Source organism: Aythya fuligula, chromosome 4, assembly GCF_009819795.1.
Source record: "Aythya fuligula isolate bAytFul2 chromosome 4, bAytFul2.pri, whole genome shotgun sequence".
Lineage (NCBI taxonomy): Eukaryota > Metazoa > Chordata > Aves > Anseriformes > Anatidae > Aythya > Aythya fuligula.
Window position 1 is genome coordinate 52,752,508 of NC_045562.1, and position 66,912 is coordinate 52,819,419.

The window sequence follows — 66,912 nt, forward strand, 5'->3', positions numbered from 1 at the left end:
GAGAAAAGCTAAAGGGTCAGGATCTCCTGATTTCAAAACCCTCTCTTGTGTATTGTGCAGCACCAGGTAGGCTGGGATTCGGAAGGGATGAGCTCATACAGAATCAAAATCATGCAGGCAACACAACAGGCTTCTCAGATACTGCACTGATCTGGCAGCCACAAAATGCTTCAGAGAGTTAAAGCAATTAACATGCTATTATTGTCATTATCCGGTCCCTACCACATTTATGTCTTAGTACAGTTCCTGTTGATATCAGGATGAAAGCAGGCTAATTTTTCATCTTGAACACTGTGTACAGTAGCTCTTGAAGAAAACTGATGTTGCAAGGAAGTAAAAATATTTGTACTAATAAAAAAAAATAAAGGTTGAAAACCACTGGAGAGACTTCCAGTGGCTGTGCAATGCTCGATTGCACATATTGGCTTTGCCTGCACGCATTAATCCTCGCGCAGTCCCACCTCACACGGAGATGGGGTCTGCAGAAGCGTGTCTACAGCACATCTCCACTGTGTTGGTTATAATCAATGCTCATTCCAACTGCACTGCAGATACGTAAAAACTTCAAGTGTGTCTCTTGCTTAGAGGCCCTTAAGGAGAGGAAGGAGATACGGAGACTATTGTCACTGACCAGAACAGCACACGGCTTTACACCTTCACCTCCATGGGTGCCCTGAGTGCTGCAGGGTGCAGGTGGGGCCTGAGAGCAACTCCCGTGAGCAGGAGGAGGAAGAGAAGGAAGAGGAGAAGGGGAAGGAGGAGGAGGTCTGACAGAAAATCAAGAAAAGTCAGACAAACTGTGAGGGGCAGCACCCAGAAGATGCAGCAGGGAGATATTTGGCCCCCCTTACGAAGTCCCCATGGACACTGTGGAATGTCTGGATCACCAGGTCACCAACATCATGCTACCATGTCTTCAACTCCATGGGCAAACTGTACTTGCTCTGTTCAGACACAAACCTCCAGACTGCTGCAGGGGCCTGTGCTGCCGCAGCCCAGGGCTGCTGCAGACTCGTACATCAGCTGCGGCCTGCCTGGAGCCTGCTGCTGGTCTGCAAGCCGCTGGCCCCTTGCTGCAGTTTCCTGTCATGTAATCATTAACCTGATGCTCTGACATTCATGTTAGCTACCTCCTGTATTTTGACCCCATTTTAAAATGATTTTGGTCTATAGTACTAAGTAACCCCGGCCTTGTCAGTCTAGGAAATAGCCTCTCATCTTCTCAGCGTCACCATTTCAGTCCACAGTGCCATTCCGTGGTGGTACCGCTGCCATGAAGGGGAACTGGCGCACAGCCCGCACCTTTGCAAGATGCTGCATATTTTCCCCAAACTACTCCATCAAAAAAATCTGCATTCAACCCACTCACTTTCCAAGCAGACAACCGCAGCATCCATCCGTATTCCCTGGCCCAAGAGCAAGACAGCAGGTTATTTGGTTGCTGGTGCTTCAGTCACCTGGTGTATTTATGATATAGACAGATTAACTGCCAGGTTATCTCTCAATGTGTTTTTCTATTCTAAAGAATTATGAAGATGCAGAGAAGCTTGGATGAGAGCCGCTATACAGATATTTTATCCCTAAGTACAATCGTACCCGCAGTGGCTTCCTAAAGCTAGAAGAGCAAGCAACATGCAACGAGTCCATATGGTCAAAGTCAGGATGTCTTGTCATCTCATCTCATCTCATCTCATCTCATCTCATCTCATCTTATCTCATCTCATCTCATCTCATCTCATCTCAAAAAACAATTTTCTTCCAGAGTAAAAAATAAAAATAAAAAAAAATTGCAGTCATAAATACCTAGAAATTTTTCTGTCATTCCCTTATTCGCCAAACTGAAATTCTGTTCTTCTTTTAGAATTTCAATGTTTTATTTTGGAAAAAAAAAAATGTAAAACTGAAATTCTAAAAAAAAAAAATCTAATTCATCAAATTTGAAGAATGGACCAACACTTTCTTAGGAACCTTTACAAAAATCACTGCTGGATCAATACAAAACCTGAAAATAAAAACCTCAGTTTCTTTGTTTGGCAGTTTTAACAACTGAAACTGAAGAAAAGGTTTTATGATCAAATATTCAGTCACGTTGCCAACTTTGTTATTAACCAGGGAACACAAGACATCAGATTTAAAAGAAAAACCCTCATATTGAGACCGGGGAATCTTGCTATGAAACAATGACAAAGTCAGACCAATGCTATTTGGAATGATATATGAAGTCCAAGTAAATGGATGAAAGCTTTTCTTGTAAGTAAATGTACATATTTACACACTTGCTTACAAAGATGAACATAAGTATAAAGCTGCATAATGTTGTCGTTTAAATTAAAAATTGGTAGTTCATTACTTTAGTAACAGTACCATAATTAGTACATATAAGCAATGGATAATGACTCTTCTGAAGATCTATTCAATTTACTATAGTCACTGAGAAAAACTATTCAACTCTCATTTTAGTTAACCAATTAAATAAAGAAAATACTTATTTTATCTTCAAGAGCCCTTTATTTGTGACTAATCACACCTTAATTCAGCTACTTACAGATTAGGCATGAACATAAGTAATTAGAACTACTCGAAAAATTATCAAAAACTCTGTAAGACTCTCTTGTATCAGTCAGAGATCCTAAATCCAACAGAATTCAATTCAGCTGTGTTAAGTACCTGCTGCAAAATTCAATCTATGAGTCTGAAGTCTTTTTTTTTTCCCGTGTTTATGGCATGACAGAGTAAATTACAGACTATGCGGTATTCAAGGTGCTACAAGGCTTTTTAAAAACTGACCCATTTTCAGGAGAAAGGTTGCATCCTCTCCAAAGTAAAATTTGGGTAAGCCTGTTGTAGGGAATTAACCCCTTCACAGCCAACTGATCCATGTGCCATCCTCAGCCTGGCCCAATACCCTCCAAAGTCAGCAGAAATGGAGCAGCATGTCGTGCCCAACGTGCTGCACATGCTCTTGCACTTACCAAGCATTTCCATCTGTACGATACGGGGTATGTCACCTTCCTTCCCACCCTCCTCTGTGATAGCTTTTCTTCTCTGCTCTTAAACAGTGAAGAAATTCTTGAGTCTCAGCACACATGCAGCCTGAAACGGAGCAGCTGATGTGCAAATGTCACACGTGTGTGTGTGTTCGAGCATTGACATTTGCCAACCATCTGTCCGTCTGCATTCCCTCATAGCTCTGGTTTGGTACACACACACACACACATATATATACATATACATGTAAGTATATATATTCACCACTGGTATAGAACTACTTTTGGGTCCAGATGGACATACAGATATGCTTGGAGATGAACATGGATAAAGCGCTACATGCAGACTACAGTGCTATTGTCCGTACCCATGAAAAGCCACCCGGTGTATCAGAATGGACTCCCAGTTATAAAGCAAATGTCCCCCACAAGCCTAACTGCACTGCGACCGAGCTGATGGATCGATATTCTAGGTTGCATAAAATTTGATAATTGACTTCAATGAGACTACTGTGTGTGTAGAATTATTCACATGTGGAAAGGTTTGCAGCTTTGGGCCCCAAACCACTTCAAATTTTTCATGCCACATCCTCTTTTAACACAGTTCACCTTTCTTGAAGTTTGAGACAAATCAAAAGGGCACTTACAACATATTTTTGTAGATTTTTTTTGCAGGCTTAACTCTTCGATTCTTTTGTTTTGCTTTGTTTTTGTTGTTTGGTGTTGGTTTTTTTTTTTTTTTTTTCCTGATAAAATATGAAGTATTCTTTTATTTACAATCTCTAACAAAGATTGCAATCTCTTTCCAGAAAGAGTAGCCCTTTCTCTGTTTCTGCTTGGACATTTTTGACCGTCTGCACATTTGGATATAGTCATAAAGTATCAATTTTCTATACATACATAACTAATATTCATTAGTTTAAAATAAGCATTGTAATTTCTTGCATAATGATGTATTATTTGATGTCTGAATGCAAAAGTGTATACACACATATGCGAAAATATATTTTAAAAAGCATATATTTAAAAAAAATAACTATTTTTTAAAAATTAACCATGAATCTATACATCCATATACAAAATATTATGTCTATATATGCATGCATGCTTGTGTATCTACATATGTATCTAGATACATCTACATAGATATGTATGTTCATGTACACTGGTATTTGTTCATTGCAGACTTTGCTATAGATCGGCATACGAAACACATACATGTACATTCAGTTTAAGATATCTCACCCTCATTTTAAAACCTGCATGTACATTTTGCATCAAACAATGGATGTGTTATCGAAATGAGTTGAAATTAAAATTTAAAGACCATGGTCTTTAAATTACCTTATTTCTACATATAGGTATGCATGTGTGTTTGTATACACACACAGAAATGACTGCTCAGCTAGATCTGGATAACTAGATCTGCACTAACATAGATATAACTGACAGATCATAGAGTCTTTCACGTGCAAATAAATATATAGAAATACATTTTAAATAATTACTTTTCTACTGTATATGCAGCTGTTAAATTTTTTAGACACATCTTTACAATTTGTAATGATAATTTGTTGTTAAGGAGATGCATCAATTTGTACAAACTCCTGCAGATGTGTAGCGTGGTAAAATGCCAAAGCTAACAACCGCCAACCCCACATACACACCTGCATTCACAGGCGAAAGGGGTTTTTCTCCCTCAGGGCCCATGTCGAGCCCACTGCAGCAGAGAGGGCTGCCTTCAACGTGTTTCAGCTTTAACCAGGGGTAGGACTGCGCTTCTCTCCCTTGCTTGCACAGTACCCAACCCTCTTGACCAGGTTCTTTAAACACTACGAAGTAATCAACATTAGCAATATAAGTAACAGCTAATATATGAACACTACAGGTGGCATAACACCCTCTCAAGAGCTGGAAAAAAAAAAATGAAAAAAAACATCCTACCATTTCTCCTCTGCCCTCCACGGATCTCTCACAAGATTGCCAAGGTTACTTTCCGAGGTCTGTTTGGGTTTGACTTTGCTCAGTTTTTACCTATCGCAAAGTAAGGAGGTTCTCAAGCCCAGATCTTCTCCCCTAACCTCGGGAGGTTCTCCGTGTTCATTAAGTTCAGTATTTGCATAAGACTGATTTCAGTGGGAGGTCAAGGTGGAAGAGGAAAATGTTAGTTAGAACAGAATTATCCAAAGTTTGACAGAAGATTTGCATGTTTTGTGATAAGAATAAAATGTATTGAATGTATACAGGTTTTGAGCAGCAAATAATAAAGCATCATTTGATCAAACAATTCAGAATATTGCCTTCTTGTTAAAATATGTTGTTTGTGGGTTTTTATTATTATTATTATTTTACTACTTGGGAAGAACACGTATTTACTGCATGTCACTGTTCAGTCCTGTCCTGATGAATGCTAACCTTCTCGAGTTAATGAGCAAAGCCAGGATGAAGTAAGCAACAGTAATTTGATTGTTTTTTTATTTTATAACACTGAGAAACTGGCTGAAATTTTTAACTTTTCCCCTAAGGAGAGCCAGCAACAAAAAGGTTTCTCTTGCCTCTGTACATATTAGACTATTTAAAATCATAGTCTAGATTTCAGCCAGAGGGAAAGTGCCATTCTTCTGAGTTCATTTCTTAAATTTTATGTGTATGTGCACATATGTTAAAACGTTACAAATTTTGAGTGCTTGCTTGGAAATAATTTCAATCACTTTGCAGGTAGAAGGCACAACACAAAACATGCGATTGTCACGACTCTTCTTGCATTTGTTGATTTAAGGTCTTTTTTCATTTATAAAACAAATTAAAAGGATAAAGCAGTTGCCTTCCCCTGTCTATCCCACAACTCAGTATTCCTACATTGTACCTGGCATAAGAATAAAAGCAGAGTTAATATATATTTTTATGAGATAGGTAGAAAAATATTTTTCTTGCTAAATAGCTTCCTTAGAATTCCTTAATTGTAGTAAATTAAATTAAATGGGTATGCCTACTTGCCTACAATAAATTGCCTACATCCTATGCTCGGTTATGAACACAACAATTGAAATTGTCCTTTAAAGAGTTCTCTTTTTTTTTTTTTTTTTTTTTCCTGGAATTGGTACAGATTTTACCTGGCAGTTCATTGATTTATATCTTACAGCAACCATATGCCAGAACAGACTATATCTTTCAGGGCCTGTTTCCCTTCATTTTTCTCCGATTCCGGTATAAACTTAATCTCCTGTCACTTTTATATAAGATAATAAAACTTATAATACTGCAGACAGCACTGGGTCATATGCAATAGGTTAAAAGGAGAAAAGACGCTGCCACCAAAAGTAATATATAAATCCTTCTCACTTGTTCTTCACTTCAGTACTTTGTGAAGCCATTTCAGATACTTAAAGCTGACATATATTTGGCTTTCCGTTGGTTTAAAGATGCAAATCCCCACGTTTTGATAAATCTTACTGCAGAGTTTCTGTTTTTCAGAGGGAAGCATAGAAAGGAACATTTTACATTTTTCCTTAATTTTTACATATTTTGCATGAAAATGATCTCACAAATGAAAGGAAAAGATATTTTAGGAGAGCTACATTTGAGCATTATGCAAACATTTCCCATACTTTATTTTTGAATCCTGGGAGACTTGATTCAAACTCAGCTATTTTACACAACAGCTTTTCATCCAGAATTAAAACTCCGCTTGAAAGATACATGAATTTTAAAACCTGCATTGCATTTAAACTGATGAAAACAAAAGAAATTACATGAGGGATTTTTACGATACATGTTTTATAAAATATTTTTGTAGTGAGAAAACCACAAGTGCACAGATGATGAGAGGAAGTTAATAGATATTCAAATATGTCGCTAATTCAATAACTTTGAACTCTAAAGAATTTTCCATTTTTTAAGCACAGTTATTTGGTGGAAGAAAAAGAAAAAGAAAAAGAAAAAGAAAAAGAAAAAGAAAAAGAAAAAGAAAAAGAAAAAGAAAAAGAAAAAGAAAAAGAAAAAGAAAAAGAAAAAGAAAAAGAAAAAGAAAAAGAAAAAGAAAAGAAACAAGTTGCAAATAAACTGCATGTCCAAAGACATCTTTCAACAAAGAAGAACAAAAGGTTTTCTTTTTGGATGGAAAGGCTTCGTGTTATTTCAGTGACTGTGCACAGGAGATAACCAAGCAGCTAAGCTACGCGGTGGTCTTGTTCTCACACTTGTACAGTAGGACACCCAATGCTACCTCTATTTTGACATAAACCAGGATAACCTTCAAAAGCAAATGCCTGTCACTCATGAGGAAAAGAGGTATGACCAGCTGGTAAAACAACCCCAAATGGGTGAGCATCAGTTGTTGAGCCTACCACTCCACTGTACGTTTGTGTGTGACAAGTGACATGGAGCACTGTAAAAAACCACAGCCCTTCGTGCTGACTTCTGCCGGGCGAAGTGTTTGTTCCCTTTCCGACACACGTTGGGTCTTTCTTACGTGTTGTATCATCATGGCCCCCCTTGGAGAAAAAAAAAAAAAAAACAAGCCAGAGCAAAATCCTGTGGTTTCCAGAAGGGTCATACAGCTGGTCATTTCATCAGATAAAGGAAGCATGCCAGCTCAACACCACCTTCACCATTGAGGAATTTACTCTTCTCCGTGGCTTCTGAGCGTGAGGACTGAATATGATTCCTCGTGTGAAAAGAACAACTCTCCATTCTGTTGGAGAAACACGGGCACAGAGTGAGTGCTGAGGCCGCGTTCCTATCTCTCCGTCACCACAGCCTCCAGGCTTGCTGGGACAATTACTCCACACTACTCTGGCAGCTGCTCATTTTAGACCCGATACACCAAGGCCTCAACCAGTGAATTCCAGTGCTCACACTCAGTGCTACATTGCAGAGGATTTTCCGGCTCCGAACATCTCTCCTTCCACTGTCATCAAATCTTTGGGTAGATGAGGAAGGTTTTCCAATTTTTCACTGACATCAGAAATGAAGCACAACTAAATTCTGCCAAATATACATGAAACCACATTTGGTTTTGCAAAGAGCTGTGGAGAAGCCCACAGATTTTGTTGCTACAGTGCTTTGTTATATTTGTGTGATCCTGTGCAGGATTTTAAAGCATAATGCTTTAGCAGTGGGCTTGAGACAGCTGCAGCCAACTTCCTTTCTTGATTACTACACTGTGGCTATCCCAAGCCATAGTTCAGTTGTTAGGTGTTAGCTGTTTCCATATTGAGGAAACAGTTGAAAATTGCTGATTTAATAAAACCACACCACTGGCCAGAAAGTGAGAAGTTAATTTGGAATGATGTTACGGTGTGTGCTGTGATGCCTGAAATGTCACGTTAAGACTTTGAAACAGGCAAGTTATTCCTTTTATTTCTTCTCAAGCATTACAGAAAATAGACTATAATTGTTGTGTGATCAAATACAAATTGAATTAATCACCTGAACCATGAGTTCAGAAATATTCGCCTGTTTTTTAAATAAAGCTACAGAATCATAGCACCAACATTTTACGAAGAACATTGAGGTGTTTGTTTTAGAGAGAAGAGGTGTTTTCCAGTGAGAATCCTCTTCATTTACAGCTGTTACAGCGGCTGCTGCTATGTATTTAGAAAGGCACAGAAACAGCAGCAGGAGAAAGGGCAGACTCTCATCTCTCTGTCTAGGCAACCTCCAGACAGGTTATCTGAAAGTGCCACCAAAAAAGGCCACAGGCACTTCCGCCGGTGCAGCCCCGCAGCTCTACAGGGTGGGCCAGCGGCTCAGCCTGCAAGGCCGCCAGCACAAGTTGTGCTCGTTTCCTGCAGGCTCTGAGTGCTCTGAGAATTGTCCGTGTACACCCCGAGGACTAATACAGCTCACATCTAGCTGTGTAACCGATTTCCTCCCCGATATCACTGCCACTGGCAGCTGTGATCAGATGCTGCTGCTTTAGGGCCAGCCCCTGAGACTGCTGGGCCCACACAGCAGGGAGAGGTCTTCCTTTTCATCCCCAAGTTCACACTCCCAGTGGAGCAGCTGAGCCAAGATCTGCTAAATTCTACATATAAACATTTTCTTCTGGAAGGTGGTCACTGGGCTGGAAAAGTATTTTAGTAACTTTCTGGAAGTATAGTTCTATCCTCACGGTTTTGCTGTGCTGCATGTAGGTATAATGATAGTCCTCTGACACAGGCGGTCATGGGAGGCCTGATTCTCCGCTGCCATGAGCCTATCTACTTTGGCACAGTAATTCCCTTAAAATAGGATTAAGTGGCAGTAATTTACAGCCACTTTGCCCTGCTGATGGACTATGAATTTGTGTCTTGCTATACATGAGAGTCAAGCCCATTTTTTCTGTTACAACTCTTTGCTCTGGACCTTAGACAGCAAGTAGAGGTTACATGATTTCTCTATGCGTACAGAACTACGTTTTTTCCTGGTTCCTGACACCCAAACCAGTGAATATATAACTTGGCATTAGACCTCACCAAGGCCTTGTCTCTCAGTGTAGTAGGAAGCAAGTGCACATGGGGCTTTTCCACCCAAGGCCCAAACGTGGTATCCTCATCAAGTCTGTGCCCAGTTTCACTCATTTGATACGTCTTCAGACCTGCCTTCAAAAACTGACATTAAAACACAGCCTAACGTCACGTAGGTGTATATGGGTGGTCTTTTCTACCGGAACGTTTGCAAACACCCATTGATCCGAATGGCGGGTTTTAGAGATGTAAAACATGAAGCCACACAGCGCAATGCACAATCCCACCTCACTCAGAAGCGCGTGACTTGATATTAAAATACGCCAGCAGACCTGCTTGATAACAAATAATCCCTCTTAACCTACCTTTCCCCACACAAGTGTTTTCCTCAGGGTAAATCCTGCGCTCAAGCTGGCGTCCTCCAGACGCCATGGCCCCACTCCCGCCCCATCCACAAAGAGAAACACAGCTTCGAGAAAAAGTTAGAAAGTCTTAAAGCCTTTTTTTTTCTTCTGGAAGCTGGTCACCGGGCTGGAAAAGTATTTTTAGTAACCTTCTGGAAGCATAGTTCTATCTTCACTGTTTTGCTGTGCTGCATGTAGGTATAGCGACTGTCCTCTTACACGGGCAGTCTTGGGAGGCCTGAATGTTAGAAAGCCTTAAAGCTAGGTTCTGATTTTTCACAGGGACCTGTGCCAGAGGGACGGTTCCAGCCTCTGTAAGCTCCCTCTTCATTCACCTTTTAGATTACCTGTCTCTCATTGGCAATATGACAAGACCATCCTACTGCCAGACGCAGTTGGAGTGAGCAGGATCCAGCAACGTGTGTGCACAGGCGTGCACACGTGCGTGCACACACACTTCTCTCTAATGGGATCCCACACCATGATCACGGCATGGTTGGCTCAGAAAGCAGCCGAGAAGATGCTGTGGGGGTGAGATGAAAGCAAAGAGCTACACGCGCGGCCATTTGGATGGCAGGCACAGCCCCTCCATCTCAGGGGAAGGCAGAGAGAGATGCCTGTTAACGCCCAACGGGGCATGGCTGCGGCGGCAACCGGAGCCCGTGACAGAGATGTCGGCAAATTACACATATTTCAAACCTCACTTCAGTCCTAAGAACCTGAATGTCACTTTTCTCAAATTCAAACAATAAAACTTACAACTAAATTTGCTTGGAAACTTTTAAGATGAAGCAGAACAGTTTCCCACTAATGATGAAATACTTCGCAAAGGAGGAACAAAGCCATCCTCTGAGTTTTAACATGCCTATCGCTCCTGCATTCATGTTTCTTACAACAGCAATGGGAATCGGAATCAGGCCCACCATTTTTAGAATAATTCATGTTTTCTCTCTTCTTGCTTCTGTCAGTTAACATATAAAATACTGGCATTGCCCAGCCCATCGCACCACTTTCTCTACTTTTATATGAGGGCTTTTTACGCTGAAGTGGAAACAAAACTCCAGAAGATCCATGACCTGGGTTGGGATTAGACAACTGCTTAACAGAATATCACAATATTGAATATTTAACGGATGGTATTAAAAGTAGAACTAATTACGTAGAACTAATTATGTAAATCCATTTCACAATGTTATTAATAAAAGTAAAACTAAAGATAATGGATTTGATTCAGAATATAAATTCACTTTACAACATTTAGAAAGAAAAAAAAAAAAAAAAAAAGACAAAGAACTTACCAGGCGCAGGAAGCTGAAAGAGGCTGTTGAAAAATAAACGTTACGGAAGTCAACTATTCTGGGCGAGATAGGGGAAGAAAAAAAGAAGAATGAAGACCTGTGTTCTTGGGTTTTCAGGCAGACTTTTTTTTAGCAGATTAGAAAAAATATATTATGTAGAAAGAAGAGGGGAAAAAAAAAAAAAAGTAAGTGGTGAGCAGGGCCCTCTGCACCTACAGGCCAAATAAGTCCCGGAGACTGGGTCACTCATCCGGCAGCGGCAGTGACAGGGGACCCAGATGTAATATGACGAGAAATAGCGGAGTGGTTTAGGGTAAGTCAGCTTCCTGGTGAGAGCTCCTCGGCACTGCCTGTGTGGGTTTTGTTGTGGGTTGGCGTGTGAGCGCGAATGTCTTAATGTCTTTGGTGGCATGTAAAAACCCGCTCTTCGAAGCTGGGGGAGGGAGGCAGAGCCGGCAGCCTGCAGCACGCTCTCTCTTTGCAGGCTGCTGCTCCTCCGGCCGCCTCTGCTCCGGCTGCTGGAGGCATAGCACAGCCCCACGAGCAGGAGAAGAGGAGCAGAGCCACAGCTGCCCGGTGGTTCTGCACATGATTCACGTGCTGGTAACATGGTATGGTAACACTTGGCATGTTTTTGTGCAAGCTGGAATGACTCCCTGCTTTTAATAAAACACAGAGTGTGCCTTTCCCAGTACAGACAGCTTGAGTGGGCCGGGTTATCATCACTTCCAGCCTTCCTGCCACAAGGCTCCAATGCTAGTTTTGGGATTTCAAGTGCCTGGTCTACAGTCTGTACAGCAGGAACTATGAGCATTTCCCAGCTCCCATTTCCCAGCTCCCTGCATGTTCCTTCCTGACTCAAGCCCTGTGTGTATGGGGTTCCCTCTGTCCTTGCCACCCTTCCCATAGGGAGGACAGCTGGCTGCACTGGTCAGTGAACTACAAGAGGCTGCCCACGTTGGACGAGCAGGCAATGGCGCTGCCATCAGGGCATCCCTGTCCCAGACTCCTGAAGCAGCCAGAGAGCCCTGGCACAGCAGGATGGGGTCCCCCAAGTTGAATGCTGGGGGCCCCAGTCCTGACCAGCGCAGGGGGCTGGCTGGTCCTCAGCCAGATACACAAGCACAGGGTTGCCCAGCAGCTTCACAACCAGCCTCCGAGGCAGAAAAATGGAACCTGAGACCTTTCCAGAAAATATTTTGGTTTCATTGAAGCCATTCTTGACCATCTCTTGCTATGAAGTAGCAAGATCGGGCTGCCTCATCCAGGTCTAAAGCCATGCTTTTTGTATTCATTGCAGGAGGAGAAGCCTTTGGTGAAGAGAACTAGTGAATCTGTCCACATAAATGTTATGTTGGCATGATGCATTCCAATATAAAGTTATACTGCTTCCAAGAATGATTTAAAATCAACAAATTACAAGATAAAACAGAAAGGAAACAAAATGATAATTTATGTGAAACAAAATGATAATTTATGTGTAGATGAAACGCAGTTTGTGCCAAAAATATAAATAGCTGCTGAAATAATATTACCTGTGTAAAGAGGCTGTAAACATGCTGAGATGAAGCTTGCAGAACAGTGCTGCACAGTTAGGCTGGGGAAAATAAATGAATTCAGTTAATTATCTGTAGGGATGAAGGTAAAAGGTAGTTCACAGAAGACATTTTTGGAATAGTCTAATCCTAAATGCTTCAATACTCCTTTTCATTTGAGACAAAATTTTGAATAAGAGGCTTCAATAACTTATGTGAGAACTCATGTCACTTAATTTTCACATTAAACACTTATTCTTCTGTTTTTAACCAGGTTTGTGTTTCCCAATACCAGTGCATGCAATCAGGCAATAAGTTTCCATTGCGATCATGATAAAGAAAGTCAGACACCCAAACATTTAAAAATGTTTCCACTAAAATGCTGTGGCTTGTCAGAAGTAGAGAAATAACTACCATTTGCAAATTATATTGATATAAATGTCTTAGGTGAAGTCTAAACCTCTTTTAGCTCTGCTACAGATAGAACTACTTTAAATGCAACTATATTTTTCTGCTTTGTTCTGCAGACTAATCCAGATGTGAGACCATCTGGGTAAGCAGTCTGCATTTCGGAAAAAGAGCGCATCAATCTGTGAAATACTTCATAAACAACTTCTGAATCGTGAGCTCTGTGAAAAACAAGACTGTAGAATAAGAAATAAGTTATAACATGCCTTGATTTCAGCCTGTTTTCTTCCACTATGCTTCCTGGAGCATCTTCACCCAGTAATTTCCTAAAAATATTTAAACATCAGGGTGGATTTTTTAATCAATACCTTCATTTTGGGGGAGTTTGTGAATAAATTCTGGAGCCTTTTCATGGATATGCACGTGCTTTGTGTAGCACTTGCTCCATGACTTCACTTCCTAGTGACCTGGAATGCCATGAGGACCACCCCAGCTCCACACCCACTGCACAAAGCACAATTCCAAAGTCAGGTGCAACATCTCAGCCTAATGGATATGTTTTCCTTGATATATTTTTTTCTTTAACATTGTTCTCGTATTTTTTGCTGCAGCTTTTCTGCCCGCTTTCACCTCTTCACACTGTGCAACGAAGAGGAACATCTGGCTGTGAGAAAATATTGTTAATACATTCAAAAATACCTTGCTTCTCCTTTTTTTTAAACTCACTATGAGTCATTAACTGGGACTTTCAGAAACAAACACTTTGTTGTGGAAAATATTTATGGGGGTGGAGTGGAGGGTTGCAAATTTTTTTATTTTTTTATTTTTATTTTTTTCTTTGCATTGAAGACTAAGTTGACAGCAAAAAAAATAGTCTTAAACCTCAAGTAACTGAGGATTTATTACCAATAATCTAAAATAACATTATCCAAGGTTTTGTCGTGGCTTAGGGTGGTTTACAATGACAGGCCAAGTTTGTCCCTTGATCCACTGATTCTGTCTGACTTGGAGAAATTAGTGGGAAGCAGATGTTGGGAAGGGATTTGAGATCAAGAAAGGAAGCTGTTCCTGTTACCCTGGCCTGATTTCCTTGTTGTTCTCTGATTTGCTCAGGAAGTAAACCATGACACTCTTGATACCCATTGTATTTAGCTCCAACGAGCCTTTCTTGTGTCCGAAGTGACCATTATGCTACACAAAATAAAGCCAATCGTTGTTTATATCTAGGCACGTCACCAAAATTATAAACAACATAAAAGGTGTGTGTTTACTTCATAAAAAACTTTTTTGTTGTTGTTTTAAATCATCATTTTCAAAGGGGAGCAGGAAAAAATGTGTGCAGTCAAGGTGTCAGCAGCGCGTTGGAGAACTGGGATGCTGCTATTTGCTTTCTCTTGAGTTCTTAAGCAGTACCAGACAGGTACATTGCCCAGACCCATTTCAACCTGGGGCTGAGCACATCCCCTTTCCAGGGGCAGATACCTCAAAGAAAGGGGGACCTCCTTGCAGCATGAAGGAGAGCATCACAAAAGTCTCTAAAATGGACCCAGCATAGAAGTGTCTGCAGAATTACTCATTGTCAGAGAGCCAAATCTGAAAGAGGAAATGAAAATGCAGTTTCACAAGCAACTCCTACATGGATTTTGGTAATATATATCATGACTTTGCCTTGGTGAGTTAAGGCTTTGGTTTCTAAGCAAGCTAACACAGTGGTTAGGCCCCCCTCAGCTTGGTGTTGCAGTGGCACGGTCTGAAGCGTGTGGTGGTAACATAGAAGCCAAACCCTGACCTGAGGCTAACCCTCAGCTCAGTTCTCAAACCTCAGCTGTCGAGCGCCTTCCAAGGCTCTGCCTCTGCCCTGAGGTGTGCCAAAGGATCCAACACAGCTCCGGTGTGGAGGGAGAGGCTTTGCACTGCTACAAAGGAGCCTGGGCCACAGCCACCAGCAGTATACTCACTGGGCAGGGAGGGCCAAGGAGCACCTCCATCTGCCCTGAAACAGGAGATCGGTCCCCACAGTGACATGGAAACATCATCCTCCATCGCCAGGCTTGTCCCACACTTCAAGTGGCCGTGGAGCAGCCCTCAGCTACTCCTGTCCAGGGATCAAGCCCTAGGCCACCCAGTGCCTGGGTGCAGCAGTGCTGAGACGGGTGTGAGGCACTGAACTGGGCACGTCTGAGTGCAGACCTCTCAGGCCTAACATGGAAAACCCCAGGTTGTGCAAATGGTGACCAGGCTTGGGTTTGGCTCTAGAACTTGGGTGTGGGCAGCTACATCGTTATCCGGCCTCCTTTCAAGCCCAATCGAGCTCTGTTCCATACAACGAACCCATATACTGGTGGAGCTGCAGCAAACAGAGATTTCCCTGCTGTTTGAGACCTCGGTGTTCTGTAGTCTTAACAACAAAATTACTCTTTACTGCCTTTAATTTTTGAACAGATTAGCTACTTCTTTGGGATGTTTCTCTCGAGATGTGGCTGTCAGTGGCATATGCCATGCAGCGAAGCTAATGTTTACACTCCTTCCTTTCTTGTTACCTGACAAGCAGAAAAGTGACGATCACTTCATGGTATAATTCCTCCTGTGACGCCAGGAGGGAAGTGGCAGTCAGGACAATTTATGGGAAGTGCTCTCCTTTAGAGTAACTTGAAAATCTACTTCCCCTTTCCTAAAAGGGAAGAATGCTTAGGTACCATACTGAGGGTTACTTCATTCCCCCCAGATTTTGTCTTAAAACAGTCTGTCACAAAAGCAACCACATTACTTCCCCAAAACTCAGTATTCTTCCCCAGAATCAGGTAGACATCCTAATTCCCCAACCACCCACCAGCCCGATTAGCGTGAGCACAAGCCCACATCAGTTTCTGTAATTGTCTGACCTCTGTAATATTCCCTGCCACCAGGGACAGCTGAACTCCCTGCCCCCCATCTGGCTTTACCATGAGGATGATCCTAGTGGCTTTGCTGAAACCATGGAGGAGGCTCCAGTGGTTTTCTCTGTGAAATCGTGCCCAAGCTGAGGGACTTCATGCCTTCATGGTCAGTTCAGCTTCCTGCCCTCACCACCCTGGCCTTGCCCAAGGGCCACAAAGCTGAGGTGCTTCCCTGCAAAGAGAAGCAGGGGAAGAAAGAGCTGAAAGAGGCCAGAAGCACTGAGGAAACGCTGGTTCCTTCTTCCATTCTCCCGGGGAAGAAGAAGAGGTCTGTCACGACAGGGAGCTCCCCTGTGGCTTGTCTACATGCCACTGTAGACACAGTAAAAAAGGGCAATCTGGAATGGAAAGGATGACGCACAGGTGAGGAAGCTTGCTTTAGAGGTGGGAGTTGGAGGCATTGCCTTTTGAGTTAGCAGAAGTCAAGCAAACACGTAACGCTCCCACAGCCTGACCTGACAATACAACCATTCCTCCCATTCACAGATCAAACACAACGATTAAATCTGTGGCACATGCACAGGATTTCCATTGTTCGCTGTGCTGTCCGGTGTCTGCTATGGCGGTGTTTCATGGAGTGGAGGTAAGCGTTTCTCAAGATAACACAAAAATAATAACGATCCACGTGGTTGCTTACAAAGCTTTTAAAAACAACTGTTGTCATGGAAGCACTGCCACACTCAAATGTCCTACAGCCCAAAGAACGTAGCAGCTATCACATCCTGATCAGACAGAGGAAATGCATCAGCGTTTAATATTTTACTATTATTTTAGCACACTGCAAGTCAGGTCAAATGTCTCCTGAGCTGTATGAAAAGCATTCCTACTCACAGGGAGGACACAAATGTAGTTTTAGAGTCAACACCACGTCAGAGGATACAAAACAGCTTAGGACAATAGGGAGGAAAGCAAAATGGTGTCTTTTATCCTTTGCCCCCACTCCAAAGCTGCCTCAGTCTTTTATGTTTTCACGGCTCGGGTAGCAAGTTCAGATAGCACAACAGCACAAGGGTCTCAGGTCGTGGGGACCTCTGGTGGCACTGGGGATACACAGCTGCCTTTGTCAAATCCTGAAGTGGCAGAGAGAGCCTAAATTCTTGTCTCTGAATAGATGCCAAAAGCCCCATTTGTCCACCAACAAGCTACCAATACTTCAAGTCCTTCCCTTCCTCAGGATCGGCAGCACAGTTTTCATCTCAGTCAAGAGGAAGATGTGTGGCCCTCTTACAACATGAAAGCTACGTAAATGAAGCGAACACACAAAACAAGAAGCAAAACAAACAAAAACAGAACCTGGCCGTGGGACAAAACACGCTACTCACAGGATGTTGAGCCCTACCTACCACATGTATTTAATTCAGCAAAACCTCTGAATGGCGCATCCTGGCAGCAGTCTGCTTCGAGCTGCTGCTTTGGATACGTCAGTGCTGCTCTGTGGGGGCTGGAGGAATGGGGCTGCCCCAACAGTAGTGCCCCAACCACTCAGGATACCCTACTGCATGATCCCGCAGCACCCCAGGGTCTCCTGGACACCTCCATGCTATCCACCCACCCATGACCGATCGATGACCTTCAAGGTCCCTTCCAACCCCAGTCGTTCTGTGACTCTGACACCCTTCCCTATCGGTTCTTACAGATCTGCCCTAGCATCTACTGTCCTCCCAACTCACCTATTTCTGTGTCCCGTAGCTTCCCCCAATGTATTTTCCATTGAGGTGTAGGAGAAAAAGGCTGGGGATCTGACTCAGCATCCCAAGTGCTCCAGGTACTCCCCAGCTCTTGGGAACACGGAACAGACCAACCTCGAGGTTGGAAAAGGCTCCTGGATCTGGCAGAAGGGTGGAAAGGGTAAAGGGGCACCATGAGGTTGGCAAGAAAGGCCCTTTCTCAGGGCAATGAGTCATGAGACAAGAGAGCTGTTAAATACCACACTCCTAAAAAGCTAAAGCTCCCAACCGGCACTCCAAACACATGCCCTGTGTATGTGAAAGGCTTTCTGAGAAAATCCTCGAAAGACAGCACTTCCCAGCTCCAGGACATGTAGAAACCAAGCAACCTAAAGGAAAAGGGGACCTTTTATCAGGTGACAACAGATAAGAAGCCGTAGCTAGCCCAGCCAGGCTCCGTGACACATAAAGTCAAACAAAATCAAGAGAGTCCTTCCCCATGAGCTTTCAGGATGACTCCGCCACCAGCAACACCCACGGCGGCACAGGACTCCACCGAACAGCACTTCTTTCCCTGCCAGGCCCTGAACAGCAGCCAGACAGCCAAGCTACAAAGAGCAGCGCAGGGCAGCTGAAGGAGAAAACCCAACGTTATCATCTCCAGATCTAAGCGCAAAACGCACTTCTGGGTCTTGCACATCTTCAGCAAAGAACAGCAATAACTTTTTGAAAACAAGCCCAACCCCACCCATACGCAAAGAAAGAAAAAAAAAAAAGTCGCCAAAACAATACTCTGAATACAGTACTCTTCCTCTGGGGAAGAAACAAACAGCACGTGATGTGTAATAACATCCTCCAGTGCGCCTCACGGGGAAACAACAGCTCAGGGAAGGGCACAGCAAAAGCTGCTGCCACCACCGCTCTATGTCATTAGCAAGGGCACCACCTATTGTCACAATACCTGATGTGTTCCTCCAGCACGTACCACCTTTAATTGCATGTTAATTATTCAGGCTGAAATTTACTGTTTGCCTGTAAAAATAATAATTTAAAAAATATTACCCTTTAATTTTTGATGGTAACATTCAAACCATTTCCATAGGTAAGGACAAGTTAGAGTACTCCACCTCTCATATTGATGAAGGCAGAAGGACTTTCAGAAATCCTCAGAGCACCAACAAGGAGACGTTTCCCAGCTGTAAGCAGAGAGGAGTTCAGAGGTGGCCCAGCACACAGGGAACTAAAGGCATAACCAAATCAGCAGCTGTCAGATCAGGACAGACTGTTGTAGCCAGGATAGGAACCACGCTGGGTCTCCATGTCCAGCACTGTGTACAAACACTGCTGTCCTGCCTCCGGAGAGTAGCAGTACCTCCACTTTAAAACACTGCAGTTTGAGAAAATAATCCCCAAGGTGGCCCTTGCTGCCAGAAACAGGAATCTGTAAGTAATGACAAAAAAAAATAACTAGACATTACTCAGGCTGTGGTATGTAGCTGTGCCTTTGAATCAGCCATGTCAAATCAAAGCTAGCTTCTAACAAGCTTTCATGTTTCCAAACCCTGTTTTCCCTGCTCTCTTGATCAGTTTTTTAGTTGGGGCTTTGCTGTACAAATGCACACAAACCTGGCTTGTTTCTGCAGCGTATCCAAGCTATAAGGCAAAGAAATCATAGGAACAAGTCTGCAGGAGCCAACTCACGTTGAAGTCAGTTGTCCCCAACCAGAGCTACTGAAACCTGCTGGACTCCAGCCAGCACTCTGCTCTCAGGTGTCTGCCCACCCCTGCAGGAACACGATACAGCAATACCCGCACTCGATCTGCACCAAGCAGCCTTGGGAAAAGCTAGGACTGCTAGCTATAAACCCACAATCACACAGCAATTGCTCTTCCTCAGAATCCATCCGATTATTACCTCTGACCTAAGGGGTCTCACCAAAGGAGGCCTACCCAGCACTTTCCTCCACTGATAAACCATCTTTACAGTGCTCCTACCTGCCCCTCTGATGTATGCCACTGCCCGCACTCTCCTACACAATAAGCTAGGCCTAAGCAGCTTCTCTTCATCTACTTCAGGGGGAAAAAAAAAAAAAGAAAAAAGAAAAAAAGAAAGAAAGAAAAAAAAACCTGAAACCATGACCCTCATTTTCAGTAATGTGAGCATTCAGCTCCCACTCACATCAGTTAAAATCAGGCCACAAATCTGTTCCTTTTTACGCCTGCAGATGGTTGCTTTCTCTCCCTACAGATGGTATCCCAAAGCCAGGACAAGTGGCTTTCATGCAGAACTCCGAGTCTACTATTTGACAAAATCTGATACGAGCTGAAACGCAGTCTTCCAAGGAGAGACAGAAGGCTATACTTGTGGCAAAAATTCTTTATTAAACTAGATTTTGTAAAGTCCTTTTCACATTAGAAATTCTAAATGCAAATTACAAAATTGTATTTCAGTAAAAAATGAAAGTTATAGTTAACAGCAAAATTACAACTTTATACAAATAAAAAAAATATTTTTTTTTATTTTAATTTAAAAATAGACATTGATATTTTCCAATGTACTGGTCCTAACAGCTTTTACAACTGGTAGCTGCAATACTAGGTCTTTTCACATGCATATTCACATCGTCATTCAATGCTCAGCAGGGTATTTAGCTGAAATACCATTGAAATAGTATGATCAGTTGGGTTTCCATTGGAGTTCTTTTTTACTAAAAATATTTTTATTCAAGAAAAAAGGAAGTAATCGTCATACACAGGAACTGTGGTGATGAACACTTGTTTGTCCATGTCCATGCTATATCCTCTCCCTAGCTCTGTGAAGAGAGCAGTATTCTAGAAACGCATTCAAAGATATAAGCATGAGCAACAGAGAGCCTATGTATAATTTATCATAGTACATTAGTGACGATCCTGCTTTGCTATTATCAACAACAAAATTGTTTTCTTAAATACCAACCGTATTTTGTGGCAAGATGAAATAACGATTTGGTTACTCTTCACTTCCTCAAGCACAACCTTATTCAGAGTCCATGTTCGGACGATCTTTACAGATCTCCCCCGACACCACACGTGCTCACAACGAGGTTAAACTAGGGCATGTGGACATAGCCTAAATGGGGACTCCCGAGTCGCAATGGTTTCCCAGAGCCACAAAAAAAAAGTTAAACTTTGCCTGAGGTGTCCTTCAACAGGCCTATAAAAACATTAATTTTAAACAAAACTGTTCCACATACTATTAAAAATAGAATCCAAGTTCATCCAAGTATTACCAAGGTATCATTTAAAAATCACTTTTGCCCCACTGCTTTCATAATTGACTGAAATATATTTTAAACACCCACATTACTTTAGAGAATAACCATCTCTGTTGTACTTGTGAGCTTGCTTTCTCTTCTTTACTGTAGGATTATACATCAATGCTGGCACTAGCATTAAATTTTGCATGAAAAAAAAAAAAGAGAGTTTTCCTAAATTAAAAATTGGACTAAACATTGACATGTTTCATAGAAAAAGAAACAAAAAGTCATGTATTAAGAGGACAGCAGCCATCACAACCACATGCTGTTGAATAATAGATTAAAAAGTGGTACACGATATAGGTATTTGAAAAGTCGCACGTTACTTCAGAGTGCTGGTGGCAATACTACGTGCTACTTTAATTAAGTATAAGATTTGTACATGATATACCTCAGGACTCTCACCAATGCAACTGCAAAAGACATCAGAAAGGCTGGAAGTTGTAAAACGTAGCCTACTTTCAAATACCCTTTTCAAACAACTACATTTGAAATAATTCATCCCACTATAAATATTCATCCCATATACAAACAATCAAAGAAATACAAGGATTCCGGTGTGTTTTTAAGGACAGTTTGGCAAGTGTTTGAAAGCATGGAGTTCCTGAATAATAAAACCCTACTTTCTCTCTCTCCACTGATCATCTTTCTCCATCTTCCTCCATTCTGCATTCAGCTCAGAACAGCTTCTAAGCACACACTTCAACTCCCGTGGAAGAAAAAGCCTGAGCTCATCATGTTTTCTCTGAATTGGAACTGCAGTGCCTCATCCCGAGCCACTGAAGCTGAGGGAGGTTTTATCTCCCACTTCAATAAAAGCAAGACTGGTTCTGCTTGTGTTACAGTTTTAAACTATCATCTGACATCAAAATTCAGCCTGTAATCAAACAACTTTTAATTAGGAAAATGACCAACTTATAACCAGGTAAGGCATTCAGAGTACCTCAGTGAACCCATGCCTGTACCCAAAAGGACAATGGACAGAGGGAGAGAAAGAAGGACTCCAAATTGCTCCTGAGCTATGCACTTCTCTGCTGACTCTGACAGATGGGAGAAAACTCTGCAGTAGGGGTGGAGCTGAGGTTTTGCCTTGAACATATTTTATGCATTTAACCAAACAGGAATAAAGAGAGAAAATAATTATAGGGAGGGGAACTGAAGCTCAGCAGGTACAGCTTCTTTCTAAGAGTCCTAGCCCTCCTCATGAGCCTGTTTATACACTCCTATAGTTTAATCTCTTTCACCCCCCTTGATCTTGAATTTTTAGCTTGCAGGAGCAGGTTTGGCAGAGGCTCAGGAAGCGGCACTTCAATACCCCAACCCCACTGGTTATGGTATTTTCTGGGGAAGTGAGAGTCGAGTGCAATCACCGTCCCCCTGCTAAGCCAGAAGAAGGTGAAAAGCTGCATTTCTCACCTCCAGGGTAAGCACGTCAACAACTAGGCTATGACGAACAGATGGGCAAGACAACAACTTCTTCTGCTCATCTTTTGAGCTGAAATCTACGCTGTTTTTGTCCATGTCAGGAACGGTGCGGATGTACTGAGGGAATCGGGCCCCCTCCCAAAACACCAAGAGGCACAGGCACTTCCCCACGTACAAGCACATCACCACAGAGCTTCAGCACCCAGCAGCTTGAGGCGTGACACCTTGGGCACACGTAGGGCCTTTGCTGGGCAGCTCTGCGCCCAGGCCAACCAACAGGGCCTGTGCCTCAACGAGCTGCACCTCCATTCATTATAAAAAGTAGCAGTAAGGGCACTCTGCTCAGAAGCAGGAGGAAATTTCTTTGTTCAAAAGAATGATCCAAGCTCCATTTAAGCAATTCAAAGGTCTGCAGCCCTGGACAGCTGATAAGCTGACCTGCTATCTTGTGACATCTCAGTCCGTTTTAGGCACTGTCACGGAGGACACAGCACGGGCCCGATCACACAGGATGTCGTGCAGTAGCTTAAACAGCCCTGCTAGAGCTGTATGGGGGGCCCATACCTTTTGTATTTCAAACACTGCTTGCCAGAGTAGTCCAGCAAGGAGAAAAAGACAAGGGAAACAATTTGGATGAATTAAGTACCCACAAAAACATAAAACTTATTACTTACAGCAATCTATTATTCCAGTACGAGTCTCTTTGATTAAATATTATTCAAGCTATTCTTGCATTTGAAATCACCATAAAAAGATAACTGTGTCTGCTGAAGCATGACAAACTCATTTTTAGATCTACTGTACATTGTGTTCACTGTGTATATATTACAGCAAATATGGATATTCAAGAAACATCATGTCTTTCAGTTTGTCAGCAACTTGCACAGACACATTTTGAAATGAAACCTGTTTCTGTGCACAGCTTTTCTCACAGAAGTTCCTTGCTTACTACTACCCGTGCACACAAATGGCAGAACTTGCACACACATATGGATTCATATACAAATTCCATGTGCATGCAGTTCCTGGGTAAAATTTTCTAGGGAAGTAATTTTAAAATGAAAGACTCTCCTATTAATCCTTAACCTATTAATATTATTCCTAACACACAACTCATATCTGTTCTGAAAAAAAAAAGTCTTACATAAAAAAATCAAATAGTTTAAAGAATTCTTACGCCTTTTAAGAGGCAAAGATGTAAGTTGTAATGCATTCTAAAAAATATTTCAGTGAAAAATCTTTTTTTTCTTATCCAATTGCTTAATGGAAATGCTTGACAAAGTACAGGTGTTTCAGTTTTTTGTTGTTGTTGTTGTTTTTGTTTATCTTTGTTTTTAAACACAGGTATTTTTAAATGCTGATGCAACACCACCAGAGCAACTTTTGTATTCCTAGACTTTCCAGTTAGGCAATTACTACTGCAGTATTAGCATTCATTTTGATGTTAAAAAATACATTTAAAATGCCTCACAGATGAACAAATTTACTACAAGAAAATCACCAGATTTCATACACACAGAATGAAGACATCACCATTAGACACCTGTAAAATGAAACAGTACTCATTTTGCTCTATTACAAAAGACATAAAAGGAAGAAACACTTTTCATCCAATAGGTTGTTGGTTTTTTGTTTTTTTGAGTGTTTTTTCCGAAATTACAGTATTATTTATGTGTGAGTAGAGATGTAACTACTGTGTTGTATTTTCCCCTTCAATGGATCACAGTAAGTCTGTAAAAAAATACTTAACATACAGCTGGTCTTAATGCAGAGTCCTTTATATGTAACTTCCATCAGTGTCAGTAGTAGTTTAGAATGGAGTAAGGAAAACAGAACTGGTCAAGCCATCACAAAATGACCACTAAAAATACTAAATCAGACTCTTGAAGAAATCTGGATGTATTTATCATTCAACGGTAACTGGATTTGAAATATCAGTAGTTGCTGAGTTTCCACCTCCTCGTGCTCTTCTGAGGAGTTTAGCACAAAATTTTGCATCATAACATAAAAGTCCAAGGTACTACATCTCAAAAGCACAGAATCCACTGCAATTTCAGTGGATGAAGGTGAAGAAAGAGTAATAGGCTGGGTATGTTAAGAGTTGCATTTTAAAACTGTACCTTAACTTCCCTTTAAAACATTAAATAATGCTCATCAGAATTTTAATCTGCATTTCTAAGACTCCAAAACCTGTAAAACCTGTCTTCTTTGTGAAGATTCAAAAAGAAGATCCATCTGACATGAAAGTTTTCTTGGAAATACACTGACAAGACCACTTGCTGTAAATCGATACCATTTCTGATAAAACACCATCCTTTAAAACAGATTACAAAACATTATTGCAGTTGTTCAAAAAGTTGTTAGCTGTAATCCGACATCTCAGTTTCTGTATTCCTCATCTCTTCTTGACAACCCTTCAATTCAGCATGACTTTCAGGCAGCCTGGTTTTATTTCTGCGAACCTGTGAAACGAGAAAAGATGAAGCTTCAAGATGAACGCTACATGCAATGCCATCTCCTGCAGCCCTCATCAAACATATGGAAAGCGATAAGGTTCTCAGTCAAGTATATATGCATGTGGGAGTCAGGAAACCAGCATCGTGTCCTCTGGATATGACAGCAAAGGAGGATTTTATAAAGGTCTGGAGAAGTGAACAGCTGGAAATACCAGGAACTGGGAGGAAGAGTTTTAAAAAACAAAAAGGTCGTCCAATATTCTTGGTTATATTCTTTCTGCTCCTTTTTCCCCACTCCCTTTTTATCCCCTCTTCTTTCAAAATACATTTTCTCCCTTGTTTTCTGTAGAAAGTGAGAGGGAAATGGAAAAAAGTCTTTGCTCTGAGTCCCACCTTCACAGTCACCTTCATACACTCCTGTAAAGAAAAGGCAGCAAACGCAATGACACCAACCCAGACTTGCTAAACTGCTGTCCCATGTAAGAAGCTGTGAGCTGAAGCATATATTGGAGACCAATAAAAAGCATGGTTTACAACTCCTCACATTAAAGCTAGCAACCTTGAATGGAAAAAAAGATAATTAAGCTATGTTTAGATAACTATAATTCATACTGTTTTCATCTACCATAGAGGAAAGGATCTAAAATTTAATAGGCATCCTTTATTAGATGGTTGTGTGTCATACAATTGGCACTGGTCTTATGAAACAGCAGACCAGCGTTGATCTGTTTAGTAGTTTAGCAGTACTCTAAAACAGACTTCAATTTCAGTTAGTTAAATGTGGGATAAGAAAAAATGAATCACTAACAAAAATCTAAACTCACCTGAAGTTGTGGCTTGTGAGGTATCTGATAGCTGCTGGTTTGATGCGAGCAACTCCTCCCTGACTATGGCTTCCTCTTCCCGTGATAACACAGAGATAAGGTTTACCACCTGTCTGTTGGTACTCTGTAATAGCAGGGATTGTAACGGTTAAAATTCTCCCTCTGTTGAGACTTGGCATTCAACATAACCTTTACATCCATTTTTCTGAAAACTTTCACCAGTGATCTAGAGCTTTGTTTTCCCATGGTAGCTATGCACCTATATAAAAAGTCCTATTTGCCTTCCTCTGAAAAAGATTCTCTGAAAGAAAAATATAGTCAAGTTTTTTAAAACTAGATTGCTTGCAACACGCATGGTGCAATCATCAGAAAATCCTTCTAATTTCATAGCAGCTTTACTGCTTCTATCATCTATTCCTTAGTTGGAACTTGCACCCCATGAGAATATAGTTAAATTGCAAAATTTTTAAAAAAAGAGGTACGTCATACACCAATTTTTAAGTGAAAATAATGCATATAAACAAATGAGATTTTAATGGATAAAGAAAGGAAAAAAAAAGGAAAATATAAATGTCAAAAACTGGTTTTAAAGTCACACTTATTTGGACAGTAATTTTTGCTATGTTGGAGCATATGAAATCAGTAGATCAGCACATCATGAACTTTCTTAGTTTATCTAGCCATGATACAAAATGAAATTGCTCTTAGCCTAGAGATCACATCAGCCTAAATTGATTAAGAAAAAAGATGAAAAAATATAAATGAAGTTGGATTCTCGCAAGCCAAAATTTGTCAGTTCAAGATTATCACTTCACATTGACATCTTTCCTAACCTACTCTCTTTCTCTCTCAACCTTTTAGTGTTAGTTTACTCTTAATTCTGCCAGTGCTAGGTGTCCATATTGATTGATCCCTTTCCCATGTATGTTAATGAAGATGAATTCTTTTCAAGAACTAGGACTGAACCATGAGCCCCTCCCATCATTCCAAACCTCACGATGTAAGCGTAGCTTCACAAAACTCCAAAAAAGCATTAGATTACAGCTTACAGTATACAAATGTAATTTCAGGAGTAGAATGAGATAATGCAATTTAATTAGCTCTGACCTATATTAAGGGGAAAAAGAAGGACTATCTGAGCCCTACCGAACACTAATGCTTCTACTGTGTGGAGTAGCTGTTGTATATTAAGGAAAAGTTTTGTGCAGTGGTACCTTGCATGAGAAGTATTTCTTACAAAAGCATTCCCAGTGTGCTTAGATTTATAGGGTAAACTAATAATGCAGAAAATGTATCTTTTTACAGCAAGAACACTCATGAATCACTGGAGCACTCACTCCACTGGGAGAAAAAACAAGCCCTCAAGCAAAACTGCACAAAATGTCATTTATGGAAGCAGCAGCAGTATTCTGATCTCAAGAGATCCTACTGGCAAATGTATGCAACAGTTACTGAAAGACAGCTTAAACCACACAATTTCAAGTAAAACTTGAAGACAATCTAATCATTGTGGTTAGTATTCCAAAATACCAATTTTTCTTTAAAGATTAAAAAAAGCAAAATAGTTCTGACAAAGCAATGCAAAGACGACACAAATATTTGCATTACCACCTCTGTAAAAATGCCATGAAGGACAGATCAAGTCTTCAAAAAAAAATAAAGAGAGGGTAAAACAGAAGCAATAGTAAGATTTACAAAGAAGAAGCAAAGTGCTGGGTATGGAGGTTGGCAGCTTTGAGCAAAAAGAATCATTGCCTTGTCAAGGAAAACAATTTCCATGGGGGAACTTTGAAAATAAAACAACACGGAAGCCAGCTGTTTCCACATAGTACTAGATTACACTCAGACCCTCGGACACTGCCATATATAGTGATTTCTTAGCAGAGAATGAAGAGGATAACTTCTAGGGGACAGGAATTATTAGCTCATTCCTACCTTCACATTTTTCCTGCAGCACTCTGGACAACTGATTCACAGCTTCATCCACATGGAGCCCATGCAGATCCAACACATTCAGAGGCAGCAAGGAGGTATTTACTTTCTCAAAGATCTGCGCAGCGGCAGCATGGTTGGCTTCTTTCATCTTCTGCTCGTGAAGGCGACCCTTTATGCAAAAGCACATCGACTATTACACTCCAAGACACAATCTAAGCTTCACACTGGTTGTTGGGTTCAAAACGACACTACTGGCAGGGAGCTTTTAGCTCACAGTTTGAAGCAGTGAAATTTATAATCACAACACAATTTCTGGAAGAGGCTCAGTGAGACCTACGCACAAGGGGATTTCATGAAATTTGTTTGTTAAGAACTACTCAAAGCTGGCACCAAGAAGAAACTATAAACAAAATCTTCATGAGAAAGGGAAAAAAAAAAATAGATGTCAGGAGAACATAACATCATTACATAAGCTAAAAAGTTACACTTCATGATGATTTTCAGATTTATTATCCTAACAATGGCATTTTAGTGTCTGAAAATATTTCACTAAAACTTTAATGAAACAATATCAAAGAAACTGCTTAATTGCGTAGGAAAAACCTACTGAGTATTATATTTGAGGTTAGTTCTTCTGAACACATTCCCTAAAAATCAGAAAATCAGTCTAGCCAAGAAGAGCAAGCACTTAAGCACTTTTGTTTTTTTTTTTTTTGGATAGTTGCCTATTCTCTCTCCCAATAATTGTGACACCTTTTATGACAATGTCAGTATAGTCCCTATTGGAATTAGGGGCAAGGAGCAGTACAGGATTATTCACATTACACAGTGAACAAACACCAACTATTTCCCACAAACCTTGCAGTGATCGTATCTGAGAGACTGAAGCAACAAATTATGTCTTTGAAGATCTGTAAGCACAGTTTGAAAGGAAATGCAAGTCTTAACTCCAGGTACTGGACTGACAAGGGCTCAAGAGAACAGAAGTGACAGACTGTCTTACACTGCCTTAAAATGGATCATCTGAAGTACATTAGTGTCAGACCAGAGACACCAGCCCCATAACTCTCACTTGCAGAGGATTCCCAGGACAGGCCAAGGCCACCAAGTATAAAGTACTTTTTCATGAATAAAGGTACTTTAGTTTGCCTTTTTATTACCTAAAAGAAAATACATTATAAATTTCCAGACTCTACTTGTCATTAGGTCTACGAACAAAAGAGAGGACTTGAAATTACATTTTTATTTAAAATCATGCAGAGCTTTGTTCAGAACCTCCCCAAACATCATGAATACACAGACTGAGAACATTAACAAGATCGTTATAAAGACACGAGTATTCAGCATTTCCTACATATACAGTAACAATCCAAACATTTATACCTACCACATGAAAGCTTTTATAAGATAACAAGCAAATTCAAGGAACTCATTGTTTCATTTTTATTCTCTCCTAATGCAACTCATAGATTAGAATTACATGGTTCTATAATGGAAATTCTTGCCAAATTTTTCTTTTATATGCTATTAGATCAGAAGAAAGCTACAGCCTTCAAAAAGAATTAGGGATTTATAATTTTAAGAGTGGTCTGAATGATGCATGAATTAAAGTATCTTGTGTGAAGACACAAATAAAAACATGTAGAGGAAAGGACAGAGAATCAGTCTGTACTTACAACAAAGAACATGATCAACAGCAATGATGAAGGGGGGTTGAAGTTACATAATCTTTAAGGTCCCTTCCAACCTGAGCCATTCTATGAACAGGCATCGAACTAGTATATACCAAGAGCTGTGCTTGAATCAAGACGAGATAGCTTGTGCTCCAAGGCCACAGTACACAAGACTGATCAGCAGATCTAAACTCCAAAAACGGATGGCAAAAAGCACGGCATGCCACACCACCTCATACCAACAGGAATACAGGCTGTAGCCATAAAGATATCCAAAACAAGGACACAAAGACAGCAAACAGCGCTCCTGTCCAACATTTACAGAGGATGAAATAAGTATAATTCTGAGGGAGAAGATCATATCTTAATACCTGATTCCTAAAAAGTACAAAAGACGTGTCTAGAAACAGTTCCTCACCAGTTAAGAGGAACCCAAAGGACATTTAAAAGATTCCATAGCTGATGTTCATTTCACTCCATGTAATGCACGAGTGAATTCAGACCACATCGACACAAGTCTTGGTGCTTACAAGCGTGCAGATGTGAGAGTGCTATCTATAAGAAAATGAGCATATCTCACTAAGCACTTAAATATCATCTTTCATGAGATTTCACACTGAATTTGGTTACAGTAGCTTCCTGTGTCAGCATCATTACTAATGGAAGTGAGTTTCATTTTAAGACGATTCTCAAACTAACACTTAGGCAACAGTAACTAAGCAAGTTTATCAGCTGCAGTAGGCACAATTTTATCACTTCCAATTTAGTATCTGTCCCTCTAAATTCAGAAAGAAAGCACAACATTTAAGTTTACCTGATGTGCATAAAATGCTGCCACAGACTTCATTCCCATGTGATAGGCCTCCCCAGCCTTTTTCAAGCATTCCTGTCTCTTTTGTTGGTGATGAAAAGCTTCTGCTCTTAAATCATCATATTGTGGATACTCATATTCTTGAAATATTTCACTCAAAACATCATCCTCTTCCTTAGCTTTTTTTGCCTGTAGGAATTTGCAATGTTGAATTTAAGTATGTATTGTAGGGTCTTTTCACTGACATGGTTTTGGATTTATTTGTAATTATGATTAAAAAAACACAGTACCTTCTTCTCACGGTTCTTTGCAGCACTGTAGGAAGAAACACTTTCATTTTGCTGAACACTTTCTTGAGCTATAACTGTTTTTACAGGATCTGCTTCCAGAACACAGTTCAGAAACTGTTCAGTCTGCTCTAAAGAATAGCTGTAAAGTATAATAGGTAAGATTTGTGACTTTTCAAGTATATTAATAGCTGCTACATTTACTAAAATACATGCTACAGACCTTCATGGAGTGAGAGAAATAAATGCCTATGAAAATAAAGCACTAGAATAGAATTTTCCATCTTACAGAAGGGTTTGTCAACTCACTGTACTGCATTACTGCCGTTAATGTACAAGCAGTCTTAGTCGACTGAGATGTCATTAAGGGGCACTTGAATACTGAAAGGGCTATGAAATACCAAAGGAAATTGCATCATATCTTAATAAAACACTGGCATCAGTTTAGAAGGAAGCACTGTCTTCTGGGCTGTATAAGTTACTTTATCTTAAATCTCCTCTGGATGGGATTAGATAGTACAATCTAGTTTAAAACCAGCTCAGTTCTCTGGAACTGTTATGCAGGAAAATCTCTGTGTTAAGTTTAACGGAATAGGAGATCAGCTGCCACCAGATTTTCAGTATGCCCTTTCTTCTTCTTGCTGCTCAGTAAGCAGACAAGAGAAAGATTGATCAGAAGTAAAGACAGATTTTGGGAAAGGCAACACTATGAAAAGAATTTAGAATATGAAAAACAGTGAAAGAGGTGTAGAGGTAGATAAACAGCTTGCTTTAAACATTCCACAAGGAAAGGTTTTGATAACAATCTGGACGAGCAGAAAAACTGACAAATAGGCATGCAAACCCATATGTCAAGACACACATTCAACTGGCCAAGGATGAAAAAGGAAAGTTTCTCTTGAAAAGAAGTTTAATTCACTGGAACTTCAATTTAAGAAGGTAGTCACACACCCCAAAAACATAATGCAGAACAGAGAAACAGAATACAAGCAGGAAGAGATAAAGAGATGGCTCTTTCCTTCAGAGCTGCTATAGTAACCATGAGACTACTAGCAGCTAACACCAGGTGATAGTTTTCTTCTTAAGCTGGATGGTATCTTCTGTACATATACTGTTAAATCCTCTACTAATTTCTCCTACTTTGTATACACCTTGACTCTAGAGCAAACACACAGTTCCACTGACAGTCTGATGTCAATAACCAGAAACATTCTTCTGGTAAGTGAAACTGCCTATTCCTCAAAGCAAGAATCGGGTGTACACATGTAGTTTTCATACCCTTTTTTCTTTTAAGACCAGTTACTTTTGCCTTTATTTAAACCTACAAAATGCAAAGTGCTAGTTCGGAAAAAGCCATTAATTAGCTGTGCCTTAATTGTTGATAGTTAAGGCAATAACTGCGCATTACTGAGTACCAGTTTTACAAAGAGCTTTAAAGATTTCTTACTTGTTGTCCTTGAAGACGTCCATTAAGAAATTTTGATTAATTGTTGGAAACATCTCAAAAAGTTGCTTCTCCTTCAGTTTAGCAGCACAGTCTTTTCTAGCCACAGAAGGAACACGTTTCTACCCAGAAGACAAAGAAATAATATTGCAAGCTCATGATTAGAACAAAATCAGTGGAGCCAACCCAATTATACTGCTATTTGTTAGGATTCAAAAAAAACATTCACTCAGTAGTTATGCACCCGTAGCAATGGCAACACTTCAGTATCACATTGAGCCTGCCACATTGATCTGATGATAAGAAAGCAAGGACAGGTGAGTTGTATTACACACTGGTGCAGTTCTCTGCAGTCATTTGAAGGGACTTAAAAGGAGGATGTTTAGGAGGAATTTTAGTTTACAAATGCATTCTGCTGCTGGTCTATCCAGTCCAATGCTAAGCTTGTATGAAGTCCACCTCTCTACTCAGTTATCTGTGGAAAATGGTACTGAGGGCTTGGGGTTGAAGCAATGTTTTATTAGAAAGTAGATGAAGCAATTTTGTCTTGGTGTAGGTTATTATCTGAAGCTATACTGTAAAAACTATTCACATTTGTGAAGTTAAGTGGAAAAGAACAAATAATTATACCCTACAATAAACTAGGCTGATGATTCCAATACTCAGACTACAAAAAAAAAAGGGGGGGGGGGAGGGAATGGCAGAACAAAGCCAAGCTCCAAGAATCCAAATCCATGGACAATACATTACCATTATCAGTAAGCCACATACATGCAGTTCAAGGAAAGAATCCACAAGCCATTCTTTCAAACTGGTAACATCAGGCCAATAACATCTAGCTTTCTTTAGCAGTACAAACAAAGCTTTAGAAACAGCTACTTATCAGAGACAATTACAAACAAAAGCTCCTGTTCTGAACAATTGCCTTGCAATAGGGGGCAGTGTAATGTATACACCAACCAGTGTATGGGAATTGTGTGGTAAATAAAAAACTAACAAGAATCTATAAAATATTCCTATTTTCTGACAAGTTAGTATAGAAAATTCTTTGAGATTCTCAATATTTATTTTAATGTCTCATCTGTTTAGGAATGTTTGTGGGTTCTTCTTGGGAAAAAATATTAAAACAAATTCAATCCATTTCCAAATAAACAAAGCAAGAAGCTAATTTAAAACTTTTTTTTTGATATTGCTTCTATTAAAAATGCAGGAAATCATCTACTTTTAAGTGAGCGATAAAAAAAAAAACAATTCAAACAATGCAAATGCTAACCTGTAGAGTGAAAAGCACCATGATCTGTTTGTGAAACAATCAAAATATTACATTTTTAAATGAGATTTGAAAAAAAAATCTACCACAAGCAAATGTATGTATCATTGTAATCAGTAACACTAACTAGCATGCATTTATCTCTTGAATTCAGGCTGTAATCAGCAGCACAAAGATGAGTCACCAAATAAGATACTGTTTCATTAACAGTAACGAATTTATACTGCATAAAAATGGTGATATCCATACCAGGTCCTCTTTCTCCTGCATAGCTATTTCTTCAGATATGATTTGCCTGAGAGAAACTTTCTGAGTCTGAGCATTCCAATGATCCATGAAAGGAAAAATTTCTGATGTTGTTTGCTTTTCTTAGACTGTATGTCATTAGATGAGCTTGAAAGCCAGTTCATTTTTTTCTTCTGCATTTTATTGTCCACATTTTGAGATAACAGCATTTCTGAGTCATTCATATCTATTTGCTGAATCAGTGTAGGACCTTCAAAAGCAATAAAAACGAGGTGACAAAACAATTATTAGATTAATTACACAAGCAAAGCCAAAATAATTAAAGTTTTTCACCCTAGGTGTTTTGGTCTTTGTTAAAACTACGTTATTATTGGTAAAACAGAAAGCAACCTCCCTCGCTTCTATTTTCCAAAGACTGCCTGATCATCTTCACCTATTTTCTAAAACAAAAGCAAAATCAGATTTCCCAGATTCACCAAATTTTGAAGGACCAAGAATTTCCAAACTGTAAACTACCCTGCACATACATAAACACATGCTTTTACAAGACGATTATCAACATGTATTTACACGTTCACCTGCCTTCCCTCTATTGCTTGACAGATGCTTAACAATCTGATGTCACATTTCTAGGAATTAACGATAGCAGCACTGTTTGGCCATTCATGTGGGGATTTAGCACCTACATTGCAATCCAAGTCTCCACCCATCCAAGATGAGTGGGATTATACTGTAGAGGAACATTTCTTCAGAGGTAGTTGAGTGACTAGAAACTAGATAGTCAGGGACTTTTGGAACAAGGACATGCATTGGAACATACAAGGACACACATTTTGGAACAAGGACATACATACTTCCTGCCCTATCCAAATCCTCTAAAACAGGCAGCAGTGCGTGCATGTTGTATGCCTGACCTCTTTCTTTTGCCTTCCTCCGCTAGGAATTCACTAGCTGCAGCTTTTCTTCCCACAGAGATTACAAAAATCCTATCAAACAGCTGTCTTACTCCAGCCAGAGCTTCTCTTTAAATTCTCTCAAGTACACAAAACAATGTTTTTTCATTTTATCTCCCTGGGATCAGTGGTATTGCTTATAATTCACTTTTTTTTTTTTTCCCCTTAAAACTCTGTAAAGGAACGCTAAATAGTACAAAGACCAATACAAAAAAAGGTTAGCTTAATAAGTGAATCCATCCTTCACTAGCCAGAGTATTTGCAACCTTATTGAAGTTTTAAAAAATTAAATACTTTAACAATAGGAATTAAGTATTTTTTACACTGAAAGGAAATACATGGCATACCTTCTGTAAACAACTTACCTGATTCATCTCTCCTCCGACGCTTCTAAATAAAGACAGGAAAAAAATGAACATTGATAAGCTAAAAAGTTTCATTGTGAAATTCTATGTTTATAAGTATTAGCTTCTAGATAAGCCTACCTAGCTTCAAAATAATATTTCATGGTATTTCTCAAATATTAGATTTTCAAAAGAAATATACTTAAGACAATTATTTTACAAGTTAATTTTAAAAGATAGAATTGTATTTCCAAACACACCAATGGGAGGAATATGCCCTACTGCTAAGATTTCGTAACTTTAATGAAATGAACCAAACAAAAATTGTGCCCAAATGCAGTCCAAGTTTCATACAGATACAGCAGAATGGAGGTTAGAGAACTTTTCTCAATTAATGTACATGGTGATGTTTCATATACACGATAATTCATACAAGAGCTCCTCTTAAATGTCAAAAGGCCAGTAATAATTTTTGTCCAGTGGAATTTTTTATCAATTTTGTAGTGAAATTTTACACTATGACCTTTCATTTTCAAGGATTTCATTTTCATGATGACATACCAGTAACATGCAGTTTCCTCATCCCTTTAACTGTCTTTCAACAGCTCTGATGATTATGGCATACTGATATACTCCACATATTTCACAAAGCACGACTATTTTATCATTGTTCTCACAAAGATATTTACATCTTACAAACGCCTTCAGATCGAGACATTGAGCCAAATGGACTGACATAGCACATCATCATACCATAAGAAATCTACTTACCAGAATAGATTCTTTCCATTTTTCATGAATCACTTTTGCCAAATTCAGATCAATATGAACCACACAATCCTCAGCAGTCAGTGATCCTTGCAGAAGAAAGAAAATACACTCATTAAAGCATTCTATAAAAGCTTATCCAAGCAACCAAAGTACAACAGCCTAGTACTTACTAAGTTGAATTCTGGAGGTTTTGCACAAACTGTAATGCCTAAAAAAAAAATGTTCAGTAACTGCCAAGTTTTTCTTAAAAAAAAAAAAAAAAAAAAAAAAGCCACACAGAATCCATTATCTAGTGCTCAAAAATTCAGATTAAGAAAAATGAGTTAATATTAAATGTATCTTGCTGAAATATGATAACCTGAACAACTACATTCTTCCTTCTTTATTTTTTCAAGCAGTACCTTCTCTTCCACAGCCACTGTTCACTTACAACTCCAGTATCATTTGTGAAAACACGACTTCCACTGTTTAATTGCAATCCACATGTAACAGCTTTCAAATAATAAAGCATTACTAGCCACTGTGCAATAGTATTCATATCCCTCCTTCCAAACTCACAAACTTAGAGAAGCTGAGCTACAAGTATCACCTCTAACTCCAAAGGAAACAACAGGAATTATCATGGTATCATCATGGTATGTACTTTCCCTAAAATGTCCTTCTAATATTGTTACATTTCCCACCCTTAAAAAAATAACAGGTCAGGAAGTACACATATGTCAAATGAAAATCCGGGACAGACATAAGACAAAATAAAACACTTTTCTGCTATCAAAAACAAGTAATTTTTCTTTTTTGGAGGGGGTGGGCATGGAATGCAGGAGAGCAGCCAAACCCACCAACAGACCAGGTATGCAGGGTTTCACATCAAGTAATCTTTCAGAGAATAGAAAAAACTGAGAGAAAATAAATTATCCTCCTTGTGTTTTCCTTCCTTCTCTTTTCTATCAGTCTTTAACTCTTGTATTTTGATGCATGCTCAAACTGCTTATGGCTTTCTTCACCGTAGTTTGTTTTTCATTTTGTTTGCATCGCTAAGTATAGCCTTCCTTTATTTTCCCTCTAAACCATTCATCTTCTTCCCCAGTTTAACTGATGACTAAAATCTTTTTTCTCCTTTTTGTTTCCTTAACCAGTCATCATTTGCATCTTCCTCACCATCATGATAAGCCTCCAGTTTGAATATACGCTCAAAGGCCTGTGGCTCAGAAGGCAAATAAGCCAATATTTTTTTTTCTGCTTTTGAAGTATGTGTAAAAAGACACAGTTAGAAAGTAGCACTACTGCATTCGTATTTTATGCCATGCTTGCTTCAGTTCCATTTTTAGATCAACAGAAGCAGGCAACAGCATCACGAGGAATTGTGCAAATATATTCCCCAGCAAAGGAAGAAAGATTTTTTTTAGCCAAGATTTTTTTTTTTCCATAAAAATATGGAAATGATTATGCCCATACCTGCATCAATGCCAACAGGTCCAAATATTTCTTTCAACTGGAGTGCCAGTTCAGGAGGCAATGTTAGTTCTAGGCTATCTATATTGAAGGCTGAAGGTGATACTGATGAAGGACATTGTAACTTGGTTTTATCTTCATCCCTGCACGCAGTTTCACTTTCTTCTTACCATAAATCTCCCTGGTACTCCACTGCATTTCTTTATCAGTTTCCAGTTCTTTATCACTCTTAGGACCGATCAGAGGTACACGATCTATTTCCAGTAACAAAGCAGTCCCTTCAGCATTCTCTGCATTGCTTTCTGAAGGGTTACTACTTTCACTTTCATTATTTAATTTGGATTTCAAATTGGTAGTTGCATCAAGACCGTGAGATGAATCCATGGGTACATATAAACCTGCATCAAGTTCTGAGGCTGAGAGTTTATTTCGTGTTTCTTCAACAGGGCTCACATGCTCCGTAGTCTGCTTTCTTGACACGGTATGCTCAATGATACCTGCTGCAGAGCTGTCTGCATCATCTCGAGGAGCTTTATCGCTGGAATTTTTCATTTCCACTGAATCGTTCAATGAGATAGCAGCAAATGAGTCAGACACATCAGAGTCTGTCACAATTGCCTTGGTATTCCTGCTTTCTGCAACACTGGTTGATGAGTTCTTGACTTCTGAAGGCTCAGAAACATCAACAGTCCCAATGATTTGCTCTGTGTGTTTGCCATTTTTGAGATTCTCATCATAGTTTGTATTTTCCTTGAAATCAAGGTCTGCAACAAGTGGCTCAGCTTCTCTTATTTGAAAGTACTCACTATCAAGATCTTTGTGCAATTTTTCATCAGAGTCTAACAGCAGACCTGTGGCCCAGTCTATGTCTTTGTTACATCTTTCATACAGGTCTTTCAGAGCTTCAAATGAAAAAGACTCAAAGAGCTTACACAGCATATTTAGCTTTTCAGACTCATCAATATTGATAAGTTCACTTTCTTCCACAAATGTGCTTTTATCGTACATAACTCGGTAGGGGATTTTTTCCTGAGAACCTGAAGTATTATCCACATCTTTGGGTTTAAAGCCATCTAGTCTGCCATGCAGTACTTTGACAGTCTCAGGAAAAAGCATTTTCTTTTCTAATCTCCACAGGAGAGCAAAATCGTGTGATTCGGTTTGTGAATGGCTACTTATTTGTCTACATGAGCCCACATCACGTTTCTCTTCTGCTGAAGTAAGCATAGACAACTGTTCCTCTTCTTTTGGATGGGGCAAATTGTTGTTTGTAAAAGTGAGGGCTAATTTGTGATGTTTCCTTGTTCTCTTACTTTGCTGGGTTTTCTTCTCACCAACTGTTTCACTAGCTACTGTTTCAGGTTGGTGAACATGCAACACTTTTGTATCTTCCTGTTCTGCAGTGTTCACAGGTATCCCACGAAGCACATCTAAAGTCTCAAGAGCATTTTTATTAACATCACCTTCAGTACTTCTACCTTCATCAGACTGATTTAGACTTGTCTTTCTCACTCTCCTTGGCCTCTGTTGTCTCTGTTCTAATGAGCTGGAGACAGGCCAATGTCCTAACATTTGCAGTTCTGGTACAACTTTATCTGAACTGACAGAGAAAGAGCTAGAGGATGAATTTTCTTCCCCCTGTCCTTTTTCAACAGTACAGGTATCAGGTAGGCCTGCTTGTTCTTTACTTAATTCAGGATTGGGGATTTTACCTTCACTATCATTCTTTAGAGAAGATTTTTCTAGTCTTCTAGCTCTTTTGACTCTCTGTCCCATTGTTTGTTGTACAGGCCAGTCACCCAGAAAGTTTAGTAGCTCTGGTTTCCTTGATGTCTCCAGAGCTGAGCTGCTTGGTTCCACTGTGTTACTGCTCTGCGTTGATTCTGGTTCCGTACATTTTTCACTGCATTGTTCAGTTTCAGCCTGAACTTTGAGAATGTTGTTATCGCTGTGTTCCTCAGCTCCTCCTAAGTGTAAGGTCTCTTCAGTTGCGGTCACCTCAACCTCATCCACTTCTGTTTCAGTAATTCTTTCCATTCCTTCTCCCTTTTCTTCTTTTTTCTCCAAGGGCAGTTCTTTTTCTACACAACCTGACAAATCAACATCCAAGTCACCTTGAACAGTGCTGTTCTCAGTACTGTGTTCCATGGAGTTATTTTCCATTTTGTTTTCCTCTTTCTGAAAATGTTCAGGAGTACAGTTACTTTCTAAAGTTAGAGAAGAACCGGAAACATGTTTATCATCTTCAGCTGATTCAAGAGGCACAGGATCAGAAGCAAATGCTTTTTCTTCCTTTATATCAGAATGCGCCTCTCTTTCTCTGAAAGACAAAATGCAATGAAAGATAAACCCATTTCAGAATTTCTTTAAGCACCTGTTCTTCTCCACATTTTTAATTTTGTCTTGGCTATTTGGTATTGTAAAAGTTACAGATCATAATCCACCCTTGAGGACACACTATAATCATGCAGCTGAAAAACCTTAGCGAGAGGGAAACAAATTTAAGATGACAACACAAACCTCAACGCTCCGTTATAAAAAGTAATGAGCTAAGCAAAGCAGAACTTTCTTTGGTAAGTAACCCTATTTTATTTCAGCAAGGGACTAAGAATACTTTCCTAAGAGTCTATCTTTACCCATTCCCTTCATTCACTTATGTACTGGAACACTCTGTTGCCACAAATTTCCTCCTTCATAGCCACAAAGGTGGTAACTTTTTCTGTTTAATGACTGCTTCTCCCTTCTGATTGCTAGATGCTAAACAAAGGAGTCCAGAAATTAACTAGTAAGGGTCCTGCCATTTCACATCACTCTGCTTTTCACAATCAACTACATTCCATTCATTATCAGTCCCTACTTAATTTCAAATATATTAAGCATGGAACAAACAACCTACATAAGAACGCACAGGAAATCAGATTTTATTGATGCATTTAAGCTTTATTCAGATTAGCCACTACAAAATTATCTATGTTGGGTGTGTGTAACCAACAGAAATCTAGACTATTCTACATTATGCATATTCAAGAGCAAGTAGGTAACTCCTACTATTATATGAATGTCATCTTATATCAGCGCACAGACTCAGGAATAGTAATTTGCTCATATTTGAGGCTGCATTTTTGCGAAAAGCATTTTATGGACTTAAGTGTTATACATACAACAGCACATATCTATCAGGTAAGGTATATCCCTTGACTGCTCATTTCTAGCAGTCTTGTAATCCCTAAAAACTAAGAAAACTTTGTAGTGTGTTTCTTTGTTATTATTTCATTAATGTTTGAAACATGTTCAGTGTTCAACAGCACTACCCAGGTTACACTACTATAAAGTTTGACTCTTTAGCCTTTTTTTTTTTTTTTTTTTTTTTTTTTTTGATACTACAAGGCTAGGAAAATAATCTAACCTATTACTTTCCTCCTGACAAGGAGGATCTTCACTCCAGGCAGCAACTTCTGATTTGTCTGGGACTGAAGAATCCAAGATTGATCTAATACTAAGGCAACGTTCATACCGCTCCAACATTCTCTTGATCTTTTCTTTAGATACACCATGAATATTCCGCCTATGAATTAAAAAACATATTTATATTCAGATTTGCATATTACAACAGACTAAGAGAAGAGCATAATTGATGGTTACAGCAAGACTAACCAGAGAACTCATAAGGACACAGCAAAAACTGAAATAGAAATTCATTCCATATCAGTGCACCAAAGTATTCAAAACAGGGAGTCTCAGACAAATTACTGCTCTATTTGACTTCACCCTGTCTGGTTGCCCTGCTCTGCAAGATGTTTTGTTTAGTACTGAAATCTACGACTGCACCAATAATGTGTTGTCTTCAAATAAGCATCAGAAACACACCACGTCAGATCCAGACAGTGATGCAGGAAGTCGAAGTGGATAAGGAAGATTCCAGAGTTCAGTCTTTCTTCTCTGGCTTTCATAACGTAATAACTCCTTGAGTCTTGAGGAAAGCTTATTTGCATATTATTCTAGACACTTTTTGGGTGCCCAGAATTTCCAGTGGCTTTGTTAAACACCAATGCAGCAATTATACCTAGAACAAGTGAAACCTGCCAAGGATGGCAAAACAGGTACAGGAGAAAATACCAACTGATCTCTAGTAAAAGAAAGTAGGACTTTCCTCCCTCCTACCTAACCACAGTTTATTCCAAAATGACTCCTGTTTGCTCCTGCTTTCTGAAAACAAAGTCTGCATGGGCCTGGAACTGGTATTTATGCTGAAAGTTGTCCAACAACCTATGGGTGTTTGGTTACTAAACCATCTGAGCTCCTCTCAGTTCATTCAGAGACATCAGAGTCTTATCTAGGCTTGGTATCAAGAAGCTCCTGCTCCTTAAAAAGTTAAGGTAGTGTCACAGTCAACGAGACACAGGTGGTCATTGGTTTCTGCTGGGTTTTCTCACATTTAAGTTGTATGTTAGGTAAGAAAATAATCTACCTTACCTCCCTCGAAAAGTGGCCAACCTTAAGCTAAGCATGCAAATTCAGATGACAACACATATTATGAAATCACAGAATAATTTAATGTGAAAGGGACCTCTGGAGAAAATGCAGCACAACCTCCTACTCAGAAGGTACAGCTAGGCCGGGCTGTCAGGTTTTCAGTGTACCCAGTGACTGAATGTCCACAAACTCTGGGCAACCTCCTTCAGTGCCCAACCATCTTTTTTATTTTATGTAATCAAAGTTTCACAAGATCCAACTTGTTTATGTTTTATCCTATCCCTGCACCATTCTCAGAAGAGATCCTTTTAGTCTTCTCTGTAACCTCCCAACAGGTAGCTGAAGGCAGCAATACAATCCCTCCTAAACGTTTCTTCTTAAGGCTAAATAAACTGTTCTTGCCCAATTCAGCATCATCTGCAAAGCTCATGTAGGCACAGTCTGTCCCAACATCCAAGTCATAAAAAGGACATTAAATAGCAATGGCCTTAGAATTGATCCTAGAAGGACATCAGCCACTTCTTGGACTTTGAACAACTGAGCACACCTTTTGAACTTACCAATATATTGGCTGGATATATATCCAACCAATATATTTTTAAGATATCTTATTATCCACTAACACAGAGCTAAATAGGCAAGACAAACCGTAAGTAACAGGACTGTGTAGAGGTCCTGTTAAATACACAGGGGCTGATACAGAGGCGTTTGTCCCTCTGAGGCCACAAGGTGCTGATGGTCTTAATCCACATGGCAGCAAAGACATTCCAAGTAAGACAACAGACCATCCAGGTGCAAAACCAGTCCCAACCTAAGATCATTTTTACAACTTCAGGAACCCAAAGGAGCAATCACTGCTCTTTGATGCAAAAGAACTGCAATCATGAAAACGTTACATGGCATTGCTGCTAGTATCTTTTGTATTAATTAAAACAAAGTGACAGAATTACATATATATATATATAAATATATAATGTATATAAAATCTAACAGAGGTTACTATTGTATGAAAAATTAAAGTCTACTTATTATTGAAAAAAATAAAGTCATAGTCAGACTATGAGAAGTATTCAATAGAACATGAAATTTTCCTTTACATTCTTACTTTTCAAGTTCTTTTGGTTTAAACTTCCACCAAGTGTCTGGTTCGCGGAACATGACTTTGTATTTGAACTGCTGAGCCTGAATAAAACAAATATAAAACGGAACAAAAACACATCATCCATCTACAAAAAATGTACATGCATAGGCTGCTTCTTTAAAGCTGTTTTTTTTTTTTTTTTTTTTTTATCTCTTTCAAAACCAATTAAATATCTGGAATAATGTATTTTCTTTCACTGTTTCAATTCTAATTATATAAATGGAGATTTTTAAATTAAGTTTGTGCCATTATCCCAATAAAAAAAAAAAAAATCTCTATTTGATATAATCCCTTTAATGTTCTACCTCCTCTGAGTCAGAGCAGACTCAAGAGCACAGAGCATCGCCTCTCTCCAGGTGTGGTATGCACGTGTCTACACAGCCTCTTATACAGAAAAGCTCAATGCTTACACGCAGACATTCAGAGCTGGCCAGATGCAGCTGGTTCCAAACAGGCAATTCAGCTCTACTAACACAGCTAGAGTGGAAAGCCTTCCTGACATCCTGGAAACCTGAGCAGGCAGCAAGTAAATGGCCCTTATAATCTGCACTACTGATGCGAGTAGACCATACATTTTTAAAAAGTAGCTTGTATTTTTCCTCACAATATAGAAGAGTAAAATAATCCAATTTTCCACACAAAAATATATTTTTGCTTTTAAGTACAAAACACTCGGATTTGTCACCTGGAAACCAGGCCAGTTCAACACGCAGGCATACAAACAACACAGCACTGGGTAATATCATTCCATATAGCACTTGACTCCAGACTTCCCTGCGATACAAGAGCTAGACTGAGGAAGATAATCTGATTTTAAAACACGTTGACATAAAGGTCAGTAATCCCTTTTTGTATCCATGAAATTATGATACTAACCAATGTAACATAAGGCTTCATCTCCCATGCTTGTATGTTTGTGTTGTCTATTATTATAGGAGAGATTCTCCTTTCAAATGCTTCTTTGGCTGAAAGACAGGTGTATAAATGAATGTGATATGGTTAATTTCGTGATAATAGCGTGGACATGTAACACTTATACTTCTCTAAATCCGTAATAATTTTTTTAATAGATAATCCACAATGATTAACCACTGAGTAAACTCTTGCCACAACTTATTCTCTCTGTTCCAAGGCCCTCTTATTTTAGAAATTCCCCCCCATATGTAAAGCTACTGAGATATGACATTATTCTTTTGAATTAATAAATGCATGATAATCAAGGAATGAAAATGCAGATGTAAAATGTGGCAAGATGACTAATCAATCAATAAATCAAACTAAAAAAAACTACATGATCACCTTAAAGTGGACTTCTTTGTTGCATACAAAATTCTTGGCTTTATAACAGTCTTAAGATTAGTCCACTCTGTAAACTGTATAAAATATGAAAAATCAAAAGAATTATTGTAATTTTTAATACATAGTCATAAAATGTTTAGAATTACTAGCTTTGAGACACAGCACCATGTTTCTGTAGCTATGTTACAATGAGTCTGAACAATCAAAGTTATCAATGAATCATGTTTCTTATTAATCCGTTTTTCTACAGGTTAGAAATCTGACAGTAGAAAAGTGATCATGATTCAAATTTAGCAAACATATGCTTTAAGAGCTGTTTCTATGGAGAGCTTAGTGGGAGCCTCTATCACAAAATACACTGATTATGGAAAAATATTATTGTTTCTGTCTTGATCTTACAAATGTTTTAAATTTGCCAACATTTTAATGCTCGAGAGAAAAAAATAACCACGAGCAGGAAAATATCTGTGTAGGTGTTTTATTTGTATCAACGTTCTCATTATTTATTGTATATGGATAAATAATTATTCAGCTTAATATCAGAAAAAAATATTGCCAGGAGATAGCACTGGTCACCACTCCAGGGGGATACAACCCAAGATACATACCACAATGATATTTGAGGACAAAATCTTTTGACAAAACTGGTGCTCTCGATTGCAAAACACACAATGAACAGGTGATTTCTGAGTTTTTGCTCATACTCTTTTTCTATACACATTCAAAACTAATTGCAGGATGGGAAAAATGCTGATCCTGTGGCACAAGCATTACAAGACAGGCAGCTTCTTCAACAGTACACAAGCACTGAAGTGTAAACAAGCAAGCTAGTCCCTTATTTATTTCTCACCTCGTTTCCTGTTCCAGTCATGTGCTTCCCCTAAGCAATCAGGATCATAATGGTATTGTCCATGTTTATAAAAGTAATCATCACTACTAAGAATGACTCCACCTGGATTATCCTCCAGCAAAGTCCTGTGAAAGATCAAGAAGTAAGTAGTTTTTCCCCTTCTCCTCCCCAGCCCTGCTGTTTACTAACATATACATCTTCAGTCTCTTGTCCAAAAGCAGCATGGCTGATTATTTGGAACATAAGCAGCAAATTCAGGTAAAGGATGAATCATCCTCCAAGCAAAGATGAACTACAACAATTTCCCTCCTTTTGCAAATGCTGTGTATATCTAGGGAAAACAGCTGATAGTTTCCCTACAAGTCTCACTCCAAGAAATCAGAGAAATATTTTTCCATCTTTATCTAGTGACATACATTCATACTGCCAGATAAACATGCAGTTTTAATTGCACCAAGTATGTCAGACGCCAGCCAAAGGACTTTATGTGTAATCTAGGCTTTCGGAGAGTTAGAAAAGATATCACCCTGAGACACTCAACACATACTACTTACACAAATTTTCTCAAAAGAATTCCGACAGTGGGAGGGAAATTTCTACCTATTGTATTTCCAACAATGTTATTGGAAGGAAATACAGGAAATTATTAGGGATTAGACAAACACAGCAGAGCTAAATATTACTGTGATGATTTACTCTGCTGGCGTAACTCTATTCTGGACCTCAGGCCAGTGAGGGACATTCAAACGTACCCCTCCTATTTTTATTTTCACCAGAGATCAATGAGCTGGAAGTGACTCTGTTCTCTCCAATTGTTATTACTCATGATGCTGTACATACAGCAGGACAATTAAGGTTTAATCATAACTATTTAAAAATGTCAGAAAATAGTCTTTGCCTGCCCTAAATCCTGTAGACAATTAAGCAACTTCTTTTATAAGCTCACAATATAGATGTTCTACCTTGCCAAATATGATTTTCCTGATCCTGGAACACCTCTGAGAAGAACAAGTACTTGACCTATAAGGTGCATCTTTTTTCTCATCATGTGACAAACAGATGGTTGCTGTGCTTGCGAGAGGTTCAATTTTGAGTTTCTATCTTGATTTCCCCATACCTTCAGAGAAGGATTGCTATCCCAGGCATTTGAAACCGCTGGAGAAGAAAAAAAAAGTCCTTCTTCCAAATTCCTATAGTCTGAAATAGGCCTCCACTGCCCTGGACTGGCAGCCACAGGAGTTACAAAGCTGTGGTTTCCACTGGAAGGATAAAACGCAGGAGCCAGGAGGTTCCACTGTTGATGAGTTTGACATGACGGCATAGAAAAGTTTGAGTTATAACCCTGCTGAGATTGCTCAAAATCTACAAGTTTTGGTGTTTTGAAACTGGATCTTTCAAGAGATGCCTCTGGAAGAGAAGCGCTCTGGTGGCTGTTACAGGCAGTCATTACCTCTTTGTCCTGTTCCATGCACTTTGAATTAGGATTTTCATTGACAGCTACTCCAAGTTCCAGAGGTCTTTGGGAGGACTCACCAGAAGCAGCAGTTTCACTTTTATGATCTGGAACAGTATTTTGTGCCTGATCAGAATTTCCACATGACATTTCTCCACTTGATTTTTTACAGGCTTCTGAAGCTACATCATGGTGAACTTGCATTTCTGACCAACCAGAATCTTCCAATACTTGTGCAACAGTGTCTGATGCAGCTGGGGAGCTTGTCTGGATGCTCAGTTGGCTCACTGGTGGCTGAGAACAGCAAAGGTTTTCTAAAACCTCATCATTTGTCCCTATTTGCTGTGGGAAATGTAGGACATTGCAACCTGAATCAGATCCTTCCCACTGAGTAAATTCATTAAAGCCATCATGTTCACATACAATTTGGTCATTTGCAGAATTAGGCAATTCATCACTCAAGCTGTATCTCTGAAAGGCATTTTCTATTAAGGAATCCAGTTCTTCAGTCAGCTGCACATCAGGCGATAAGACCTTTTCTTTTTCTTCTTCAGAATTACTGTGTTCTGCAGTACTTCCCCCTGTTCTTTGATTTGCAACAGATCTTTGCTGATTAACAAGAGCTAGTGATGATACTACTGTATCAAAACCTGAGATTTTTGAAGATACTGCTCCTTCAGCATGAGTAGACAGCTCTAGCAGATAATCCATAGCATTTTCTACTGTTGAATAAAGAAAATAAAGTGTGGTCAACCGGAGCAACACAAGCTGATGCGAATGTAGTTTTTTACTTCAGGAAGTATTCATAATAACTAAGACAACCAACGGAAAGTTCACCAATTCATCTATTGACATACCTTTTGCAACTCTCGACCTGTATCTCTTTAGAGGTAAAAGACAGAACTAAAAATAGACATATTGCAAAATAATAACATAATAAGCATTAAAATGACTAAGGAAACAGCGTCTAAAAATGACTATGTTTAACTGGAAAAAAAGCAAGTAAGTCAGAGCTGGATGTTTAAATGGATCCTTATTTCTAACCTAAATGGTACAAGTGAAACAGTGTGAAATGAACTGAAAGACACTATTGAGAGCTAAAGAGATACAAGTATAAAAATTGCTTTCATTATGGCTAGGCTCAAGTGAAAATGTCACAACTAATAGCTTGAAAAATCCAGCATCCACATTGAATCTTTGGAAAGCCACTAAATGGAGCACAGGTTACCTGTGATTAACGTTAACAAAAATGAAAACCTGGCACAAGTAGCATAAAATTAAAACTAAGCCTCTATTTTTCTGAAGTACAATGTAGCAACAAGTCCGTTCAAGTCCAACTCTCTCTGCACACAGAGGTACATGTTATATAAAACCTTCCTTGTCCTTCTATCTTCTCTACTATATGAGAGCAACTTACTGTTACTCATACAAAAAAAAAAAAATCTATTTTTTCAATTTTTAAACTGAAACTAAGTGTGTAAATCTTACTACACAAAAGCATGAATCAATAACTACACCAAATCCACTTTTCAAGGAAAAGTGATCATAGCAACAAATATTAAGTTGACCTATTAAGTTATAAATTCTATACAATTCAGGTAACAAAAACAGCAATAAAAGCAGCCCTTTTAATGGTTAAATTTCACACACATGAAGAATGCCAACCTCTACCTTCTTTGCAAATATTCTTAGAAAAAAAATCAGCTAATCACATCTGACCATATGAACACAGCTTGATTAATATGTTCCAAGCAATAGTTATTCCCTGCCCAAACAACTCAGATGTTGCTGCTTAAACTGTACCCCCATTTTTTAAAGCACACTGGTACTGCAAATTACCAGTCTCAGAGAAACACTGTCAAACGTGGAGAATTGTGCATGCAAAGAGCTATAAAATTTCAAAATATTATGACTCACCTACTCGTTAAAAACTAGACTCACAAATATACTTGCAACACCCACACCAACTTTTTTGGTGTTGCCCTACTTAAGAACTGTCTGTACATGGAACAAAACTGTAACGCCAACTGTATTTTATTTACCTTTAAAATCACATTCAGACAGAACCATATAAACCACACTAGGATCCAAGTCAGAAAACATTTCTGACATGCTGTTGAAAAGCTCTTCCTTATTGACACTGTATGCTGCTTGTGACACTGAGAGGCTTGGGTCCCCTTGAAATACAGCAGTTCCATTCTTCCGAGAGGGACTTCCACCCGTTTTCCTTCTCCGTGGCATTTTGTTTTCCAAAGTCAGCTTGCTTTTTGTTTTGTTCACATGAGGTCAATGGTAACAAACTTAGAAGTCACAAGAAACCTCTCATAACCAGGATGTACACAACAAGAAGAGCAGACCTGGAAAGAAGAGAATCAACAACTTTTAATATGGTCGTGTTTTCGTGCCCCCTGTTAAGAAAGCTAAAAGATAAAAAATACACAAGCGTCCAGAAATGCATTTTCCAGAAGGATTCCTTTCTTCTTAGACACCCTTATTTCGAACTAGATAGCTATCCAATCTTTGTCTGGAAGACAGGACAAATAAAATTGAGTTTAAAAGAAAAATCCAGAAAAGGGAGGCAATGCAAGGCAGACAGTTCAAAAGGACTCCTCTGCTAACACCTACTGATGACCAGTTAACATTATGGAGAGTTTACATTCTGTTAAAAATTCAGAGCCTTTGCTTCTCTGACAAAACTATTGGAAAACATGGCAGACACTTCCAAATGTTCCACAAGTCCTTCCGAACATGACTATCCTTTTCCACTTTGGGTATTTTAAGAGTAAACAGTTGATTTTCTTCAGTATTCAGACACCAGAAAACAGGCTGCAGAGTTGCCATCTCTGGAGATCTTCAAAACCTGCCTGGGCTGAGCAACCAGCTCTAGGTGACGCTACTGGAGCAGGTGGGTTGAACCAGATGACGTCCAGAGCTGCCTTCCAACCTCAGCAATTTTGCATTGCTTTTTTGTTGGTGTTGGTGCTTTTAACTTTTCAAAACATTTTGCAGCTTTATGAGCCATGCAGTGGGAAGAGGCTCCTGTCCTCCTCCCCCACTTCTTCCATGAAACCTTCGAATGTTTCTAGTTAAAACATGATGGCATTGATAATAACTGCAATTACTGCACTAATCCTGTGTAGAAGAGGAAAGCAACTCTTAATTGAAATCCAGGCAGAGCATATAGTGTGATCTCAGTTCTTCCTTTATGTCAAATAACATTAAAGCTTTGTTGTGTTCTAGCAAAGCTCAAAACAAACTCATTTATAATGTTTAAAGGGGTTATTCAGTAGAGTGGAAAACGTTGGTAAGGCTGAGAATCTGAAGTAAATTACAGCAAAGAATCACTATTTAGTGATAGCTTCCCTACCAGAGAAGTATTTAAAAGGAGGTAAACTGTTATATAAATTCTTACGACTTGAGAGTGGAAGAAAAACAACTTCAGGATCCCACGAGTCTCTACTGTATGTTTATGGACTTCAGCTAGAAAAAATAAATGGATGTCTGAAACAATGAAGAGGAAGTGTGAAAGGCATGACAATACACACAAAAAGGCAGAGGCAGCATTCCAAAAAATAATGGGGAGATGACCCTGGAAGATGCTAGCTAGCCAGACTGAGCTGGGACAATCGCAGATTATTTTTTTTCATTATTCTTTTTGATTTCTCTCTCTCTGATTAGCCATCTTTACACTGCTCTTTACTGTCACACACACCAAAAAAAAAAAAAAAAAATCAAACAAAACGATTAGAAAAGAGTCACGGTTTTCAAACTTGTTTTTCTGTTTGATTCATCCTCCAGCCTGTAAAACAGGCTGAGACCTAACTTCATGCAAGGAGTCAGTGCTAAAAAAAATGCTCCCCACTAAAACTGGTTCAGTGACAAAGAAAAGTCCCTGCAAGGGAGAAAGCTATTAATGCGCCTCGACATTACTGCACACCAAGAGACTTTAAGCAGAGCACTCCAAGTGTTGTTAATGTTTCATTTCAGCTCCCTTATAATGATCAGTCCTGCTGAAAAACACGCTCTTTAGCTAGGACTTCTAACAACCGATTCTCTTACTTCACTGTAGGATATTGCCTTCCCAACACACAGCCTGCTTAACAGCTGTGTGTCACACTATCTATCAGGATGCCTTACTCTTATGATCCAACAAAGCCCCACGCTTCAGTCTGCATCGATCTAAATCAGAAAAAAAATGCTTTTGAGAATTAATCACATACTTCCCATCACCTTCATCTGTTGTTCCAACAATAATAATACTTTTTCCCTTTGTCAGTACGCTACAAAGGATGCTGTGTTTCATAGGAAGAGACTTTGTTTGCATGAGCTATGAGCATAATCCTTGCATTTACAGTAAACTGCTGGTGCCATGGTCCAGAGATCTCAAAAACCTTTTCAAAGTAATACCACAAATCCTGAATACTATTACAGTAAAATGAGAGAAGGAAAAAAAAAAAAAAAAAGCTAAAATAAGGTATTATGGACAACATCATGGACAGTATCAGATATTTTGACAGACTCCCCTTCGTTTACCACTGTATTTTCAATGTAATTCCTGGACAGATTCCCAGGCAATATCTCCTGTTGATATTACCAAGCATAATAAAAGTCTACAAAAATAGATGACCGCGCACACACAAAGCCCACTGCACTCATTACAAAAGGGATGACGCAGCTACACACAACTGGAAGGGAAAATTGTTCACTTGTTTTTAAGAGCATGCCCTGAACTTGTAAAAGGATTTTATCACAGGACTTGTCTTTTCAGATATTCAAGATTCTCTTTTTGAAAGCTAAGAAAGGGGAAACAATTTTGAATAACCCAATAGCCAGACTTGCAGGTCAGCTACATTTGTTGGTTCTGGCTAACATTATAAAACAATTTGTAGCTTGCTGTGAATGGGGGCTTTTTTCCCCAAGATGTAAATGCCGTTGTAATACCAGATTGATTTAGAAGAGCAGGGCTGTGCTGAACACACTGAAAGAGGTTTCCAGACAGTCAACCAGAGGCTGCAATGCACTCGGTGGTTCACTAGGCAGTTCTGGATACCTCCTTCTACACGCAGCCAATTAAAGCAAACAGCTGCTTCATTACAGCACTGATGAAGAACAATACTCCTGTGGCAGTCTCGACTGCACCTTTACAAAAAACAAAACAAAACAAAAACTCACAAGCACGTCCTCAACTCACAGTTCTTCAGAAATACACATCTCCTGACATTAAGGATCTCCTCTCAACGTAATCCAGCTACCAGAACTGTATACAAATCTGCTTCTATGAGAATTACCTTCCTAATTAAGCAATCTTACAAACAAAAGAGAGATTAAGACACCAGCATTCTCTACAAAACAAGATGTGCAAACCCTAGAGAGATGCTGTAGACCTGTCAGGGTGCCTTAATATCATCTTCTTTCTAGATGTCCAGAATTTATTTTTAATCATGGATTATGAGCCTCTGATGTTGCCTGTTTCAGTACCTCTACCCCTAAGGAGCTGGGTAGATGCATGAGACATTTTCAAGCACAGATACACGCAGCCAAGGATCAGCAGCCACCAACAGGCAAACCAGTCACTACAAACACAGGCAAGCACCGATGTCATCACCCTAACACAACACACCTTTTCCTTTTGTTTTACAGGTGGAACAACGAAGTGCAGAGCAGTGGCCAACCTTGCACAGCATGGGGATGGACTAAAACATCAAATCTCAATACCAATGTCCAAGTAGCAATGTTCTTTTCCAGGGAAAGGAAAACCAACAGTTTCTTAAACTAGCTTTAAGAACATGTTTGTAATTCTCAGTAAGATGACCACTGTTTCCAGTAAATACCACTATATAGAAGAGGAAAAATATTAATTTTTTTTTCCCCTCTCCATTTTTTTTCCACTCTCATGCTAAAATTGATAAACTAAGTATTAAAGTCTTAGGAAAATACCTAAGAAAATTCTTCCACAAAGCACAGAGTGAATTGAAATCACTGCAACCACAGCACAGGGAATTCCCTTGCAGACATGTTCCACGAGGTTCCATTTTATTTTCATTAATGCAATCATCCCTAGAAAAAAATAACCCAAACTATCAGAAACATAACAGTCATCTGGGCCAGACTCCTCATATTGGGAAGGAGGGGGGATGACATGTTTTCAACATACTGTTTTTAACTCTAGTAGGCATTAGAAGAGATTAAATAAACAAAGAGCTAAATTAAACTAATACCAGAACAGCCTTCCTGATATAAAATGAAAATAGGAAAGAGAAGTTACTTCATGAAAGACAATTGACTATGAAATGTTTTAAGTTTTTTTCCATAATCATGGCCTCGAGGCCTCCCAGCCTTGTGGTTGCTCCTGCAGAAAGCAGCAATCCAGGAGGACAAAGCAACTGGCTATTGCAGGGAAGACACCTGCCTTCCTGCATTGTCAGTACTTTGTTTACAACATCAGGCCAAGTCCAAAACTTAAAATCTTACAGGGACTGCTTGCAGCACAAAATGATCATCAGTGCATTTTAAATAAATGTCAATATCAGCATGCTTAGGGATTTAGCCCAAACTGGCTCAAATAAAGACATTTAAACTCTAGAGCATGAAAGCTTATTAGCACTTTTAGTTTCACATATTAACACATGGGATTTTATCTGCTATGCTAGACACTAAGATTTGTTTCCTGCATTAAAGGTAAATTCCAGCTAAATGGCAACAAAGATATCTGGGAATCACAACATTTAAGTCATTGAAGTCCTTTCCTACAATGCAGCTGAGTGAACAACCTGTAGAACGACTAAGAAAATAGAAACAGTGCTTATACTGAAAATTTTAGAGGTAGATTCGTCATAAGCAGACACTTTAGGGTGAAATCCAAGTTCCAGCACAGGTAAAGCAAATGGTAACTTCACTTTAAGTTTTCCTTCAAAGATTCAAAATATACTCTCTCTTATGACTCAATCCAAAGAACTCAAAACCCTTAAAACCAGCCAAAGAAAAATCTAAGCGGAAAAAAGTCCCCAAGACCCTTCACAAACAAATATTATTTAAAAAAAAAGAAAAAGGTAAGGTAAGATTTCATTTACGCTAGGAAATAAGTGCTAATATAGACTTGTCCTACAGAAGCTATCAGATTGCTAAGGCTACAAATGCATTTTCTGAAGTAAGCTAAAAGATACTAGTAATTTTTACACTGAAGCTACGTTAAATTTGTTCAGCTAAAGCTCATTTGAATTCCACGGCAAAAGCTAGCAGTTCTTAGAAAGCAGAGGGGAATTTCTATGTACTGTTGAAGAACAGTATTTTTATAAAATCAAACAAAAGCTATTACAAAACAGTATCAAGCAGCATCTGACTAAAAGTTATGAGAAAGCAAGAGAAGTCTAAGGCTTGAGACTTGCATTACTGTCTAGTTTTCAGTGTAATGTGAAAGTAAATATACAATTGCTGAGTAAAGGTCTGAAGGAGGCCTGAGATTTCTCATACTTCTTTTATACCTGGATGTCTTCTTAGAAACCATGCACTGTGGCTTGCATTTTCAAGATGTGCCCAAATTCTTCAGAACATCAGACTGACTGCAAGTCATATTATACGTATAATCTCAAGTATAGGAAGTGAAGGAAAAAGGTAGTATTCAACAACCGACAGAAGATGCACAGTGAAGGAAGAAATATACTAAACTATTTTAAGTCAGTTAGACAGTGGATACCAAGTTATTTGCAAAGCTCCTTAAATCAGAGATACTGCACTGAGAAACAATCAGCAGTAAATGTAATTTTTCAAAGTCATTACAAGAATTTGTTTTGGAAGCAGATACACCAGAAAAATATTCTAACTACTGCTCAAAATTTACCAAAATAATTCAGCGGCATGGCTTCTGGTTTGACTGAGATCAAGTTCAAATGACAAATAAGCTATCAATATTACTTCTCTGCCTTTTTTTTAAGGCCAAAGGAAACCTCCTACCTTGACACAAGGCAACTTTCAGCCAAAATGACCAAACCCGCCCATTTGTGAATGTTTTGAAAACATACACAAATTTAAAATTTCTCTGATCACTTTAAGGAAGTTAACTCAACACACATAAACAAAGGTTGGTTTTGTTTTCTTATTTCCCCACAAAAATTTAAATTTCAAACTGCATAGAATATTTATCATGCAACGTTCATTTGAATCTTCTGGCTTTGAAAAACACACACAGGTACTGACATTCTTAAGAATGAAAAAAAAAAAAAAACTAAATTCGAATCAAATTATAATGCCATAAAAACTTACATTTTCAGCTTCACCGAGTTGCCCCGCAGTGGGTCCCTTCTCATCTTTCCAAAACCACCACTGGTTTCATATTTAATAAAGATTCGGAGTTTTTAAAAAAATATAATAAACTCTTCTGTCAGGAAACCATACTGTCAAATGTACAAATTAGGCATCAGTAGAAGTGGGTGCTCCCTCCTGACAAAGGAATCGTCAGAATACAAATTAAAATTGGTATTTTGCTCACAGAGCATGCACCTTTAAGCAGTTTTAACAATGAGCAATACTTTTTTTTTTTTTTTTTTTTTAATAGATTAAGTATGCCTAGAATTTTACTGGTAAAGTACACAGCATGACAAGTTGAAATATAAGTTGAAATGACAACATGACAAGTTGAAATATAAGTTTTGCCAAGGACAGAAACACCTACTAATTTCAGTTACTAATTTCTTACCCTAACAAAGCTGACTTACATCAGTTAAGGAAATAACATAATGACAGCAGAATGAATTTGGAATAAAAGTAAGTTTCCTTACTTGTCATTCCATTTGGTTCTTCACAATAGTTCTTAACCATCTTGAAAGTGTTTATATATCCATGCTGGTCAAGAAAAGCTTTGTTCCATCACATGGGGAATTAGGCAACATAAACCTAGTACAACAAAAACAGAATACATTGCTTTTAGATACACTGTTAATTTGCAACGCTCCACCAATGCTAGGTGCTCGTCAAAGCACCTAAAACCTCCTAAAGCACTGGGTCCACACTGAAGATGTTAGGTTTATTCAAAGCCTGACTTAATTCCAGTGTACAAATTAGCCTAGGGCACCTAACAGCAGCCAGGTTTTCCAACCAAACAAAAATCAATTAAAACGAAAAGAAAAAAGAAAAGAAAAAAAAAAAAAAGAGGATACTTAGCTAAACTACTGATAGAAATTTAAACAAATACTCTGTCGTGCTCCTAATACAATGGGTGGATGGCTCAATGACTTTGTAGGAGTCTTTTTAAGAGACTGGGAAACTCAACTCAGCTCCCATTTTGCATTTAACCACACTCCAGTGCTCCAAAGCATTAAGAACTGTCATCAAAACATACACAACACTTCACCTAAGCAACACCTTGACCTTTTTCATCCTTTTGATCCAAATTTACAAAACAAACGGCAGGCTGGAGGCAGAAGACACTATTCACCCCACTCTCCAACACCTGGCTTCACCCAATTTGCACTAAACTACAAAAGCCACTCCAGGAAGGACTGAAAAACTGTTCAGCAATTTTACAAAACATTGCGGCTCTCATTGAAGAGAAATTCAGTCTAGAAAGGTAACAGAAAGGCCAAAATGTACCTGATGGCAGTGCAACACTACGTTGTTTCCATTACTCACATTTCCGCTTTCTCTATCGGGTCACACTAATAAATGCACTAAAATGCAAAGGTTATTAAGGTTACTTCCAGATTTGTTCTCTTGCGTTTTCTATATTCTTAAGTCTCATTAATGGAGCAAAACAAGTATTTAAGTACAAGCACAAGACAAAAAAAGTAGCTAATCAAATCAAACCCAACCACTGTACTCTCTAATTCAGTCTATACAACACCAAACTTTTCATTTCAGACAAAGTTCAGTCCCCTGTTGAAAAACAAGGTAGAAAAGGGATGAAGAAAAGGAAATGCCTGCCAGCTGATTTTTCTCAATAAGCCCAGGAGTAGCAAAGGAGATGGTTTGTAAGCCTCCTGCATTCCTTCATTTCTGACAGCAGCCAGTAACAGAACAGGACTCTCCAACACTTCGTTATTTAACGTCAAAATCTATACCCAGCTAGAGACCAAAGTGCTTTTAAAAACACTTAAAACTATCTTTTCTGCTCTCTTGCTTTTCCCACGCAGCGTAATTTTCACCACATGTTCAGAGGGCTTTATCTACTTCAGGTTTTAACTAAGGTCCTCCTTTTCTCAGAAAATTCAGCCCAAGTGCAAGACACTGCCTCCTAAGTCTTCACACGAGCTGCTCTGCTGGGGCGTCTTCTCTGCTCCTGTGATTTTTGAGCCTTGCACGTGGCCTGCACCACAGACAGGTTCTTCTCAGAAGCTGCATCTTGCTCCGAGTAAGAAACAAAAGTGCTCAACAGGCAACAGAAGCTGTCCAACACCACATCATGCTGCGTCCTTTGAAGCTGGAAAGCTGCTGTTGCCAGAGGCCCACCGAAAGGTGAGCACAAAGGCCAGCTGGGCACAGCAGGATGAGGAGACATGGGACAGGCCCAGCCACCGGCGTGTCTTCCAGCAGCACATCTGCTTGTTAAGAACAACAGTCTTTATACACCTCTTTCACTGGTATTTCCCCTGCTGTCAGGGATTTCTTTAGATGAAACCAGATTTCTGAGACCTGGCCAACAATAAGCATTATTTTAGTACTTGGAGAACCAGCGAAAGGGCAGCAGCAAGGGTAAGGACCGGTTCCATCAGGATGAGATGGTGTTGGAAACAAGAAGTACTGCTGAAGATCACAGGTGCTGCTTATTATTGGTGTACACATGCAGGTGGCCTTACGGAGGAATGGAAAGCAGAACATTTAAAGCATACTTATTTAGAGTTTTCTGTGCTGGCAGCAATCAGAACTGGCAACAAATGCAAATGCCACTTCCCCAAATTTTGACTTGCTTTAGCTATTGATGCAAATGAAGATGGGTTTAATTAGTATTTCTAGTTGCTGCTGGAAAAAGGAAGCAGCTAACAGAGATTCAGATTCCAGAGCACAGGTCTCCAGGCCTATGCAGGCACCTAACAGGGTTTCCACAATGTCACCAGCTCCTGGTGCTTCCACATACAAAGACTTCTCAGCTCCACAGCTTTCCCTTCCATCTACTACACAGAAAAAGTCATCACTAGTACCATCCAATCAATTCCCTGCAACATATTCTCTTGCTACCCGAAGGTCCACTTAAGTCCTTGAAGTCTGTGTGGCAGTCAGTGCTGCACTCTGCTGATCCCCCAGTGCGACAGCTGAGTAAGGGATACATACAGTTTCCATTGGATACATACATTCCAGTTCTGCAACTCCAAATGAAGGTTTGTTGCACACTGGGATAAAACAGAAGCACAAGAAGTCTTTGGACTTCAGAAACAAAGATACATTCAGGTTTGAAGAAAGCATTTACAAGAACAGGGCACAGATGAGACCATGACTGCTGGAGCCTCAGGGCACAGGGTGTGCTGGAACATCAGCCAGATTTATCACCCAAGTGTTATCTAGTAACCAGTAGCCTCACAAAATAGAGTCCACAACTAGAAGCTGAATAGGGATGTTGGAGAAAAGCGCAGAACAGTTTATGAAATCTGATGGTGGCCCACGTACGACAGCAACGTGAGTACCACTTCAGAGTAACTTCCCAAACAACACATCCCACAGTGACCTGTAGCACACTTCACAGCGATTCAAGGTGCACAATGAGATCACAGCTTAAAAAAAAAAAAAAGAAAGCAAGAAGCCAAACCACATTAAGAAAGCAAGATAGGGATGAGAACAGCTTATTCACAAAGACATCCTAAACATTTTCTAGGCAAGAAGAAATCCAGCCCATCAGGTCCTAAGCTGGAAACTACATTACACAGCTCCATCAGTACAATTACACCTTCTTCATATGTTCTAGTGTACTTCTATTTCTGGAGGGAGCCACCAGGCCAGCTGAACACAGCACATGCACAGCCATTATGCAGCTATTAGAAAGATAAAGACTATTTTCAGCTTAATGTAAACCCACAGATACATGACCTCATCCAGGTACATCAACAGCCTCCAAACTACTGTCACTACTGGAAGCTTACAGCCTCCCAACGAGTGTCACTACTCCCTTGGCAGAGACCTAAACCTATGATTTACCTTCAGAAAGTAGTTCACAAGTTCACCTTATATGACTGAAAAACGTCAGCCAAATCAATTTAAATAGTGGGTTGAGCTAACACAGACCATTTTTGAGACAGAACACAGATCAGTTACATAAATCAACCTACCAGTAGATCAAATCCCCAGCAGAGTCATGAGAAGAAGCAGCTAGCAAACTTAGCTTCTTCCACAAGCACAGCTGGATTTAGGAGAAAATATCAGTGTATGGCCGTATTTAATTAAGGGAGGTAGTGTCACTGAAGACTAATTAACACCCTACTGACATTTTTATAGTAGCAGAGCCTCTGTAGTAAAGAGGATGGCAGCAACTTCCTAAAACCCAAGAATAATTGAGCATAGAACACTCAAGAAAATGAAAAACCCAAGAATTAGTTAGTTCAGCAACTTTTACCAGCACTAAATTCATGCACAGATAAACTTTTTTTTAAAATACTAAGACTGATTATTTCAGCCATTTAGCTACAGATCAGCACGCGGGGAGGAGTCAAAGATGACAGACCATGAAAGGCCAACCCCCCCCCTAAGTTCCTATTAATGTATTTACGCACAAAGAAAAGCAACAAGAGTGTCTTTTGTAAAACTGACAGGATCACAGCTAAGGACTCGCCTACACCATGAAACAAAACAGCTGCAAACAAGCCATGGATGTTCCCCAACACCATGCCTAGGCTAACATTTTTGTCATGTACTACTGCACTTTCACATCTATAACACCAAGAATCTCACTTCCCTCCTACATCAGCGCCTTCCCCAGCTGAAAACCTGCAACATCAAAACAGAGAAAGACTCCTTTAAAAATTAAAACTAGTATGGAGAAAGCCACAAAAAAAACAGACCTAAATGTCACAGTTTATTAAGTAAATAAGAACACACGACAGGAAAAAAGCCTATAAGGAAGAAATTAAAGGATTTTTCAGATGTGCTTTGATGCTGGCTCATCACGTGGGTCCAGTCAACAACACGAAGAATTACTGCAACTTGAAAGGGCTGCAAACACATGACCCACACCAGCCCTGCCCTAATGGTGACTGTACCCCATGAATCAGGGCTAGACCTGTTATTACAATTGTATACCACGCTTGTTGTTTTTTTTTCTGCCCTTTTGCAATTTGCTTCAGGTTTACATCCTGACCTCAGGCTCCCCAGTCACATCCTATGACAAAGTACCTTCAGCTTTCATTTGAGCAAACGGTGAAATGGACGAAGGGATGGAAATCTCCAAAAACTTTTGGAGGGCTGGAGCTTAAGCTCCATATGAATTATTCTCATCTTTTAACCGCATAGCCCTACTGAAAGCTTCATTAAACTTGAGGTGGGTGCTCAACTTCGGCAGGAGTTTGTGTCAAAGCGTTTTAAGCACCTCTTGGAGTCAAACTGTTCTGAGTCGTTTAGAACAGAACTTTTAAAAGTAACGTGCAGAAAAACAGTATTTTTTTTTCTGTCCTTTTAACCCGGGCTGCTCTGAATTCCCAGTGACCTTACGGCACTTGGTGCGAAGTGCAGACAACGTCCAAAAAGCACCTGGGCACACCGCGCTACACGGGACGTGTATTTAATAAGCGCACAATAAACGTAGCCTGGCAGTTTCCAAGCGTTCAGCACAAGCAGTCCTTCCAAATCCCAAAAACCTTCTGCTTTCCTTTTGCACGGGGGGGGATTTAACTCATTTAACTCGCCGGGCTCTGCATTTCGGTGCTGCTTTATGGCCTACGCTGCATGGCACGGGGGGATCCCCTTCCTCCAGCGGCCGGGGCGGCCCCTGCCCTGCCCTTCCCTTCCCTTCCCCGTGTCGGTGTCTCCCCGCGGGGGGCCGGCGGCGCTCGGAGCCCCCGGGGCAGCGGCCGCAACCCGCAGGCGGAGCCGCCGCCATTACCGCTCCCCGGGGCTCTCGCTCCGGGCACCCGGCCCCTTCCCCTTCCTCCCCGGCAGCGCCGAGCCGCGGCCAGCGGGCGGCTCCCACCTCCTCCTCCTCCTCCCTCCCTGCCTGCCTCCCTCCCGGTCCCGGCCACCCGGAGCCGGGCCCCCCGCGGCAGCCTCCCCGCTCCCGAAATGGCGGCCGAGCGGCGGCGGCGGCGGGGAGCAGCGCAGCCCCGCGCCCTATCGGCGGCAGGGGGAGGGCGCGGCTCCTCCCCGGCCCCGCCGCTCGGCGCCGGACCCCGGCGGCCCTCGGTTACCTCCCGCCGCTCGGCTCCCCGGCTCCGGCCGGCCGCTGGGGCTGCGGGGCTGCTCGGCGGCGGCGGAGGCAGGGGGAGAGCCGGGGAGGCTCCGGCGGAGCGTGCGGCGCGGGGCCACAGTGCCGCTCTCCGACCGGCTGGGGAAGGGCAGCCGGGAGGAGGCTCCGCGCCGCCCTCCCGCTCCCTCTCCCTCTCCCTCTCCCCCCCGGCCGGCCCTGCCTCCTGCCGGCATCAGGGCTCGTCCTGCTCGTAGCTCTGTCACGGCTGTCCCGTGCCCCGCCGCTATGGCCAAACTCACCAAAAACCCTCCCGACAGAGGGCACGGCACCGCCCAGGCCGGCTTACCGAGAGCCGTCGGAGTCTGAAGAGGTTGAGGAGGGTTAAATCTATGAGGCGTGTAGCGACAGGCGCCTAATTTCTGATTAAAAAGAAAGCGAATGTTTAGCTGCTGATGCCCGGTTTCACTACGCAGTTCCTAAGGCCGCAGCCTGGCAGGAGGGAGGGGTTCCGCAGGCTGATGAATGGTGTCAAGAAGTTTTTTTTTTGAGGAAATGGGGGAATCTGGTGGGATCTGGCGTCTGTGACTGCAGTGGAGGAGGGTCTGAGCTGTGGGAGAAGTAGAAGAGAAACTGATGAGAGGTTTTCGTTACCTGCAGCAAGCAAAGGATGTTTGGAGGAGATGGATGATGGAAGATTATGGAAAGCTGATAAGGAGAGACGTGCTTCTGGCGGACTGATGGTGAGGAGCACCGCTTACACTGGAACCGCCGTGAGGAGAGCCAAGCACCCGAGCTGGAATTTTGGGTGCATCAACAAAAGGGACGAAGCTCTTTAGAGAAACTCAAGAGGTTCTACTGGGAAACTTTACTGTGATTTTATACGAGTTTGATGATCTAAGAAATGTGAGGTTCAACAAACAGCCGTTAAGATACAATGGGGAAATCGCTGGTGGAGTTTACCTGCTACTGATTGCTAAGAAGGGCGCTCCATTACAGGCCTCAGGCTTCCTGCCTCCCCTCCATACCAGGAGAGGCTCGGCTCCTCCCTGCCCTTTCACTCGGTGCCAAGCCGGGGACAGGTGTTCCTCACGCCCCCCTTTGTCCCTTCCCCACACCTCTTTGTCTCGAGATGCCCCCCACCACCACCCGCATTCAGCTTCTGCCCCCCGTGGCACAATGCCGCCGGGGGAAGCGAGCTGGGGGGGTCCCGCTGTGATTCCCCCAGTGCCCAGGAGCAAGGATTGCTCTCTTCTGAAAGGCGAGACCCATTTCTTCCCGGAGGCAGTAAAGCCGTCTCCCAGCCCACAGATCACTTGCATTGTGATTCAGCCAATTCAGGGAAGAAGGTGGCATCCCCAAGCCCCGTTTGTCCTTTTGCCTTCAAAGAGAGGAACAAGAGGCGGTCTTTAGCAGACTACTTAGGCTAAAGCGCTACTTACGAGCCCCAAATCTCACACGGCTCTCAAGAAAGCCCAAGGGGAGTCACGGCCAGTTTTGTCCCTCGGTCACTCGTGCTGCTCCGGCGGCTTCCCTTGGGGCCGGAGGTTGTTTCCCCCTGCAATTACAGCTGTAACTTTACTGTCCATAAAGAAAAAGCAGGCACAAAATTAAGAGAGAGTTTCCCTCTCTTCAAGCTCTTTATTGACACGAATTGCTAAAACATTCCTCACAAAGATGAAATAATTATGTATGGGTAGCTCACTGTGGTTTTCTTGTGAAATCCGCACAAGGGTGCTCAGAGGATCTTCTCTACTGCGTGTGGGGATCACAGCCCCCAGGTGCCATCTGTTTGATAGCACAGCGACTGAAAAGCAAATTAATATTTTGTACGTAGGCTCATATATATTTTGCAATACAAGTAATGTTTAAAATTGAGAAGAGTATTCAAAACATTTAATGCTTGGGGGATTAGATTGATTTAAGCATTGCTAATTTGCCTGTCAACTTTGCTGTTCCAGTGCTTATCTCCTAGTTATATGGTGTGCGATATTTAAATAAATAAGGACAAACATTTACATTTCTAATACAATACGTATATGCATTCATCCGCAGGATGTCCTGTTAAGTTTCAAAAAAGCAGTCACTTGCCACGACTCACAGAACGAAAATTAAAAGTTATTCAATACCCCGATATTGTAAATGTCCCAAAATACGAAGGAAAACCATCGATCAGTGTTTGTGTGTGTGTGTGTGTCAGTTGTCAAGTGATGATTTCATGCATGTACAAGGAACAGTTTCCTAACTTCATTTGTTCAGTGACTGGACGAGTATCAGAAACAAAATCTTTTCGCTTTTAAGGGTGTGATGCTGGTAAACTGTTAATCATACGTTTGGAAAAATAGGTCATGTAAATTCCAGTCTAATGACTGTGCTTTTTATTTTTAAGGTTGCCAAAAAGAGGAAGAGAAGGGGTTTTGGTATGCTCGAGTCTGATAGCCTCCATGAAACTGCCTTGCTCGTGGGGTGTTGCTGCTGGCACTTGATGCATGAAACTATGTTGTTCTTTGCCAGTTGTACATATTACAGTATTTGACACCATGAAAATGCCAGACTAATTTGGGTACTGGCAGATTTCTCACTACCACAGTTAACAGTTTAAACAGGAGGTGGTTTGGTATCTAGATAATTATACTCACTGTAATAGAACCTCTTTCAACTATCTCTGTGCCTTTCTTTGAGTTTTCACACAACTGTTTTTCAAACTTAACGCAGTAATCACTTATTATCCGCTATTGTTTTTCCCATTCCTTTGTCTCCCCTTATGTCTACAGTTGGCTTGTTTTTACTTGGAATGGCTTGAACATACAGCGTGTAATCTGTGCTGTTTGGCACAAGTGTTTAGTCTGGTCTTCACTGGATGCTTTAACAACAGATTTTCCATTTCAGTTTCTACGGTGCTGCCTTCTCCAAGTGAAAATACTGCACTGTGTTCTTGCTTATGTTATAACTCACATTAAAATATTATTACTACCCAATTTGGGCCCTAAAAACAAGAAAATGTCAGTCCCTTTTAAAGTTTCTGGTTATATACAGCCTATGACTACTCAGCAAATTGTCACTCCCTTCCATCTATGGTCAAATTGCCTTTGAGGGTATATAGTTAAAAGTGATTAGATTAGATTTTGGTTTGCATGGACAATTTGCAGCTAGACTTTAGGTTTGAGTAACATTCTTATGTGGTAAGTAAAACATGTCTAACTCTGTCAGCATTAAAGATTTTAATTTTTACTTACAGTAACATTAAATACACAATAATAAGTACTGCAGGGAAACACCTGAGAACTCAGGGTGCGTAAAAATTCATGTGTGCCCACAGTATATATAAAACATCTTTCCAGAAACTTACAGCATAATTTTCATCATTATTTAGATAGATAGATAGATAGATAGATAGATAGATAGATAGATAGATAGATAGGGCTATTAATATGTATGAACAGAGCCCCAAATTATGGTGTTATTCCCACCCTTGAGAAAGCAGAGATGAAAAAAATCTCGTATCTAGTTCCCAGAGTAAATATTTATGTAAAAATTGTTTCAGTCCCTCCATGCTACAAACTGCCCTCTTCCTAAGAATCCTTCCATATTCTGTTGCCACCTTTAGGTTTCATTTACACTGGGGAGAAAAAAAGGTGTTAGCTTATCCTTTTTCTCTTTCCCAATAGATTTAACTTAATGCTGATTTAAAGATGTTTAACTTGGCCTTGGCTTCTTGGACTGTCTGTGTCTCCAGTTAGTATTACTTTGTCCATGATCTTGGAGTTTGCGTTCCTACAAGAAATAACTCTTCCCTCAGCCAAAATTTGATTTCTCAAGTAGAAATTTAATTCTCCAAGTAAAATTTAAAAAGAGAGAGAGAGAATGGGGAGAGAGAGAAGCTTTATATAAATAAATGTTTGCAGAATAAGTCACACAGCTGTCTCTTCTCCTCCAGCCCTCTCCAGATTTATATCAAATGCATAGTGAATTACAGTGTTTTATCTCCATAAAGGGACTCCACATCTTACTTCTGTACTTGAAGTACCCTGATCCTCTATTCCATACAGCTAATGGCTCCTTAGTTAACCATAGAAATTAACTGTTCAGTTAGAATCACTGCAGTAATGTTAATTTATTCACATATACGTTTGTTTCATTCCAAATAACACGTTTTTCTGCACCTATATTGAAACAATGCATTCATTCCTTTTATACAGGGTCCTATTTCAGCATTATTTTAAGTGAGGAAAAATTACTATTTAGAAGCAGCAAAAAAATAGATTGTGGGGCAATGTTTGCCCCACTGAAGACAACAGCAAAAATTCAGCTGGCTTCAATAAGATCAAGATTTTAGGTGAGCAGGTCAGACTAATTCCAGCATTACCACTAATGAATCATGAATTGACAAGTTAGTTAACAAGTCAACACTTGTTCATGATGGGTTCATGTACCCGTCAGTAAACTATCAAAGGATTGTATGAGTTCACTGCTGAAAGTTAGTAGTTGTATGAGTTTTCAATTTTGTGTTTAAAAGGCATTCTAAAGCAACACGTTGCTAGTATTCAAGTAAAGTACTTGAACTTTAAAGAGAGATTCTAGATATATTGCAGAACATAAATAAAATTTGCTTATTAGACCTGATAAACATCGCAAGAACATACAAAGTACAAAGATGCTTGGGTTTTTGGAAAGGAGATAGGGAGAGATGATGAAAACAAATGCTGTAATCCAAGAAGTAAAGAATTATACTTAATTGTGTCTTTTCTGCAGGCAAAGAGTGAGATCATGCTTGTATGGCCGAAAGAAGCCTCCCTGCCACAAAGACTTTCTGAATTTGGAATAAACTCACGTTTCAGTTTTGATTTGTGATGAATCAGATTCATGTATTGGATGTTCTCTGCCGCGCTGTTTTCATCAATCTGATATGTCAAATTCCATAGATATCAAAAATCCATCCTGATCTGTTGAAACCGGGGAAAGGAAAAACAAGTTATGCTTAATATGCTCCCCTGAAGTATGATAAAAAGTAATAAACCGGGTGTTATTGAAACTGTCATGTTTTTATCTGTTGGATATTACTGACTTTATTTTGGAAAACTGCATCAATCCTATCCCACAGCAAATTTAATATTTGTGGTCTTAGAGACCAATATATTTAAGACATGGTCTAAGAACAAGGCAAGGAGTAAAACTGTACATTTGTAATATTTAGAAGATCAGACTTCATTTATATCACTGCAATAATTAGACCAAGCATACCTGGGTAAAAGAAAAAAGGAACAATGTTTGACACTTCTGTAACTTTTACCATCCACAACACGTCCTTAAACAAAAAACATAGGAGATCCATTTTATGCCTTGGTTGGCTGAGCCCACCTCTCAAACACAATGCAACAGCTGTTTCACCACATCATGCAATGCCACAGAACAGGTTAATAGGCGTAAATATGCAATCCAGTTGAAACTGCAGAAACTCTGCAAGCCTAGTGCTGTTATCTGAACTGCAATTAGACCAGGATGTTTACTTACTGTTTTTCACAAAACAATGTGTATGCTGACCAAGAAAGAAGACATTTCTAAGGAACAGTATCCCAGTATCTCCATTCACTGGTAAAGCCAGAGCTGCAAGAACTCTGCCCTGGGACAGGAAATCTCCAGGTCTTCAGCCTGCAGGGAAGCTGCGTTGGGCAGCTGCTGCACCATGGTAGCCAGAGGTGCAGAAGGAATTGCTCTGGTTTGGAACTGGGTTACAATTTTCTACGTGAAAACAGAACTAACATCGTTCAATAAATTTTCAGTATGAAACTTGAGCATTTTATTTTCTTGGGCAGTTGAACTTATTCAGAATCAGATCCCTAGTATAAGTCATACCTGCTAAATCCACATCATCCTATGTTGGGACCATGTCTTCACTAAGGAAAATAGAGACAGAGGCAGAAAGGGAAGGAAGCTTTTATCTTTTACCTGGAAAAAATGTGCTGTGATGGGTACCAGAGGGTTAAAGTCATTTTATATTCCTACCTGTTTGCCTTTACTCCAATAGCATATAAAAACTACAAACTACCTTGCCCATATTAAGATTTCAGCACACTAAGGTATTATGTATCACCAAAAATAACCATTCTGCTTAGAATAAAACAGGTGCATTTCCCCAAATATATTACCTCCAAGTTCACTTAATGCGATCAAGTCATTTTGAGATGAAGAATTAAACATTCGAAAAAAAAAAATCATTTACTGAAAAAGACAATTTAAATTTGGCTTTATAAAGCAAAGTTAAAAAGAGCTATCAGTTACTGTTTTCTTTTGATTATGCAATATCTTTTCAACTAAAAATTTGTCTGCTTTTATAGTTTATGTATTTTCATATTTTATGGTGGTGGATATTTTTTTTTTTGTTTGTTTGTTCTTTGATGTTAATCCATCCATTTAACCTTACTAAAATCTTGAAAAAAATAATCATAAAAACCTTTGAGTGACTCTAGATTAAAAAAAAAAAAAAAAAAAAAAAAAAATTATTTTCATTCTACTG

The 66,912-nt window shown here is 39.9% G+C and overlaps 1 protein-coding gene across 1 annotated transcript; it reads right to left on the bottom strand.

The window, feature by feature from the left end:
• Positions 1-23,619: 23,619 nt before the first annotated feature.
• On the bottom strand, positions 23,620-59,532 carry N4BP2 (NEDD4 binding protein 2). The gene is given in 21 exon segments (XM_032186547.1): positions 23,620-24,867; positions 25,686-25,809; positions 27,621-27,789; positions 30,108-30,293; positions 30,395-30,533; positions 31,839-31,957; positions 33,355-33,465; positions 33,468-33,601; positions 34,670-34,694; positions 35,420-35,505; positions 36,875-37,039; positions 37,042-39,191; positions 40,278-40,436; positions 42,450-42,526; positions 43,362-43,450; positions 44,635-44,759; positions 45,597-46,809; positions 48,130-48,444; positions 54,347-54,523; positions 54,862-54,976; positions 59,396-59,532. Coding segments are annotated over 18 exon segments (5,316 nt in total). The 5' UTR covers positions 48,329-48,444; positions 54,347-54,523; positions 54,862-54,976; positions 59,396-59,532; the 3' UTR covers positions 23,620-24,821.
• Between the last annotated feature and the right edge of the window lie 7,380 nt (positions 59,533-66,912).